The sequence below is a fragment of the Cricetulus griseus genome, chromosome 2 (genome assembly GCF_003668045.3).
Source record: "Cricetulus griseus strain 17A/GY chromosome 2, alternate assembly CriGri-PICRH-1.0, whole genome shotgun sequence".
Classification (NCBI taxonomy): domain Eukaryota; kingdom Metazoa; phylum Chordata; class Mammalia; order Rodentia; family Cricetidae; genus Cricetulus; species Cricetulus griseus.
Window position 1 is genome coordinate 33,410,977 of NC_048595.1, and position 72,089 is coordinate 33,483,065.

The 72,089-nt window shown below is 42.5% G+C and overlaps 3 protein-coding genes and 1 pseudogene across 3 annotated transcripts; all 4 read left to right on the forward strand.

Annotated features, from left to right (window-relative positions):
* The first annotated feature begins 5,053 nt into the window (after window positions 1-5,053).
* LOC100752013 (olfactory receptor 2A12) lies at window positions 5,054-6,013 on the forward strand. Its single transcript, XM_027398971.1, has one exon. It carries the CDS (start codon window positions 5,069-5,071, stop codon window positions 6,011-6,013), a length of 945 nt encoding a protein of 314 aa, XP_027254772.1. The 5' UTR covers window positions 5,054-5,068.
* A 19,575-nt stretch (window positions 6,014-25,588) lies between these two features.
* On the forward strand, window positions 25,589-26,546 carry LOC100751730 (annotated as a pseudogene).
* Window positions 26,547-36,057: 9,511 nt separating this feature from the next.
* On the forward strand, window positions 36,058-37,020 carry LOC100751444 (olfactory receptor 2D3-like). The gene has a single exon (XM_027399008.1). The coding sequence runs from the start codon at window positions 36,073-36,075 to the stop codon at window positions 37,018-37,020; it is 948 nt and encodes a 315-aa protein (XP_027254809.1). The 5' UTR covers window positions 36,058-36,072.
* A 16,979-nt stretch (window positions 37,021-53,999) lies between these two features.
* On the forward strand, window positions 54,000-54,962 carry LOC100751152 (olfactory receptor 2A12). Its single transcript, XM_027399007.1, has one exon. It carries the CDS (start codon window positions 54,015-54,017, stop codon window positions 54,960-54,962), a length of 948 nt encoding a protein of 315 aa, XP_027254808.1. The 5' UTR covers window positions 54,000-54,014.
* The last annotated feature ends 17,127 nt before the right edge of the window (window positions 54,963-72,089 follow it).

A 72,089-nucleotide genomic window follows, 5' to 3' on the forward strand; every position in this document is an offset into this window, starting at 1 on the left:
TTTTTGCAAAGGTTAGGGAATCACCTATACAAGTATACTCCATTGGAGACAGTTCTTTCTTAGTTGTGTGGGGTTTAAGTTTGCAAAACAATAACAATGGCTTTGTCCAAGTTGTTTGATGTCAAAATTGATATCAGATACCTCTAGAATTCTTGAGATTGCAACTAGTCAATGAACAAGAAAAGCAACATGTCACCTACCCAGGTAGGGAGTAGGAAGGGGTAGCGTAACAGGGAAGGTTTCCTGGCAACGCTGAGTCCTGCTGTGACCACAGTACGGGCAACAGGATGTAGCAGGTGGTCCCCCCTCCATGGTCAGAATCTAGGCACATGTCATATAGTGTGAGGGGCAGAGGCATGCATGGAGATCTGTGAATGGAGAGATTGCAGTCAGAGGAGACAGGTGTGCAGTGAGTCTGGGTCTTCACAGGCAGGCAGGGTGCATCTGTCTGAAATGACTGGGCTTGCAGCCTATTAAAATGATTTTAACTGTGGCCACACAAAAGCAGCATTATTTTTTAAAATACTGATGCAGCAACTTGGGGGTAGAGGATTATAGGCTGGTAAACCTTTGCTCTATGTCTAAAAATCGTATATGAGTGAGTACATACCATGTTTGTCTTTTTGTGATTGGGTTACCTCACTCAGGATGGTTTCTTCTAGTTCCATCCATTTGCCTGCGAATTTCAAGATTCCATTGGTTTTTCCTGCTGAGTAGTACTGTATTGTGTAAATATACCACATTTTCTCTTTCCATTCTTCAGTTGAGGGGCATCTAGGTTGCTTCCAGGTTCTGGCTATTACAAACAATGCTGCTATGAACATGGTTGAACATATGTCCTTGTTGTATGGACAAGCAGTATTTGGGTATATACCCAAGAGAGGAATGGCTGGATCTTGAGGTAGATTGATTCCCATTTTTCTGAGCAACCGCCATACTGATTTCCAAAGTGGTCTTACAAGTTCCCACTCCCACCAGCAATGGAGGAGTGTTCCTTTTTCTCCACATCCTCTCCAGCATAGATTGTCATTGGTATTTTTGATTTTAGACATTCTGGCCAGTGTAAGATAGTATCTCAGAGTTGTTTTGAGTTGCATTTCTCTGATGGCCAATGATTTTGAGGACTTTCTCAAGTGTCTTTCAGCCATTTCAGATTCCTCTGTTGAGAATTCCCTATTTAGTTCTGCACCCCACTTTTTAATTTCATTGTTTGGTGTTTTGGTGGCTAGCTTCTTGAGCTCCTTATATATTTTGGAAATCAGTCCTCTGTCAGATGTGGGATCGGTGAAGATCTTTTCCCATTCTGTGGGTGGTCGTTTTATCCTACTGACTGTTTCCTTTGCCTTGCAGAAGCTTCTCAGTTTCAGGAGGTCCCATTTATTAATTGCAGACCTCAGTGTCTGTGCTACTGGCGTAATGTTCAGGAAGTGGTCTCCTGTGCCAATTTGTTCAAGGGTAGTTCCCACTTTCTCTTCTAGAAGATTCAGTGTGGCTGGATTTATGCTGAGATCTTTGATCCATTTGCACTTAAGTTTTGTGCATGGTGACAGGTATGGATCTATCTGCAATTTTCTGCATGTCCGAATCCAATTGTACCAGCACCATTTGTTGAAGATGCTATCTTTTTTCCATTGTATAGATTTAGCACCTTTGTCAAAAATAAGGTATCCATAGGTGCGTGGGTCGATATCAGGGTTTTCAATTCGATTCCATTGGTCTATCAGTCTATTTTTGTGCCAATACCAAGCTGTTTTCAGAACTATGGCTCTATAGTAGAGCTTGAAGTCGGGGATGGTGATGCCTCCAGAAGATCCTTTATTGTAAAGAGTTGTTTTGGCTATCCTGGGCTTTTTATTTTTCCATATAAAGTTGAGTATTGTTCTTTCAATGTCTGTGAAAAACTGTGTTGGGATTTTGATGGGGATTGCATAGAATCTGTAGATTGCTTTTGGCAGGATTGCCATTTTTACTATGTTAATTCTACATATCCAAGAGCATGGGAGATCTTTCCATTTTCTGGTGTCTTCTTTAAATTCTTTCTTTAAAGTCTCAAAGTTCTTATTGCACAGATCTTTCACTTTTTTGGTTAGTGTTACCCCAAGATATTTTATGTTGCTTGTGGATATTGTGAAAGGTGATGTTTCCCTGATTACTTTCTCATTGGATTTATCATCTGTATATAGTAGGGCTACTGATTTTTTTAGTTACTTTTGTATCCTGCTCCCTTGCTGAAGGTGTTTATCAGCCGTAGGAGTTCCCTGGTAGAGTTTTTTGGGTCACTAATGTAGACTATCATGTCGTCTGCAAATAGTGAAAGTTTGACTTCTTCCTTTCCAATTTGTGTCTCTTTGATCCCCTTTTCTTGTGTTATTGCTCTAGCTAGAACTTCAAGTACAATATTGAAGAGATATGGAGAGAGTGGACAGCCTTGTCTTGTTCCTGATTTTAGAGGAATCGCTTTGATTTTCTCTCCATTTAGTTTGATGTTGTCTGTTGGTTTAGTGTATATTGCTTTTACCATTTCTAGATATGTTCCTGTTATTCTTGTTCTACAAGATCTTTATCATGAAGGGATGTTGGATTTTGTCAAAGGCTTTTTCAGCATCTAGTGAGATGATCATGTGGTTTATCTTTTCCAGTTTGTTTATATGGTGGATTACATAGATGGATTTTCGTATGTTGAACCATCCTTGCATACCTGGGATGAAGCCTACTTGATCATAGTGGATAATTTTTCTGATGTGTTCTTGCATTTGATTTGCCAATATTTTGTTGAGTATTTTTGCATCGATGTTCATGAGGGATATTGATTTGTAGTTCTTTTATTTTTATTTGTGTCTTTGTGTGGCTTGGGTATCAAAGTGATTGTAGCCTGGTAAATAGAGTTTGGCAATTTCCCTTCTGCTTCTATTGTGTGGAACAATTTGAGGAGTACTGGTATTATCTCTTGTTTGAATTTCTGGTAGAATTCTGCAGTGAAGCCATCTGGCCCTGGGCCTTTTTTGGTTGGGAGGCTTTATATGACTGCTTCTATTTCACTAGGAGTTATAGGTTGATTTAAACTGCTTATCTGTTCTTGGTTTAATTTTGGTAAGTTATATCTATCCAGAAAACTGTCCATTTCCTTTAGATTTTCGAATTTTGTGGAGTACAGGTTTTCAATGTATGACCTGAAGATTCTCTGGATTTCCTCAGTGTCTGTTGTTATATCCCCTTTTCATTTCTGATTTTGTTAATTAGCATGCTCTCTCTCTGCCTTTTGGTTACTTTGGATAGAGGTTTGTCTATCCTGTTGATCTTCTCAATGAACCAACTCTTTGTTTCGTTCATTGTTTTTAATGTTTTCCTAGTTTCTACTTTATTGATTTGAGCCCTCAGTTTGATTATTTCCCGGTGTCTACTCCTTTGTGGTGAGTTTGCTTTTTTTTTTCTCTAAAGCTTTCAGTTGTTCTGTCAATTCTCTAGTGTGACTTTTCTCCAGTTTCTTCATGTGGGAACTTAGTGCTATGAACTTTCCTCTTAGCACTGCTTTCCGAGTGTTCCATAAGATTGGGTATGTTTTGTCTACATTGTCATTAAATTCTAGGAAGTCTTTAATTTCTTTTTTTTATTTCTTCCTCATCCCAGGAATGGTGCAATTGGGTGTTATTCAATTTCCATGAGTATGTAGGTTTTCTGCACTTTGAATTGCTGTTTAATTCTGACTTTAAAGCATGGTGATCTGATAAGATACAGGGGGTTATTTCAAATTTTTGTATCTGTGGAGGTTTGCCATGTAGGTGTTCAATTTTAGAGAAGGTTCCAAGTGGTGCTGAGAACGTATATTCTTTTGTGTATGGATGGAATGTTATATAGATATCTGTTAAACCCAGTTGGGTCGTAACTCCTGTTAGATCCTTTGTTATGTTGTTAAGTTTCTGTCTGGTGGTCCTGTCTAGTGGTGAAAGCGGGGTGTTGAAGTCTCCTACTATAGGTGTGTGTAGTTTTATGTGTGGTTCAGCTTTAGTAATGTTTCTTTTATGAATGTGGGTACCTTCGTATTTGGGGCATAGATGTTCAGGACTGAGACTTCATCTTGATGGACTTTTCCTGTGGTGAGTATGAAATGCCCTTCTTCATTTCTTTTGATTGATTTTAGTTTGAAGTCTAATTTGTTAGATATTAGAATTGCTACACCAGCTTGTCTCTTGGGTCCATTAGATTGGAACATCTTTTCCCAACCCTTTACTGTGAAATAACGCCTTTCTTTGATGTTGAGGTGTGTTTCCTGTATACAGCAGAAGGATGGATTTGGTCTTCCTATACATTCTGTTAGCCTGCACATTTCTATATGCAGGTTAAGCCCATTGACATTTAAGGATATTAATATCCATTGATTGTTGTTTCATGCTTGTTTTGGATTTATTGTTGTTGATGTCATTGTGTGTGGATTTCGCCCTCATGTTTTTTTCCGTGTTTGGTAAAATTGGATTATCTATTGCCTAAGTTTTTGTGAGTGTAGTCATCTTTGTTGGGTTTGAGTTTTCCTTCCAGAACTTTCTGTAGTGCTGGATTTGTGGATATGTATTGTTTCAGTCTGGTTTTGTCATGGAATATCTTGTTTTCTCCATCTGTCTTGATTGAAAGCTTTGCTGGGTACAGTAGTCTGGGTTGGCATCCATGCTCCCTTAGTGTTTGTAGGATATTTATCCAGGACCTTCTGGCTTTCAGAGTTTCCATTGAGAAACTTAAGTTCAGTAATTTGAGAAGAGCTCACAAAAACTGAACAGTGTGCTCAGGATCACACACAGCCTTTCTTTTCTTAATTAAAAATATTTTATGTATATGTTTTTTCCCTATCTGTATGTATGTGAATCATGTGTATGCCTGGCTTGTGGTGAAGAAGAGGGAGGGAGAATTCATGGAAATGGAGTCATAGACAGTTCTAAGAAGTGTGATTCCCTAGAACATCAGTGAGTGCTCTTAACCTTTGAGTCATCTCTTCAGCCTGTACCTCACCTTTCTGCCTCTGTAGCTGACATGTGACATGTGACACATAGATGAATGTGATTCTCTTACAGCCTGCACCATGGGGATGATTCCAGGACAGAACCAAAGCTGGGTTTCTGAGTTTATCCTGCTTGGCTTCTCCAGTGACCCCACAACCAACAGCATCCTCTTCACTGTGTTCCTTCTCATCTACCTGAGCTCAGTCACTGGCAATGGTCTCATCATCATGCTGATCTGCGTGGACACACAGCTGCACACGCCCATGTACTTCTTCCTCTGTATACTGGCCATGTTGGATGTGTGCTATGTCACCACCACCATGCCCCAGATGTTGGTGCATCTTCTTGCTAAATCCAAGGCCATCTCCTTTGCTGGCTGCTGGCTGCAGATGTATGTATTCGGTGCTATGGCTACTACTGAATGCACCTTGTTTGTTGTCATGGCTTATGACCGATATGTGGCCATTTGCTACCCATTGCATTATACTGTCATCCTCAACTGGGGACTGTGTAGACAGTTAGTAACTGGGACTTGTGTCTGTGGTTTCCTCTCTGCTTTGTTACATACTTTCTTCACCATGAGTCTGCCATATTGTGGGCCCAACAAGGTCAACCACTATTTCTGTGAAGGCCCTTCAGTGCGTAGCCTGGCTTGCATGGATACTCAACTCATTGAGAGAGTGGACCAGATCTTGAGTGTTTTTCTGGGTGTTACACCTCTTTCCCTCATTGGGGCCTCCTACATTCTTATAGCCAAGGCAATTCTCAAGATCAAGTCCACCCAAGCCCGCTGTAAGTCTTTCTCTACTTGTGCTTCCCACCTTACTGTGGTCACATTCTTCTATGGTCCAGCCTCTTACATTTACATGAAACCTAATTCCAGCTACTCCCCTGAGAGAGACAAGCAGATCTCTTTCTTTTACAATGCCTTCACAGCCTTGCTCAACCCTGTGGTCTACAATCTGAGAAACAAAGACATCAAGAGGGCATTTCTCAAGGTGATGGGGCATGGTTGTGTGGACTAGTGAACTAGGATCCAGGGTAAGCTGAGTTATCATAGTCGATATGAATAGTGTCTTTATGTATATAACTGACTTGTGTGTTTGACTAACATGGTAATTAGAAATTGGGACATTTACCAATTACCATTGTGGCTGTTTTGATTGACAGGGTACACTATGGCATTATTCAAAACACCTCAATAATCTTACTGGATACCACCTGTAGAGATTTATTAATTTAAAATATTTCTCATTCATTCTGTTGGAATTGCACATTATACAGTACAATTCCCCATATTTCCACATCTCTCCTCTACCCTTGTAAGTTCTCCCTAATAGAAAATAAAAAATTGAAATAAAAAGCCCCGTCATTTGCTGACCCCTCTGTGTAATGACCTATTTATTACTTGCATCCTTCTCTCATACCAGTCACAGCTGTTGCATCTCCTGTTGTGCAGATTTGTACCACTCTGCTCCTCTGTCTTTCCTGCATCTCTGTCACATTCATTTTTCACACTGGCATTGAAGGATCTGCTGTGTCACACAATATACCCTCCCCCACACAGCTTTACTTGCAAATATTCATTGCAAAGTGTTCTTGTTCTGATTCAAGGCCCCTGGCTTCTGCTACAGCATCATTTACTGAACCCTCACCAAGACTCCACCCTGATATCTTATTGCTGCCCTATTGTCATGGAGATTCTGTGGCTATGCTTCCATAGGACAAGCTGCTTCACATTCTCCAGCAATTCATAGAAGGAGTAGATGTTGGAGTGGGCCATCTCAAGGCCCCTGATCTGGCCTTCTGTGGTAGTCCAGCTGTTCAGCCTGGGTCTCCACCAAGTTTCTGTCCAACAATGGGTGGGGGCAGTTTTTTTTTACTCCTGCAGAGAGTGAGGCTATCCCACTACATGCCATTGCTTAGGATGCCTTGTAGCTCCTGGTGAGGCTGGGCTAGATCTCTAGCAAGTCACAGACTACAAGGGACAGGGTTAGCTCTGCTGTTGGTTGTGGCTGTGTCTGGGAGAGACCAGCTTTCCCACACGTAATCAGTACTGGTGCTACAGGTCAGTGACGGATGGGGCCAGCTCTCCCAAGTGTAGTAGCTGGCAAGGGACAGGACCAGCTCTCCTGTAGCTGGTGAGGTGGGAGAAGTTCGGCATGGCACGCAGAACGCAGACATCAACATGTCTTCAGGTGGCAGCCCAGACTATGCTCATCTTCTTGGCCTTTTGTGGTAAATTGGGCCTCAGACATAAACACAGATCCTGGCTGCTGTTGGACCTCAGAGCCATACATGGCTGTGGATATATATTGTTTATGATCTAATAAAGCCATTGGTGATCATAATGCAAAGCTAGCCACAGCCATAGAAGCTGTACAGTAGTGACACACACCTTAAATCCAGTTTCAGGAGACAGAGGCAGTGGATCTCTATGAGTTCAAATCCACCCTGGGCTACATGAGAATGAATTGGTCTAAAAGGAGAAACAGAGCTCACACTTTAATCCCAGCACTAGGGAGGTGTATAAGACAGGAGCAGGACATTCAGTATTCAGTCTTCTAGCAATTAGTTTCCAGTCAGGTTGAAGACATCATCCCCCTTCCAGCCTTGGTAGAGTTCAGAGCTCTTTTCTGGCTTGGCTGCTTTGCTTCTCTGAACTTCATGTTGAACCCCAAGCTCTGGGTTTTTATTATTCATGCTACACATGGCCCGTAGCAGCAGCCCAGGACCAAAAATAGCATGACCTAGGTAGCTGCACAGGCCTGTTCCTCAGCACCAATCCATCTCCAGTTCCACCTCTTCGGGGAGAGCATGAACTGCTCCCCTTTTCTTTCTCTTCAGTCTACCCAACACAGTACTTGATAGTTGGGACAAACTGCTGTGAAACCAAGGTGTTATCTTGACTGACAGGCTGTAGTAAGATAGAATTACAAACATCTTAGTAATCTTACTGTATTACATCTATAAAGATTCATTTGTTTCTCATGTTTTTAATCTGTAGGTTATTTCAATTATTTTGTGTTCATGGAGGTTTGCTTTGTTGCCAACTATGTGGTCAATTTTAGAGAAGGTTCCATGTGGCACTGAGGAGAAGGTATATTCTTTTGTGTTTGGATGGAATTTCTATAGATATCTGTTAAACCCAGTTGGATCATAAATTCTGTTAGATCCTTTGTTTTTTTGTTAAGTTTCTGCCTGATGGTCCTGTGTAGTGGTGAAAGCGGGGTGTTGAAGTCCCCTACTATAAGTGTGTGTGACTTTATGTGTGGTTTGAGCTTTAGTAATGTTTCTTTCACAAATGTGGGTGCCTTCAAATTTGGGGCCTAGATGTTCAGGATTGAGACTTCATCGTGATGGACTTTTCCTGTGGTGAGTATGAAATGCCCGTCTTCATTTCTTTTGATTGATTTTAGTTTGAAGTCTAATTTGTTAGATATTAGAATTGCTACACCAGCTTGTCTCTTGGGTCCATTAGATTGGAACATCTTTTCCCAACCCTTTACTGTGAAATAACGCCTTTCTTTGATGTTGAGGTGTGTTTCCTGTATACAGCAGAAGGATGGATTTGGTCTTCCTATACATTCTGTTAGCCTGCACATTTCTATATGCAGGTTAAGCCCATTGACATTTAAGGATATTAATATCCATTGATTGTTGTTTCATGCTTGTTTTGGATTTATTGTTGATGTCATTGTGTGTGGATTTCGCCCTCATGTTTCTTTTCGTGTTTGGTAAAATTGGATTATCTATTGCCTAAGTTTTTGTGAGTGTAGTCATCTTTGTTGGGTTTGAGTTTTCCTTCCAGAACTTTCTGTAGTGCTGGATTTGTGGATATGTATTGTTTCAGTCTGGTTTTGTCATGGAATATCTTGTTTTCTCCATCTATCATGATTGAAAGCTTTGCTGGGTACAGTAGTCTGAGTTGGCATCCATGCTCCTTAGTGTTTGTAGGATATCTATCCAGGACCTTCTGGCTTTCAAAGTTTCCATTGAGAAGTCAGGTGTGATTCTGATAAGTCTGCCTTTATATGTTACTTGGCCTTTTTCCTTTGCTGCTCTTAATATTTTTTCTCTATTCTGTAGGTTTGGTGTTTTGATTATCATGTGTCAAGGGGACTTCTTTTTGTGGTCCAGTCTGTTTGGTGTTCTGTAAGCTTCTTGTACTTTCATAGGCATATCCTTCTGTAGGTTGGGGAAGTTTTCTTCTATGATTTTGTTGAATATGTTTTCTGTACCTTTGAGCTGTATTTCTTCACCTTCTTCTATACCTATTATTCTCAGATTCAGCCTTTTCACGGTGTCCCATAATTTCTGGATATTTTTTGTTAGGGATTTGTTGGACTTGATATTTTCTTTGGTCGATGACTTTATATCCTCTAGAGAGTCTTCAACTACTGAGATTCTGTTTTCCATCTCTTGAATTCTATTAGTTATAGAATCCAAGGTTATAGAATCCAGGTCACATCTTTAGTTCCTGATCATTTATCCAGCCTTTCTGTTTCCAGCATCGCCTCATTCTGTGTTTTCTTTATTGTTTCTATTTCAGCTTTCATGCCTTGAACTGGTTTGTGTTTTCCTCCACTTCATGTAATTTTTTGCTTGTTTTTTCTTCTATTTCGTCAAGGGATTTTCTTGTTTCCTCTATCATCTTCCTAAGATAATTTTTGAGGTCCATCTCTTCTTCATCCTCTGTGTTGGGCTTTTCAGATCTTGCTGGTGTGGAGTCCCTAGATTCTGGTGGTGTCATATTGGTCTTCGTGTTGTTGAGTGAGTTCTTATTCAGTCTTCATCCCATGTCTTCTTCTAGTGGGTGCAGGTGGGGTTTCTCTATCTCCTCTTGTCACCCGCTGGTGTGTGTGGGCCAAGACTTCAAAGTCTGCAGCTCTGAATGGTCTTGCCTCTCCTAGTAGTCTCCTTACTTCCGGGCCAGTGGAGGCAGAAAGGGGATGGAAGAGTGAGGTATTTCCACACTCAGGGAGCTCCTCCCTGCCAGGGTTCGTCCACTCTAAGCAGTCACAGGCCCAGAGAGATCCAGGGTGAATGGCTAGTTGGGTAGGAATAGGACAGGAGTAGAGGGTACTCTCACCATGATAGGCGTGAGGCTGGCAGAGGAGCGGAAAGGAAGAGTGAGGTGTTTCCCGACTCAGGGAGCTTCTCCCTGCGTTGGTAGGGCATCGTGGCTCTTTTTGCCAGAGGTTCATGCAGAGGCCTACAGTCTTGGCTGTCACCTGAGACCATGCTGGCCTTAGAGGGTCAAGCTGGCACTGGGGCCATACAGACCTGGGTGGTCTGTCCTTCCACCCAGGGCCATGGTGTCATCCAGGCCTGAACTGTGGCCTTATGCCATGTCTGTGTCTGTGGCCTTATCACGACTAGGATCTGTGTGAATGTCCATAGCTCCTGTTACCATTGAATGCTAAGCCGATGCCTGGGATATGAGCTGCCACATGGGGACATATTGATTAGCCAAATGAGTTGCTGCATTTGGGGGTCTTGCTGATCCAGGCAATCTGCAATACCAACAAGGGCTCCGAGGAAATCTGGGCCTGGGCTATTGCCAAGGACTATGTCTGTGTCTGTGGTCATGCCACAGCCTGAGTCAGTCTGTGCTGATGTCTGTGACCAGTGTTGACACCAAAGGACACACTAATACCCAGGATCTGGGCCTCCACCCGTGGCCTTCCTGGTTGCCAAGGAAGTACAGTTGCAGGGCTCATACAGACGTGAGTGACACGTGCTACTTCTTGGGGATACAGTATCATCTAGGCCTGGGCTGCTGCTGGGGCCATGTCCTGGGTCCATGGACCTAGAATGCTGCCAGGAGCTGTCTCTGGGTCTGTTGCCCTGCTGCAGCCATGACCTGTATTGAGGTCCATGGTCCCTGTTATCACTGAAAGCAGTGAGGATAAATCTGTAGAGAGTTGGCCCCACCCTTCACTGGCTGCTGCACAGGTAGACCTAGAGCTGCCTTTTGCCAATCAGGAGAGCAGGCCCTGAACTTCCCCAGGGCAGCACAGTAGAGTTTTCCCTGCTGGTAGAGGTGCAGGTGACCCAGCCCTAAAAATGCAGGAGTGAGAGGGCTAGCCCCATGGTCTTTCACATGGTGGCATGGGTGAGGATGAGATACCCCTCTTACTTCTTGCCCCTTACCCCTGGCCTGCTACTGCAGGCGGGACAAGCTGGTTCTGGTATCCTGAGAGTAGGAGAGCTGATCTTGGCCCTCACTGGCTGCAGCATTCCAGAAAGTGGGCCCTGCACCTAGCCTGGGCAGCATAGTAGAGCTGACCCCATTGTTGGGGGTGAAGGTGATCTGGCCCCACCCTTCATCTGCCGTATGGTGGAGTGGGAGAAGGAGAGATGCCCTTCCCCTCCCATGCCCTTCATTGCCTGTATTGTTTGGGAGAGCTGGCCCTGAAGTCTCGAGAGTGGGGGAATTGGCACTGCCTCCCACTGGCACTCTGGAGAGCAGGCCCTGCTCTTTGCCTGGACAGCACAATAGAGCTGACCCTGTTGGTGTGTGTGTGTGTGTGGGGGGTGGTGGGTGAGCTGGCTGAGAGGGCATGAGAACAGGAGGACTGATTCCACCCCGTCATCTGTCATGTGGTGGTATGGGTGATTAAAAAAAAAAGCCCTTCCTCCTCTCACCCCTTACCACCCATGACAGGCAGGAGAGCTGGCCTCAGGAGCATGAGAACAGAACTGGTCCTGCCCCTCACCAGCTGTTGCACATGGGAGAGTGGGCATGGCACCTTGCCTGGGCAGCAAACTAGAGCTGACCCTGTTGGCAGGGGTACAGGTGAACCAGGCCTGTGGGCATGGGAGCAAGAGAGCTGCCCCCAACTCTCCTTAGTATACCATAGGGTGGCAAGGGTAAGGGAAATATGTCCCCCTCCCTGCCACCTAAGATAGGTAGGAGAGCCAACCTTGGGAGCATGAGAATGGAAGAGCTAGCCCTGCTCCTCACTAAGTGGAGCCATTCAGAGAGCAGGCCATGTGCCTTCCCAGGGTAAAAGCAATTGAGAAGGCCCCCGTGGTGAGTGTGAGTGATCTGGGCCCCAAGGGTGTGAGAGCAAGAGATCTGGCCCCACTCCCTGCTGTCTGTTACATTGGGTTAGCTGGCTGGGCCAGCACTGTAGCTCACCTGGGTAGTGGTGATGAGGAAAAGCTGGTAGGCTGACCAACTCAGCAACCCAGATCCAGAACCGGGCCTACAAGGTAGTCCACCCCAACATCCTCCTCATCCATGAACTTCTGGACTTCATGAGGGGGTCTGACTTGCAGATCCAAAGCTACAGGATCTCCGTGATACGAGGCAACAACAGGATATCCAATAGGAGTCCCAGTGAAGGCCCATAATGGGGCCCGGAAACAGTACAACTCATTGCAAAAATTACTTACAAGTAAAAATATGTGGGCTAATGGGTATACTGTGTGACTCACTGAGCCACAATACAGCTTCCACGCTGGGAGTTTCCTTATTTTTTTTAATTTTTACTTCTAAATTTTGTTTTGGGTGGGGGTTGCAAGGGAAGAGGATGGAAGTGAGGGGATGAGGAGATGAATGAGATCGGGATGCATGGTGGGAAATCCACAAAGAATCAACAAAAGTTAAAAAAAAACACATGTTTTGCAGTTTACTTCAGATTTAAGAGAAAGGAACTCATTTTTTTTTTTGCATCCTGCCATTTTTTATTTTAATTGGACTCAGTTACCATGATACACCTGGACTTTCAATGAAATCAGTGTGGATAGGAGTCCTCCCTTCTCGATGTCCCCTCCCTCCAGCTGCTGTTCTGGGAAAGTTGAGAAAGGAACTCATTCTTAATTACAAGCAGAAATCTTAACTTGAATGGACTTGACATAAGAGAAACAGGAACTTATTCTTAACTCTCTCTCTCTCTCTCTCTCTCTCTCTCTCTCTCTCTCTCCTCTCATCTTTTGAGACAGGGTTTCTCTGTGTAGCTTTGGAGCCTATCCTGGCACTCGTGCTGGAGACCAGGCTGGCCTTGAACTCACAGAGATGCGCCTGCCCTCTGCCTCCCAAGTGCTGGGATTAAAGGCGTGCGCCACCAACACCCGGCTTTAACTCTCTTAACTGCAAACAGAAACCCTAACCTCCATGTATATTGTTCCTGTTTTGGTCTCCTAGTGCAACTCTGCTGAGCTCCAGCGATGTTGTGTTGAATACCCCCTGGAGCAGTACCGGCTCAGGTATTAGAAACACAGTTCAGGAAGGAATAGAGATTTGACTCAATCACGGTCTCACCGGAAGTCAGGGCTCAGGATTTGGGCAGTAAATGAGGATTTCAGTCCCTGACTGTTTCACCTCCTTTGCTCTGAGCTGCTCGTTAGTCTCCAGTTAGTCTGTTAAAGCCAAAAGGTCAACACGCCTCCAAATGGGAGATCTTTCCTTGTACTGTGTCCCCAAGAGTCTCTTCCTTGTAGTGTTTTTGTTGACAGCATTCAGGGGATCCCTAATGGGAATAAAAATGGCTCTTTCCCAGCTCTCCTGGGGGCCAAGGGAGGAGGTGGGGCCCTGAAAACCCAGAGGTTCATTCCACTGGGAAGAGGGAAAGACAAAGGAGCTGCAATGGTGTCTCAGGGTCTTACAGGCAACATTGGCAGCAGCTGTTCGGCTCCAGGTGGAGAAGGCAGGAGACTCGGGGCCCCTAAACGCTCAGAAACTTTGGTTATTTTCTGGAGACTGAGCTGCTGGGAATCTATACTTTCACGCTTATTTGCCTCATGAGAACATCCTGGTTAGTTTCTCTCCCGTTAGAGCAAGACAGCCACTCAGTGACACCTTACTGGATCTAGGAGTGGTAAGATGGCCACTGGTCATGGCTTTGTGGGTGGGGCCCAGGCATGTGTGGGGCTGGAGACTAGAAGTAGTCAGACCACCCATCTCTAGGTCCTCTGTGTATAGATTCTAAAATCCTTCTAAAGTTTCCCTTACTGCCTGCTTCCCCCCTCTCTCTTGTTCCCATCATTCCTTCCTGGTTATACTCCTTCCTCCCAATACTCATGAAAGGAGAACTGACTGTTTCAAGCTACATTCTCTATAGGCATCAGGGACAAACAATGCAACATCCTGAACTCAAGATCTCAAGTTGCAAACTGCACCTGTGAGAGAGCAGTGCTGGCCAATGCTGAAAGGAACTTTTCTGGAGACTGAGCTGAAGTGCGCAGGGGGCAGAGTCATGGGAGTTTTACTCTTTGATTTTGCAGGAGACAGGGTCTGCTGTGGCCTTATCTGGCCTTGAACAGGCTACATAGCGGAGTCTGTCCTTAAAATTCTGACCCTCTGCCTAGCATGGTGGGGCAAGCCTTACTCCAGCATTTGGGAAAGAGAGGCAGGTTAATCTCTGAGTTGGAGGCCATCCTAGTCTACATAGTGTGATCCAAGACAGCCTGAGCTACCTAGTGAGACTCTGTCTTCCTAAATTCTGGGTTCATAGCTTCAGCAACCAACCATGGTTGGGCCTTTCCCCCATCCCAATACAAAGCATTGATACGTAGCCTGTTTTCACCTATATTTACAATGTACAATTCTGCTGTTATTACCTCTTGAGTGCTAGGATTTCATGCCTGAGCAGTGAAGCCTGGCAGGACACTGTCCGTGAAGACAGAGGCTATTGGTGTGATAAAACATAGAAGACTTTTCAGTTAGTTAATGTTGTTAAACCTATTGCCATGGGAGCAGTATCTGAAAGAGGAGAAATAGAGGTAGGGGGATTTTTAAAAGTTTATTAAATTCCAGAATGTTCAAAATTTCTAAAAATCTCCTTCAATTGGTTCCCTATGCATGTAAATACAGATTGTGACCTCCCACATTCAGACAGGAGGTAATCTCATCAGGAGAGATGGTCTGTGTCTAGCCATCCAGCTCTGTCCTAGGAGGGCTCTGGATGTGCCGAGTCTTCATAAACTCAACTACATGGACAATGTGAAGACTTTATAATCCTCACCTCCCCACTTCAGAGCCTGTGGCCAGAAGCAGGGATGGTGACTGAGAGCCTGGCTCTGATGTCACTCCACATAAACTCCCACTTCTCCCATGTGTTGTAATCTGGAACAAACTGCCCTCTCCAGGCCTTAGGTGTCCACCTATAACACACAGGTAAGGTTACTTCCTTCAGTGAATTATGATGTTGAGCTAAATTTAGGGAAACAATGGCTGGAATATACATTTTTTCTGATAAATATTAGTTATTTTTATTATTGGAAAGGTTAGGAAATCATCCACACAGCCATATTCTATCAGAGATAATTCTTTCTTAGGTGTGTAGGGTTTCAGTTAACAGGAGAGTACCAGAGTGTAGGGGAAGCTGTAGCCACGCCTACTTAGGGGCTGGCTACAGGTGTGCCTGACCACGCTTGCGAGGGCGTGGTCAGGGTGACGTAGTGTGACTGCGTTTTCTCTTTCGGTTTCACTTTTTGGGTTTGCGTACAGACTGCTGCCACGCCGGCTGGCTAGGTCGCTCTGTAAGTAAGGCTTTCCCCTATTAAATACCCTTATATTTCTACCTGACTCCATATTGGTAATTTCCCACTATACCAGAGGCTTTGTCCAAGTTGATTGGTGTTAAAATTGATATCAGACTCCTCTAGGCTCCTTCAGATTGCAACTGGCCAATTAACAAGAAATTCAAGATGTATCCTACCTTGGTTTGAGTGGGAGGTGGTGGCAAGCCAGGGAGTATTTCCTGGCCTACCTGAGTCCTGATGTGGCCATAGTGTGAGCAGCATGGTGCAGGTGGTTGTCCCACCTCAATGGTGAGAATCTGGGAATGCATTTCAAGACATGCAGAACACCAAGAGCACTTGCATGGGGGTCTGTGAGTGCAGAGAGAGGTGATACAAGAGATGGTTACATGCTGAGTCTGAGTCTTCACAGAGCAGTGAGTCAGGAATGACCTATGCATCTGACTCAAATAATGGCTCAGGAGCTCTTAAAAGGGCCTAGACAGTACCAGTGTTATTACCACGTGCCCCCCCCAAAAAAAACCTACACCAGTACTTATGTGAAGATTCTAAGATGCAGGGAGAGCCCGGAGTGGCTCACACGAATGAATGCAAGTAGAAATGATGGACTCTGACTTGGGATGATGACACTCAGCATTATGAGGTGGTAGAATGGCCATGTGAAAGGATGTGAACAGGAAAATGAAGACCGAGAAGCACTTGAAGTCTCTTTGCTATTTCTGCCCTGCCCCGAGAGTAAATCCCTGCTTTATCCATTGTATTGGTGACTGGCACTTGACTGGTTATCTATTGCAGTAGGTCATTTTGAGTAGCGTTTTGTAATCCCTGATGTGTATCCTTTTTTCAACCATCTGCATGGGTGCATAAATGTATTGATGGAAATCCAGTTCATAACCGACTTGCTGGGTAATGCACTCTGTGTTCAGTTGCAGGGGATATGCACCTGATACAACACATATGGAAAGGATCATTTGAGTTTGCTCTTCTCCCAGTGGTTCCAGCTGCTCTCATCACCAGTAAGCATATTTTATTGTAGACATTCTGGTAGGTTTGAGGTGATGAGAGCTTCAGAGATTAGGGAAGTAGGGATAGGCATTTACACTCTGAGTAATAGTGCTGAGTGCTTTTATGCTTAATCAGTGCTCATGTAGATCGATTTCTTTGTGAAGTGTTCCTTCTTTTCCATTATTCTGTTGAGAAGGCTGTTTTATGTACAGATTTTATTTTTCTAATTGCATAAGCATTTTGAGTACTTCCTTTTAATTCATTCTGTTCTACCACTCTTCTCTCTATGGTAAGTATTTTTCCATATTTTTTAAGAAAATTTTTCTTACTTTCCTAAAAGCATAAAGGTATTTATCTTTTTGATTCCAAAATTTTGGTTGCTTTACACTTAACAGTTAAGTCTAAGGTACACCTGGGATTGATTTTGTATATGTGCAGCAGGAGGTAGGAGTAAATAGATTTACTTCATGGATGGCCACCTATTTCATTTCTTGGAAAGGTTTTTATGTCCCCAGTGAATTGTAGTGTGAATTTATGTCATCAATCATATGACAATGTGTGTATGAGTCTGTGTCTGGGTTGCTCTGTCATCTTCATCTATTTATTTGCTCTCTTTTTTGCATCCTCTCTCTCTCTCTCTCTCTCTCTCTCTCTCTGTGTGTGTGTGTGTGTGTGTGTGTGTGTGTGGTTAGAAAATGACATGGGGTTCTTCTTCAGTTTATCTCCATCCTATTCATTGAGGCAGGGTCTCTCAGTTGAACCCAGTGCTCACCATTTCAGTTGGTGTAGGTTGATGACAGAGTTTCTGCCCTGGCTGGTCCCATAGACATTTAGTCCCAAATACACATACAGAGGCTTGTATTAATTATAAACTGTTTGGCCAATGGCTCAGGTTTCTTCTTGGCTAGCTCTCTCTTAATTATTAACCCATTTCTATTAAACTGCATATTGCTAAGACACTGTGACTTACCCTTAATGCTCCAGTGTATTACTCCTTCAGCTGCTATATGGCATCCCTCACAACTGCTCCTCTGCCTTTCCTATTCCCAGAATTCCCATAATCTGGTAGCCCTCCTATACTTCCACCTGGCTACTGGCCAATCAGCATTTATTCATCAACCAGTAAGAGAAACATATTCACAGCATACAGAAGAACATTCCCCATCAGTAGCTAGCCTTTTTGCTGTGGGAATCCCCTGTCTCTGCCTTCTCAGAGCTGAAATGAGTGAGATTTCATACAACACATGATGTTACATGGTGTTTCTAGGAGCTTTGTGGATATTCATAGTAATGCTAAGACATGAGTGTAGGGAGACACTGTAGTCCCGCCTCCTAGGAACTAGGTAAGGTTGCTTGACTACTCCTGCCAGGGCGTGGTCAGGGGAGGTTCAGGATGATGCGTGGGGAGTTCTTAAGGGGGTGGCAGACACGCTTATGACAATGCAAACCCAATATGCAAAAGAATACTTTTGCCTTTAAAGATCAGATCAGCTCCACTAGAAAAATGGGGTCTGCATACTGCCCACATTGACTATTAACATGCAAGATGCTGGAATCTGGGCAGGAGAAGCTGTCCCAAGAGGTTTCAAAAGGCAGTAGGAGATTAGGAGTCCCAGAGATGATGACAGAAGGACTTGGCAACGAGAAACACCTTACCGGGACCCATACAGGTATCAAGAGGCCAGGGTTCATCGCTACCTTGAACCAGAGCCTCAGGTAGGAAGAGCCCACTCCAGGAGTCCACTGAAGCATCAGGAGAATAGATGTTTCAGCTGTGGTAGAATGGGGCATATAAGGGGAAATTGTAGACAAAGAAATTCTAACGATCCCTCACTCGAAAGGTCACTGCCCTCTGGGTTATGTAGGAGATGTGGTAAGGGCAGACACTGGACTAATGAGTGTAGATCAACCAGGGACATGCAAAGGAAACTGTTAAGGCCAGGAAACTCCCAGGAGGACTCCAGCCCCCCCCCACATCGAAGAAGGTTTGGTCATTTCCAGTAACTGGAAGACAATCTGTCTCAGGACGAATAGATAGTTCCCTGTCAATTGTCAAAGATGACAATGCCATATATGGTAGTTTCGCTAGCGATAAAGAATCAGGTAAGACTGGACAAGACGAAAAGCACATATTTTGGCAGACCTCAATCAAGGACAGGCGACCTTACAGGTACAAATTAATGATAAAATTATTAATGGGATACAGGACACAGGCACTGACGTTACTATCATTACCCACAAGTCCTGGCCAAAGGAGTGGCCTCTCAGGAAAGCAAATGTACAATTTTTGGGTATTGGGACACTATCTAGGGCTCAATAGAGTGTTCGCTCTGTGGTCTGTATTGGACCAGAAAGACAGAAAGGGAGACTAAAACCTTACGTAGCAAATATAGCTATTAACTTCTGGGGTCGTGAACTCTTACAGCAATGGAATACTCAAATTGACATCCTTCCAATGTCAGATACGAATTATAGAAAATCGCTGGATAGTAGGAAGGATCGGGTAAGATGCTATGGAAAATGGTTACCAACTATCCAGGCTGTACAGAAACTAAATACAAATGATAGACCTTCAGAGGAACCAAAGACCCTGCCATTAAAATGGCTTACAGATGAACCTGTCTGGATAGGGCAATGGCCTTTGACCTCTGAGAAGCTAGAGGCTCTAGAAAAGCTAGTATAGGAACAGCTAGAGGTTGGACACATAGAGGAGTCTACCAGCCCTTGGAATTCTCCTGTATTTGTTGTCAAAAAGAAGTCAGGTAATTGGAGAATGATGACAGACCTGAGAGCCATAAGATAATTCAGCCTATGGGCTCTTTACAGCCTGGAATGCCACTGCCTTCCTGAATACCTAAAGGATGGCCAATCATCGTAATTGACCTGAAAGACTGCTTTTTCACGATACCATTACAAGAAAGTGATAGAGAGAAATTTGCATTTACTGTACCAACTCTTAATAACTCACCGCCAGTTCAGAGATATCAGTGGAAGGTTTTACCTCAGGGGATGCTAAATAGTCCTACTTTATGTCAACACTTTGTACAACAACCTTTGGAAATAATTCGTAAAAAAATTTCCATAATCTCTTGTTTATCATTATATGGATGATATTCTTTTATCAAATTCTAATAAGGAAACATTGGAACATATGTTTGACATGGTGAAGGAAGTTCTGCCTAGATGGGGGTTACAAATAGCCCCAGAAAAGATAAAAAGAGGAGATTCTATTAACTATTTAGGTTATAAGATAGACTTACAAAGAATTAGGCCACAGAAGGTGCAAATCAGAAGGGATTGTTATCAAACTCTTAATAGTCTTCAGAAGTTACTAGGAGAAATTTCTCAATTACAGACGATTATTGGGGTAGAAGGTCATGACTTAAAACATTAAAATGGCGCTAAAAGGTAATAAGGACCTAAACAGTCCACAAATATCTGCCGAGCCAGAAAAAGAACTACAATGGGTAGAAAACAAAATATTGGATGCACATGTAGATCGAATAAACCTTGATTTAGACTGCATTCTGGTCATCTTGCCATCCAGAGAATATCCTTCTGGAATTCTGATGCAGAGGGGGAAGACACTATATTGGAATGGATATTTCTGCCACATAGACAGAATAAAAAGTTAAAGACGTATATAGAAAAGATTTCTGATTTGATTTTAAAGGGCAAATTAAGACTTTGACAGCTGACTGGAAAAGATCCAGCCAAAATTATAGTACCTTTATCTAATGATGAAATTTCCTCCTTATTGAAGGATAATGAATATTGGCAAATAGCTCTTACCGACTTTTTGGGAAAAATTAGCAACAATTATCCCAAAACTGACAGAATTAAATTCATAAAAAAGACAGTCTAGATTCTTCCACGTATTGTAAGACAAACTCCCATTTCTAGAGTTCTTATCTTCTACACTGATACTAACCAATCAGGTAAGGCTGGTTATAAAGAGGTTATAAAGTAGTTCAAAGTCTGTACACATCTGTACAAAAGGCAGAATTATATGCAATTCTCATGGTGCTAATGGATTTCACAGAACTAATTAACATAGTTACTGATTCCCAATATGCAGAGAAAGCCATCTTACACATAGAGACCACAGAATTCTTCCCTGATAATACTGAATTAACCTCGTTGTTCTTACAATTACAGGAAACAATCAGAAACAGAAGTAATCCTCTGTACATTATGCATATCAGATCCCATAGGCGTCTGCCAGGCCCACTAGCACAAGGAAATGAGGAGATTGATTGTTTATTAATTGGTACTGTGCTAGAAGCCTCAGAATCTCATAAGAAACATCATGTAAATAGCAAAGGTTTGAAAAAGGACTTCTCCATTACTTGGCAATAAGCCAAGGAAATAGTGACAAAAACTGTCCAATTTGTTCCTTTTATAATCAAACTCCATTGCCAGCAGGTTGTAATCCTAAGGGCATTCGGAGGAATGAGATCTGGCAGATGGATGTCTTTCACTTTACACAATTTGAAATATGTGCATCATACTATAGACACATTCTCAGGTTTCCAATGGGCTACTGCTCTTAACTCTGAAAAAGCTGATTCTGTTATTACACACCTGCTAGAGGTGATGGCAGTTATGGGTATACCTGCACAGATAAAAACTGACAATGCCTCAGCATATGTCTCCAAAAAATGGAACAGTGTTTCAAATACTATAACATAAAGCATGTCACAGGTATACCACTCAATCCTACAGGGCAAGCAGTTGTTGAAAGATCGAATAGAACATTTAAGGAGATGCTCCATAGGCAAGCTGGTATGTCAAAAACCCCCAAACATAAGTTGCATAATGCTTTCTTGACAATAAACTTTCTTTTTTTTATTTATTTGTTTTTTTATTGGTTCAAGTTTGGAACGAGCTTGTTTCACATGTAAATCCCTACTCCCTCTCCCTCCCCTCAAACCCATTCCTCCTTCCCCACCCCTGGCCTACTCCCCACCCCTTCCACCCTCCACTCCCCAGGCAGGGTAGGGCCCTCAACAGGGGCTCTGAAATGTCCACCAAATCTTCCTGGGCTGGGCCTGGGCCCTTCCCCATGTGTCCAGGGCCAGAGTGTATCCCTTCACGTGGGATGGGATCTCAAAGTCCATTCTTACATCAGGGAAAAATACTAATCCACTACCAGGGGCTCCCTGGAGTGGAGAGGCCTCCTTATTGGCATCCATGTTCAGGGGTGTGGATCCATCCTGTACTGGCCTCCCAGACAGCGTCTGGGGTCAATGTGCTCCCCCTTGTTCAGGCCAACTGTTACTGTGGGTTTCTCCAACCTGGTACAGACCCCTCGCTCTTCATTCCTCCCTCTCTTCAACTAAGTTCCAGATTTCAGCTCAGTGTATATCTGTGGATGTCTGTCTCTGCTTCCATCAGCCACTGGATGAGGGCTCTATGATGGCATAAAGATTAGTTGTAGGGGAAGCTGTAGCCACGCCTTCTTAGGGGCTGGCTACAGGTGTGCCTGACCATGCTTGTGAGGGCATGGTCAGAGTGACGTAGTGTGACTGCGTTTGCGGTTTCTGTTTCTCTTTGCTTCTTGCGGTACAGACTGCTACCACGCCGGCTGGCTAGGTCACTCTGTAAGTAAGGCTTTTCCCTATTAAATACCCTTATATTTCTACCTGACTCCGTATTGGTAATTTCCCACTATAAGTAGTCATCAATCTCATTTTAGGGGAAGGGTGTTTAGGTTATCCTCTCCACTATTGACTGGATTGTCAGATCGTGTCATCCTTGTAGGTCTCTGGAAATCTCCCTAGTGCCAGATCTCTCCTTGGACCTATAGTGGCTCTCTCTAATATGGTATCTCTCATCCTGCTCTCTCTCCTCTATTCTTCCCCCAACTCAGTATTTCTGCTCCATTTCCTCTCCTCCACTCCTCCTGTTCTTATTGTGGCAGCTCCCTCTCCCCTACCCTCATGCTCCCAGTTAGCTCAGGAGTTCACGCCACTTCCCATTCCTGGGTTCCATTTATCCCTTGGAGTCCTTCTTGTTTCCTAGTTTATTTGGTGAAGAGGATTATAGGCTGGTAATCCTTTGATCTATGTCTGAAATTCATATATGAGTGAGTACATACAATGGTTTTTCTTTGTGTGTGTGACTGGGTTACCTCACTCAGAATGGTTTCTTCTAGTTCCATCCATTTGCCTGCAAATTTCAAGGTTCCATTGCTTTTTTCTGCTGGGTAATACTCCATTGTATAAATGTACCACATTTTCTCAATCCATTCTTCAGTTGAGAGGCATCTAGGTTGCTTCCAGGTTCTGGCTATTACAAACAATGCTGCTATGAGCATGGTTGAACATATGTCCTTGTTGTATGAACATGCACTATTTGGGTATATGCCCAAGAGAGGAATGGCTGGATCTTGAGGTAGACTGAGTCCCATTTTTCTGAGCAATCGCCATACTGATTTCCAGAGTGGTCTTACAAGTTCACACTCCCACCAGCAATGGAGTATATCCTCTATCAAGTCTTCACTAACTGAGATTCTCTCTTTCATCTCTTGAATTCTATTAGTTATACTCACATCTTTAGTTCCTGATCGTTTATCTAGCCTTTCCATTTCTAGCATCGCCTCATTCTGTGTTTTCTTTATTGTGTCTATTTGAACTATTTCAAGAGCTTCCTTCACTTGTTTGGTTGTTTTTTCTTGTGTTTCTTTAGATTCTTTAAGAGATTTGTTTATTTCTTGAATTTTTTGTTTTGTCTTTTCCCCCATTTCATGTAATTTTTTGCTTGGTTTTTCTTCTATTTCTTTAAGGGATTTTCTTGTTTCCTCTTCCAAGGTCTCTATCATCTTGCTGAGATAAATTTTGAGGTCCATCTCTTCTTCATCTTCTGTGTCGAGCTTTTCAGATCTTGCTGGTGTAGAGTCCCTAGATTCTGGTGGTGTCATATTGGTCTTTCTGTTGTTGGGTGAGTTCTTATTCTGTCTTCTTTCCATATCTTCTTCCAGTCGGTGCAGGTGTGGTCTCTCTATCTCCTCTTGTGACCCAGTGGTGTGTTTGGTCCAGGGATTCATTGTCCGCAGCTCTGTATGGTCTTGCCTCTCCTGGTAGTCTCCTCACTCTGAAGGAGTTAGGCCTCCATAGGTGTCAGTTCAGGGGAACGGGAAGGAAGAGTGGGGTTTTTCCAGATTCAGGGTGCTCCTCCCTGCCTGGGCAGATCTACCCCAAGCAGGCCCAGGCACAGAGAGATCGGGGTGAATGGTGCTTTGGACAGGAGTTTGGCAAGAGCAGATGGTCATTCACCTCGTTATGGATCAGGTCTGACAATAAACTTTCTTAATGTCAATGACAATGACAAACATCTGCGGAAAGACACTGGACTACATTTAAAACTGCTGAACTGAATCAACCAGTGTATTTCAAAGATGTACTGACCTCGGTATGGAAGCCTGGACATGTGTTACAATGGGGTAGGGTTTTTCATTTGTTTCCACAGGAGAAGAAAAACTTTGGATACCATTAAAATTGATCAAGATTTGAGTTGAAAAAGACAGCCCTCTCAACAAGGACGACTGACAGGTATTTTCTGAGGTATACCTCATAAACTAAATGAAAGCCTCCCAAAGGAAAGGGAAGTGCTTTGTTTTTATCTTCACAGAAAAACTCACCTCCAGAAGTCAAAGGACACTGCATGGGTAGATACTTAAAGGAAAGAAGGTAGCTATAACCATCAAACAAAAGGACCGTGCCATATGGTAAACTTTACAGCTGTCTCTCAAATAACTCCATTTCTCTTCATTTCCTAGTCCCTATTCAATTAAATCAATGCTGGATTTAGAGTTGAATTTGACTTTCCTCTCCTAAAATCCAAGCATGTTGTTTAACTAAATTTTAAAGTTTCTGCATTATATCAAGAAGCCAATTGATGTACTACAGAATAAATGAAGAATTTGTGGACTATCTTTTGTGTTTTCTTGGCTCTTTCTTTCAAGGCCTATACCCTTTCATAATTGTCATTTTCCCATGGTTGCCTTTCCCAGCATATATACATATGCAAGCATATAACTGCTAACACTTATATTTGAGTTCCATACAGCCAATAAGGACCTGCCTGACAACAATCCCTGGAAGCTCCGGAAAAGGAATTGGGCCATACCTCTTCGACTGCACTGGATCCAACTTACTCCGTTTCAACTGACACTCTGACCAGAGCTTCGAGTACTGACTTCAATCAATTTGAGGATTTCATCCTAGATCTTCAATCAAGCAAATCCCATCTAACATAGACTGGAGATAACCTATTAGAGACTTACACTATACTAACATTTTCTTCCCACAGGTCCCCTCAAGGCTACCATCATCCTATTTAAGCAGGAAGTAACTTGAAAGTTGCTATTCCACCGCTCCCCATTATTGTCTATTAGGGTAGTGTAAGCCTAGTTAGGAATAGCTTTCTTATTGTTTAGAGTTGGGATTGGAAGGAGGTGTTCAAGTTGGACACCCTTTTCACATGACTTTAGGACTTAGCTGGAACAGACATAGTTAGGATGTACAAGATTATTGTATCTTCTTGTATTTCACCTTTATGATTGTTAATTTTGGATGTTTTACACTCTTAAGTTTTAATCCTCTTTTAGACTAATAGGGGAATTGTAGGGAAACACTGTAACCCTGCCTTTTAGGAGCTAGGTACAGGTGTGCTTGACTACGCCTGCCAGGGCGTGGTCAGCTGAGGTTCAGGATGATGCGTGGGGAGTTCTTAAGGGGCCGGAAGACACTCGGGAGGCGCTCTCTCTGGCCTCCCTACCCTGTTGCCTCTGGGCATACTCTGGCTTGCGTTTGGCTGGTGTTTATCTGAATAAAGGTATCTTAACCTTACGGACTACAGCTCGACTTCAATCTCACAATACATGAGTGTCATTAGGTTAGCCTCATTTTATAGATAGAGACACTGAAGCATTGAGTGGGCCACATAACTTGGGTAACTTGGGAGGAGTGCACAGAAACTGAGCAGTATGCTCAGAATCAACACTTCAGCATTCTTGCATCTGTAGATGCCATCTTGCTTGGTTACCATATATCATATGACAAATACTTGAATGTGATTCTCTTAAAGGCCCAGTGATTTGGATGATTCCAAGGCAGAACCAAAGCTGGGTTTCTGAGTTTATCCTGCTTGGCTTCTCCAGTGATCCCACAACCAACAGCATCCTCTTCACTGTGTTCCTTCTCATCTACCTGAGCTCAGTCATGGGCAATGGGCTCATCATCATGCTGATCTGCATGGACACACAGCTGCACACGCCCATGTACTTCTTCCTCTGTATACTCGCCATGTTGGATCTGTGCTATGTCACCACCACCATGCCCCAGTTGTTGGTGCAGCTTCTTGCTGACTCTCAGGCCATCTCCTTTGCTGGCTGCTGGCTTCAGATGTATATGTTTGGTGCATTGGCCCTTACTGAGTGCATCCTCTTTGTAGTCATGGCTTATGACCGGCATCTGGCAATTTTCTATCCACTGAGTTATACTGTTATCCTCAACTGCGACTTGTGCATACAGTTGTCAGTTGGGACCTGAGTCTGTGGTTTCTTCTCTCTGATACACACCTTCTTAATCATGAGGCTTCCATACTGTGGTCCTAAAAAGGTCAACCATTACTTCTGTGAAGGACCCTCAGTACGTAGCTTGGCTTGCATGGACACTCGTTTCGTTGAAATAGTGGATCTAGTCATGAGTGTCTTCATAATTGTTGCCCCAGTCTCCCTCATTGTGGCCTCTTGTATTCGTATTGCCATGGCAATTCTAGAGATCAAGTCTACCGAGGGTCACTGCAAGGCTTTCTCTACCTATGCCTCCCACCTGACTGTGGTCACATTATTCTATGTTCCAGCCTCTTATATCTACATGAGACCCAACTCCAGGTACTCCTCTGAGAGAGAAAAGCACATCTCACTCTTTTACAATGCCTTCACAGCCTTACATGGTCCTAGACCTCCCCATGGTCTACAGTCTGAGAAACAAAGACATCCTAAGGGCATTTCTCAAGGTGATGGGGCACAGTAGGTGGACTGGTGAATCAGGATGATGAAGCCTTAGGCAAGACAAATGCTCAATGTTTAAGACAGAGACAATGTCTTTATAGTATATAAACAACATTGAGCATTTGATACAGCATAACTACTTAATAACTAGAGATAATGTTCTTGAAACAGAGATGGCTCTTTGTAAATAGATTACATTAAGAGTTCAACTGAAGACACCTTAGTAATCTTTGTGGTTACAAGTGCAAAGACTCACTTATTGCTCACATTTGTTAGTTTTAGATTGTGAGTGACTCTGTGTAATTAGTCTCAGATCAATCCTGAAGGTAGAGTTCAGTATCCAGGGCATTTTATAACAGAAAGAAAGGAGTAGTAGATAAAACTCATGATGACTCAGCTTCTTAATAGTGATGGGCCTCAGGAAGCAGCATCAGAGGAAGGCCAGAGCTTCAGGCCCTGTGCAGCGTCAAGGAAGCCATGCACCTCAGACCTGGAAACAGCATCAGAGGTAGGCCTGAACTTCAGGCCCAGAGCAGCAGGGTCAGTGAGAGGCCTGAATCCCAGCTCAGAAGCAGCACCAGACAGAAGTTTGAGTTTCAGGCTCTGAGCAGCATCAAGAGAACCATGAACCCCAAACCTGGGAGCAGTGTCAGAAGGAAGCTTCAGCCTCAGGTCCAGGAGCAAGTAGTGATCACTGGGTGAAATGACAGCAGTGGTTTCCAGCAGTAGCTTCCAGAAACTATCACAATAGTGATGGGCCTCTTTGCACACATTCTTTTGCCAATGAAAGCTTCATGGGCCAGCCTGACAGCAAGAGGTTGGAAATATTTCACTTCCACAGAGAAGCAATATAAGTCATGTGACAATGGTCTGGTGTGTATAGTTCCAGTACGATTAGTGAGTAACAGGAGGTATGTAGCCTGCTGTGCTTTCCCAGAAAACAACAGTGTGCTTGTAAATCAGCAGAAAGCGTGCTGTAAGTGACATTATAATGGGAAGAATAGAGGCTGAGGTGCTATAGGGTGAGTCATACAACACATGTTGTCATTATTAATGTTAAAGGAATAGTGTGTGGAACAGAAGCAGTACAGCCAGAGACCAAACTTCATACATGAATTCAATGTGGTCTACGGGGTAAACATGATGAACTCTGCATTGTGTGGTCAAAGAACATAGAATTAGAAATGAAGGGTTCTGGATTTCATTGCAACATTCCCAACTCCTGCTGCAAGTGGCATTCAGCAACTGAGGGCATAATACCATCTTTACCAGCAGACTTCTGCCTCCTTTTCTATACTTAGGTCATGGGCATCATTTGCTAGGCAGCTCCAGAGCACCGCTTGCCTGGCTGATCAGCAAATTCCTCTGTGATTCAGCGCCTGAACCATTTTCTCTCTGATAATGCCTGTCTGATTTTCTTCTTTATACATTTTTGGGGGACAGTGAATACAATCCATTCATAGTTAGGACTTATTGTTTATTTGGGGTTTTATTTTAAGAGAAGGTTTTACATATCCCATGCTAGCTTGGAATTTTTAATGCAACTAAAAACAATCTTGAATTTCTGATCTTCCTGTCTCTACCTCCCAAGTACTGTGATTATAGGTTGCTGTTTCAGTTTCTGGATGACATCCTTTGTATCATAAAAATTTCACTTTGGTAAAATCCAACTCATCCACTTTTATCTGATTTTCTTGGAATATATCCCCAAATCATTTCCTGATGTAAGATCATGAAAATTTCTCCTAGGTTTTAAAAGATTCATTTACATTTTGATCTATTTTGCAGTAACTTTGTGTATGGTATATGGCAAAGGTCCAATTTTATTCTTTTGTGTGTGGATATCCATTGTCTCATCATTATCTTTTGAAAACAGTACTTTTCTCATCAAATGATATTTATGTCCTTGACTAATATTGGTTGAGAATACATTTTAGTGCTAATGTTGGAATGACTAAGGTAACACTATCCTGTTCTGACTCCATGTACTTGCTCAGACAGTTCTCACTTCTCTACCTCTCTCCCCTGCAACAATCACATCTATCTCGACAACACATTTGAGATCTCATAGCCTTCAAATGATCATGTGAACTCAATCATGATATATCAGATGTTATATATTTAGATACATATATAAATTATATTTTATGGATATGGTTTTCATTCTTTCATCCCATTGGTGCCTATAATTAAATGAGCACCTGTGCAGTGGTTTGGAATACTGACATCATCAAATATCAATGTGCACTCACAGATATCTCTAGTAGTCCATGCAGGCACAGTAGTTACATGAGCAAGTAGACAAGTGCTATACTCCTGCTGCTTCCCTTCTCCAGCCTGTCAGGCCTGCGTTCCCCTGGGCAGTTCCAAATAGTGAACTGAGGATGAGGAACAAACTTATTCTAGTTATATATAATTTTAAATGACTTGTCTTCCCCACATGAAAGTGGACATCAAGCGCTGTGTCCTGTTTCTGAATATCCCTGAAGACAGTGGTCATGAGAGATCCTTTCAGGTGACAGAATGATGTCCATCAACTTTAGTTGTTCCTTTGCTTTGGAAGAAGAAATGAATTCCAGGTTCTAAATTGATGAGTGCATTGTATTGGTTACATGGTCATGAACATCTATGGAATATAATTGTAAAATTGGATAGAATGAGTTTAGAGAGATCTGTGGGTAGCCTACTTAGAAATGGGAAAGAGTGTTAAGATGTTTCTGTCTCATGCGAATCCACATCAAAGGTGTCCTCAAGAGGACAAGATGTGAAGAATTAAGTGGATGGGATAACATTCTCTGCAGACACCTGTTTCCCCCTTTCCCTGGCCATCCTCCCATGGATTGCCATGGTCAACTTCACTTCATTATCCATATACAAAACAAGAAAACTTTTTGAAGTACTTATTCAATCCAATGAGCCAATTCTCACATGGTCCATTAATGAGGCTCTGTTATCTGGGGGCCAATTAAGGAGTCCCTGGTTGTGAGAGCTGTGGATCTGCTGCCTTCTCTTCTTGAAGCTCTCATTCCTCTCCTCAGGCCTGTGGGTCCTCCTGGCACAGAATGAAACCTCTAGAGTTTGACTTTGCTTCCTGCTGACCTCTGGGGTGATCTCATGACTCCATGGAGTAGGCCAGGCTCTGAGCAGTAGGGGTGTTTTTGTTAGACCCCAGGCATTGTCATTAGCTTGAACCCACATAATTTAGCATGTGATAGACATGACAGATTCAGCATCACCCATGAGGCCAGTGACCAGGCTCTGGAGTTGGTTCTACCATTCACTGGATGAATGACCTTTGTCAAATCATTCATGTCTTTTTTGACATTGTTCAATATCTGTGTAATGGGCATTTAGGACCATGGTTGACAATATCCTGGGCCTGCAGTCATTTTAAACACTAGGGTATGCAGTCCCTTGGAGCAGCCACGAAGATCTGTTATATCTGCCTAGTGCTTTAGTACTCACCCAGGAAGGTGTAACTATCTCTCACTCCAGTTTTTTCTCTTCTGTCTTTTTCTTTTCCCAGATCCCAAATATGCTTTTTGAGGGACATTGGTCTAGTTCACTTCTTCCAAGTTCTGTTCCTATCATGTGACTGCTTTTCTGCCATGTTGCTGAAATCCATGCCTAACTCAGATGGTGTGTGTGTGTGTGTGTGTGTGTGTGTGTGTGTGTGTGTGTGTGTGTGTGTGTGTGTTTCTCCTCTTGAGCTCCCCCTCTAAAAGTATAATAAAATCTCCACTAAAAAACAACAGAGCCAGGGTGGCTGTGCCATTCTGTATGTTAACACTCAATGGGTTCTGTCTGCTTCTCCCTGATCCTCTGTTTCCTTATCTATCCTGGTGGAGAAGAATCTCTGCCTGGACTTTACTGCCTCTCCAGAGCTGATGAGGATCAACAACAGCAGTGAGAAGAGTTGGGGTCAGAGATGTGGAACAATGGTTAACAACAGCACTGAAGGGGCCAAGGTGCTTCTGCTTAGGGCTGAATACCAATTACTAATATGCAAATACACCCATCATGGCCAATGTCATGGTTGTAACACATGCCACTGGACAGCAGTTGAGATTACATGGCATTGTACAGTGTTTCAACCAGCAAATGTACCACACTAAACAACTGCTAGGACACAGAGCACAGGAAAATGGATTGTTCATCAGAATGTGCAGAGTTCAGAGCTTTTGTTAACTTCACTTTCTTTTCAATGCTATGATTCAAACTCTAGCCTCAAACATTCTATTTAGTCAGGTGCTATACAGCTGAGCCGAATTCCTGGGCCTGATTTGTTTCCAATACAATTTACTTGTCATTTTATGATTAAACTTTACTATTGACTGTGTTTAAGGAGCTGCTCACAGGAATTCTAACCTCTTACCAATCAATCACTCTAATCAGAAAGGCTTTCCAGTCCAGGCTTCTCCAGTTCTGAATCAATAGGAAACAGAACTCAAGCATGCAGATTCCATGTCAGGGAACACTGGCCAGAACTTGTGCCAGGATGCTGACATCATCACATTTTATTCCTCAAACCAGCCTAGAAGGGAAGAGGTTGCTGTTGGTATTCTATAGAAGAGGTACTGAAGGCAGAATAACAGCAAGTTCAAGAGAACATGTTCCAGGGCTTGATGCATTTGGATCCAAATTCTAATTTTGCATCCAAGAGAAAGGAGCCCCATGGAGTTTCCTCACTCTACTGTCATGGTGATGTCACTGCTGACTTCCATGTTGCTATGTAATGGTTGACTTTTTTTTATTTGTTTTTTATGTGTATCAGCATTTTGCATATATACATATACATACATACATACATACATACATACATACATACATACATACATATATACACCACACAAGCCTCGTCCCTGGGGAAATCAGAAAAGGGCAACATATCCTCTAGAATTGGATATACAGATGGTTGTGAGCTGCCCTGTAGGTTCTGGGAAACAAACTTAGTGTTCTGCAAAAGCAATAAATCCCTTTTCTCATAGCCACTCTCTAGATGTCATCAGTGTTATCTCTTCATTAGCACCAGAGTGGCTAGGTAACTTGCTCAGGTATTACATTGCAGAGAAGTCAGGACAGTGATTTGCCCCCAGGTAGTTGAGGAAAGAAGAGGGGTGTGACTCACACTTGGTCTCATCAAGTGTCAGGGTTTGGGTAGTAAAAGAGGAATCAGAATGAGAATTTTCTTGACTTGCATATCAGGTGACCAAGTCCCATCTCCTCTTCTCTGAGCTGCTCTTACTCCCCAATTAGTCCAGAAAAGGAAACAGGTCACCACACCTCCTCCTGTGGGTTTTTCCTCCTGCTCTGCCCCCAAGGGTCTCACCTCAGTGCTCTTGTTGACAGCATCCAGGGATTATCTCAGCATCCCTACTTGGCATAGAAGTAGGGCCTTTCCAGCTCTCCTAGGGAGTGTCAGAGAGGAGGCAGGGTTATAAAACCTCAGCAGCTGGTCCCACTGGGAAGAGATGAAGATGTGTGAGCTTGCTTTTGTTAAGCAGGATTTTATAGGGGCCATCTTCAGGAGCTGGGGCTGGTCCACTTGCAGAGGAAGTGAGAGGTTCAGTCCCTCCAACTCTACAGCACCTTGGAATTTTTCTGTATATTGAGCTGCCTAGAATCCCGTCTCTCTGGACTCAGTTGCTTTAGGGGACTTCCTCATAACAGCTATTCAGTGAGACATTTCCTCGATTTACTATGGTGAGAAGGACATGTCATTGGTGGTTGGTTTGTGGGAGTGGTTCAGGCATCTGTGGGTCTAGAGACAATAATTATTCAAGTCATCCATCTCCATGTCCTCTGTGCAAATATCTCAAACTCCCCTGACCTCTTCCCTCATGGCCTGCTCTTCTTTCTCAAATGCTGTGTCCTTTTTCCTTCTTCTTTCCCCCCAATTATTAATTTAGTAAATACTGAAAGATAGATTTTCTGTTTCAAATCATGTTGATAGATAAAGAATATGGAGTCTTAAGCTCAAAGATCCCAAGTGAATCTGAAAGCCACATCCTTGAGAGAGCAGTGATGGTCAGTGTCTTTGTAGGAGCCTTCCCATACCACACAGATAGCTTGATACTTTGTGGGCAGGGCAATCATGATTATTTTTGAGGGGGGGTGACTTTGCTGTACCCTACCCTCAAACTTTCTATAGAGTCAAGTACTTCCTTGTAATTCTGATCCTAAATCTTGTAATTGCTGGTTCTGTTTTTTGGTTTTTTTGGGGGGGAGGGCAGACTGCCCTGTATAGCCTTTCCTACCTGGAACTTAATCCTGATGCCTTCATTTGTGAGTTTTGGGCTCATACACTTGGGCCAGCAATCCTGGTGGCACACTGTAAGCAAAGTCATAGACCAATGGGCTTGGAAATGTAACAGATCATGGATCACTATCTGGTGTCCTGATGCCATAGAAATCATATCCCAAATGTTCTTTCCTTGGATCCTTCTTCTTTGAATACGTTCCAGGGTTTCCTACATTCAGACAGGAGGGAATCTCATCAGGAGAGCTGGTCTGTGTCTAGCCATCCAGCTCTGTCCTAGGAGGGCTCTGGATGTGCTGAGTCTCAATAAACTCAACTACACGGACAATGTGGAGACTTTGCCTACCTCACCTCCCCACTTCAGAGCCTGTGTGCCAGAAGCAGGGATGGTGACTGAGAGCCAGGCTCTGATGTCACTCCTCATAAACCCCCACTTGTCCCATGCTGAGCTTGAAATCTTGAGCAAAGTGCACTCTCCAGGCCTTAGGTTTTTACCTCTAACACACAGGTAAAAATCACTTCATTCAGTGAATTGTTATGATGCTAAAGTTAGTGGAATAATGACTAGAATGTATACATTATCCAAAATAAGTATTAGTAGGTTTTATTAGAAAGGCTAGGAAATCACACATACTGCCATATTCTGCCATAGACAATTCTTTCTTAGATACCTGGGAATTCGTTAACAGCAGAGGAAGAATGGTTTGTCCAAATTATTTGTTGTCAATTGATCATCAGACCCCTCTAGGAGTCTTCAGTTTATAACCGACCAATGAACAAGAAATTCTGGATATATCCTTCCAGGGCTTGGGGTGGAAAGTGGTAATAACAGAGAAATGCTTTCCTGGCCAACCTGAGTCCTGCTGTGGCCACAGTGTGGGCAACAGTGTATGTGGTGGTTCCCACTCCATGATGAGAAGCTAGGCAATATCTACTGTGTGAGGGAGGCAGAGGATGCAGGACACCAGGAGTGCTTTCATGGGGATTTGTGAATGGAGGGAGAGTAGGAGGAGGAGCCAGTTGTGTGCTGAGACTTAGTCTTCACAGAGCAGGCAGGTTAGGAAGGACCCATGCACCTGCTTCAAATGACAGGGCATGGGAGCTCATAAAGGCTTTCAGCAGGGGCCAGATAGAAGCACTATGCAAAATTTGAAACGCCATTGCAGCAGTCACATGAAGAACATGCAGAGGTAGACAGACACCCAGCACTGAGAAAGGGCAGTGCACACAAAGTTGTGCTCCAAACAAGAACTTACTCGCAATTGATTCCTATTAGAAGGGGAAAAATCAGTTTTCTTCAATAGGGTGTCACTGTGCATATCAGTTACTCTATAGCTGGCCCTATGGTCAGGAGTTGTTGGCCACTAGGAGACTGACTCCATGGTTTTGGTTTTGGTTTGGTATTTTTTTTGTTTTTGTTTTTCTTTCTTTTAGGTTTTCTTTCAGTAGATGTTGTTTTTTGTTTTGTTTTGAAAGGAGGAGTGGGAGGAAAAAGAACATGAAGTTGGGTGGACATGGTCTGGGAGAAGTTGGGGGAGATGAGAGAGATGATCAAAGTATATTATATGAAAAAAGTTAAAAATTAAAGAAAAAGATAAGACTGTATTGAGGAGGAAAATGCAGAGGCAAGGGGCACATGGAGATGCTGATGCAGAAATTTCAGGAGAGATGATGGGCTCCTGACCTGGGTTGGAAGGAAGGACAGCTGTGAGGGTTATGAGCAGTAGACTGGTCAGGAGAGGGGATGGGGACAGGGAATGTGAAGACTGAGAATTCTTAGAAGTCTCATATTTCTGCTCCCAGGAAAAACAGTTCCCAACTTAACCTTTGTATTGCTGGTTAGCATATGAGTGGTGTCCAAGTTAAGACTATTGTGAGCAGTGTTTGGAAATTTCATTTACATGTCTTTCTTTGAGCATATGTTTGTATGTGCCTATGTGTTACAAATAGTTGGTATTTATATTGCTGGGCAATGCATTAAATGTGTTCAACCTTACAGAACAGAGCCAGGCACACACTAAAGGGATCATTTTAATTTACTCTCTCATTGGATTCAGTCACTCTTGTCAATGCTAGATAATTTTTATTATAACCATGCTGGTAGGTGTGAGATTAAGAAGAACAGGGTGGGTGTTGGCACTGTGGGTTTCTCCTGCTATTTCCAGGTGAGCAATGGTGCTGAGAATATTAACCTCATCGGTGCTCACTTGTGAAATGACCTTTAAACATGGTTCATTGTTCTATTGGAGCATCTGTTGTTATATTTGTGCTTTTTAAAGATCTTTGTATAAGTCTTTTGAGTACTCTTTTTGTTTATAGATTACCATTATTTTTTCCTCCAAGGAAATCTTACTTTTGCTTCCCCTAAAAGGGTAAATACATTTATCAGGTTTGATTTAAAAGATGGTTGCTTTAAATTTACCACTTAATCCTGTGGCACACCTGGACTTGATTGTGTACAGAAGGAGACATGAGTAAAAAGGAAGTAATAAGATTTTTCCTCACATGACCCATCAACAGATCTTGGGAACACTACAGTGTTCCAATCAAATAGCACACATGACCTTCTGTCATTACTCATAGGACTTCGTGTGGGTGGCCTGTGTCTAACTGACATATTTTTCTGTCTTCTTCATCTACATTTTTACTCTCTTCTTTGCATGTGTCTGTGTGTGTGTGTGTGTGTGTGTGTGTGTGTGTGTGTGTGTGTGTGTGACTGAGGCTGGTTCTCCCAGGTGAACCTAGTGGTCATCATGTCATCTAGTGTGTCTAGTCCTCTTATACTGGGGATCCTCTGTCTCTGCCATCCCAGAGCTGGAATGGGATTGTGAGACTGCATATGCCATGTCATGTGTTACATGGTGTTTCCAGGAGTTATATGAGATGCTGTAGATATTCATCGTAATCCAGAGACATGAGTGTCATCAGCCTCATTTGATGGATGAAGAGACTGAAACTTTGGGAGGTTCAGTAACTTGAGAAGAGTGCACAGAAAATGAACAGTGTGCTCAGAACAACACCCAACATTTATTTTTTATTTAAAAATATTTTTTAATTTTTTGAGTATGGGTTTTTGCCTACATGCCTGCTTGTATACCATGTGAGTCTCTGGCCTAAGAAGGTGACAAGAGGGAGTCAGGTGCCCTGGAACTGGAGTCACAGACAGCTCTAAGCTTGTGGTTCCCTGGAACATCAATCAGTGCTTTTAACCTTTGAGCCATCTAAGCAGCCTGCATCTCCCCTTTCTACCTCTATAGCTGGCATGTGACATGTGACACATAGATGAATGTGATTCTCTTACAGCCTGCACCATGTGGATGATTCCAGAGCAGAACCAAAGCTGGGTTTCTGAGTTTATCCTGCTTGGCCTCTCCAGTGACCCCACAACAAACAGCATCCTCTTCACTGTGTTCCTTCTCATCTACCTGAGCTCAGTCATGGGCAATGGGCTCATCATCATGCTGATCTGCATGGACACACAGCTGCACACGCCCATGTACTTCTTCCTCTGTATACTTGCAGTGTTGGATATGTGCCATGTCACCACCACCATGCCCCAGATGTTGGTGCATCTTCTTGCTAAATCTCGGACCATCTCCTTTGCTGGCTGCTGGCTGCAGATGTATGTGTTCGGTGCTCTGGCCACTACTGAGTGCACCTTGTTTGTTATCATGGCTTATGACAGATATGTGGCCATTTGCTACCCATTGCATTATACTGTCATCCTCAACTGGGGACTGTGCCTATGGTTGGCAGCTGGGTCTTGTTTTTGTGCTTTCCTCTCTGCTTTGTTACATACTTTCTTCACCATGAGTCTGCCATATTGTGGTCCCAACAAGGTCAACCACTACTTCTGTGAAGGCCCTGCAGTGCGTAGCCTGGCTTGCATGGATACCCACCTCATTGAAATGGTGGACCAGGTCTTGATTGTTCTTATCGGTCTTACTCCAATTTCCCTTATTGTTGCCTCCTATGTTCATATTGTCATGGCAATTCTCAAGATCAAGTCTACCCAGGGTCGCTGTAAGGCTTTCTCTACCTGTGCCTCTCACCTGACTGTGGTCTCATTCTTCTACGGTCCTGGCATTTACATCTACATTAGGCCCACCTCCAGCTACTCCCCTGAGAGAGACAAGCAGATTTCACTCTTTTACAATGCCTTCACAACCTTGCTCAACCCTGTGGTCTACAGTATGAGGAACAAAGACATTAAGAGGGCATTTCTCAAGGTGATAGGGTATGGCAAGGTGGACTGCTGAACCTGGATCTAGGAGAACCTAGAATGAATCATTCCCTGTTTAAGAAAGAGATGGTGTCTTTATTCTGTGTAACTGACCAGTGCATTTAAACGAACACTTTACTTGGTAACTGGGACAAACCACTCTGAAACCTGCATGGCTGTCTTGATTGACAGGCTACACTAGGGTGCAATTCCAACTGGATTAAAGCTGCAAAGATCCACTGTTGCTCATGTTTGTAGCTATAGGTTTGTAGTGACCTTCTGTCCTCTTACATCTAATCTGAAGCAGGAACCTTATGTCTAGCATGTCATCCTAGACAGAAGGGAAGGAATGGTGGACAAACTCACAATGACTCAGCTTCTCAAGAATGTTCTGCTTCTTTTTCCACACATTTTTGGCCAAAGCAATTAGCGTGGTGTTGTAGAATTATTTTAACTATGTTAAGGTATGCTACATTTGTTTATGCTGCACTTGTGATGATGCAAGGATTTGTTACACTTGTTTGTTTATGTAATGACGTGTTGCATATGTTTCAACTTGCTGGCCTAAGGCACTTGATTAATGTCATAAAAAGATGCAAGGCCAATAGCTAGGCAGGAGAGGGCTAGGCAAGGATGGCAGGCAGAGAGAATAGGCAGGAGGGGAAATCTAGGAATGAGAGATATGAGAGAAGAGGAGGAGGAGAAAGAGGGGGACATGCCTGGGGCCGGACTCCAGGTTGCTGGCAGACAGACAGGAGAAGCAGTGCAAGTAAGATATACAGAAGGAAAGAAAAGTAGATTCAGAGAAACAGGTTAATTTAAAAGATTTAGGCTGAAATGAGTATAAGCTAGGCTGAGCATTCAAAACTAATTAAATGTCTGTGTCATGATTTAGGAGGTGGTTGGCGGCCTAAAAGAAGAAGCCTGGTAAATTTGGAGTTTCAATGTGGTGCACAAATTTCCACATGGTGCCTAAGAGAGCTGTAAAAAAAGAAACAAAAGGCCAGTATGCTAAGTAGCAACAGGAAGCTAAGTAAAAATTCCTGCCTCAGAGGCATTCCATCACTGGGGTGTTTGAATACGGTTCCAGTCAAACACACCTCCAGATCAGACTAGCAGTGCTCTCACAGACTAGAGGAGGAGAGAGAGCCAGTCCCCAGCAGTTCCAGTCAAACACACCTCCAGATCAGACTAGCAGTGCTCTCACAGACCAGAGGAGCAGAGAGAACCAGTCCCCAGCAGTTCCAGTCAAATACACTCCCAAACAAGACCAGCTGTGCTCTCACAGACCAGAGGAGCAGGGGCAGCCAGCTACCACAGCCCCAGTGGAGCATGCAGAAGTATCTTAGCAGTTTAAGGTTTTGCTCATGCAGACAGAAGAGGATAGAAATATGCAGTAAAGCAGGTTCAGACAGAAAAAACAAAACCTCTAAGCAGCTCACAATGTGTTTAAAAATAAGTGTAAGCTTAAGAAAGATAAAATGTAGACAATAATAGAAAAATAATTTAAAACAGTAAAATCTTTAAAGAAAAAGTAAATTAATATAAAAATTAATAAGCCACATAAAGGTGAAAAAGACATAGGGAATCGGATCCTGTATGGTGTTGTATTGACTTTGTACTTTTTGAATGGTGATGAGGAAAAGACAGCTGCTGAGGGACATGGGATTGTAAGAGGGGCTGCTGAATTAAACCAGCCTAGATACTTTAGGACTGCTCTAACCTCAAAATGGATGTCAAAAAGTGTATTGAATTGAACTGTGGATTCCTTCCAGGTTAATAACAATCAGGTTTGGTTGGTGAAAACCCCTGAAAATCTTGGCTACAAAGAAATAAACCTAGAAAAACTACAAAACAGGTGAAGTATATTTTACCTGTTCAAACATAAAACAAACATTCATCTTTGGCTGGCTTGTGGACAAACATACAGTCCACACCCATGTTAATGCAGATATGTATGCTACCTTTGAAAGTTTGTGTGTTTTCAGAGCAAGGGGACCAGACACTAATGACAATGGGTGGCCCAGGTGATCCAGTCTCTCAGAGTACCTCTGTGGCAGTTTCCTTAGATTTCTGCCTCCAGAACAGCTTCAAGGCTGCTGACTGAGATGGTTCAGCCACACAGACTATTCTAGCCAGGACTGTAGATAAGCCTTGCACTTTCCATTGGACAGAAACTGAACAACAAATGTCATGGCTAGTTTTCCAAGGACTTGACCATTATCTCCATTTTCTCAGGTTCCATAAAGATACCATCATCTATAGACAGCAGAAAGTAGTCCTGAAAACACAATACCCACATTACCAAAAGGTGGAGTGGGTGGTTTTTGGTTATTTGGCGGATTTTGGATGTTTGTCATCATTTGGGGGGAATATAGATTATATGATATTAACCTCAAATATCTTACAATGGTATGGATTTTGGTATATTGATACAACTTTAAAGTAATGTTTGTTTTCCTGTATGTATGTTTCTACTCTTGTTTGTAATATTGTACCTAGGCAGCCCATTTTAAAATGTAATGTATAAGTAAGAAATGCAGGTTAGTAGTTAGTCCTCTATAATAATCAAACTTATAATTATGTTAGGTATGTTTTCAAGATCATACAGAGATATATTTTAGATAGATGGTCTTCAAACAATTTAACAATGTACACATTTGGAATTTAAATTTTTTAACATGGGGCTTTTTATGAAAGTGAGACACATCTGCTCCTGGCAGCACCAGCTGACTTAGGAGAAGATGATGGGCATTGAAGAAACTCCATATGGAATTTGCTCTCATTGTGGCAAAGTTAGCCTCTGGGCAAAGAAACTGCTCTTGCTTTGACTGCTGAAGTATGCTGTATGAACTGGAAAGGCAGGACATAAAGGAAAAAGACTGTCAAACTTTGCCAAACAAGCAGGGAACAGTCCTTCAAAATTCCTGCTTCAAAGAAGAGTCCATCAGATATTCTAAGCCTGTAGGCTAAAGACGGATGTCCCAATGTTGCAGAGGAACCTTGAATGACTATCCATGCAGCCCAATATTGCTATTTCTTTGGAAGTAGTTTGCATTGTACTTCCTGTTTACTCAGGTAAAATAATGTCCTTCTGAGGTCTTTCAGGGAGTTCAATACTAGATAGTTAGATACAGTTTTCCTTAGTTATTATATAAGGTAAAGTAGGAACAAAACTTTGGGCTCATCAAGATAAGATTTATAATGGAATATTTTCTCTGAATTTACCAAATACAAAAGGACTGGATATTGTAAAGGTAATTCTTACTTGATAACTGTTCATATTGCATATAGTCTTACTATGTTAAAGTCAAAACCTTTCTTTTTATTTAGACAAAAGGTGAAAATTTTGTGAAATATTATTTTAACTGGGCAAAGATGTGTTGCATTTGTTTATGCTGCATTTTAAAAAATGATGTCAGGATGCGTTACACTTGTTTGTGCCGTGTTTGTTTAATTATGCAAAGATGTGTTGCATTTGTTTCAACTTGCCTACCTAAGGCACCTGATTGACCAAATAAAAAGCCGAACAGCCAATAGTAAGGTAGCAGAGAGATAGGCAAGGCTGACAGGGAGAGAGGATAAGTAGGAGGAGAAATCTAGGAATGAGAGACAAGCAGAGAAAAGAGAACGAGGAGGAAAAGGGTACACACCAGGGACAGGAAGCCAGGCTGCCACAGGCCACCCAGACACAGAAGCAGTGAAAATAAGATATACAGAAGGAAAGAAAAGTAAAAAGCCCTGAGACAAATGTAGGTAAAGAGAAACAGGTTCATTTAAGTGAAAAGAGTTAGCCCTAAATGAACATAAGCTAATGCCAAGCAGTCATAGCTTAAAACAAATCTTTGTGTCAATATTTGGGAACTTTTACAGTATGGTCCAGCCTGACAGCAGGAGGTTGTAGGGGATGCTGCAGCCATGCCTGCTTAGGGGCTGGCTACAGGTGTGCCTGTCCATGCCTCCGAGGGCATGGTCAGGGTGATGTATGGAAAGTTGAAGAGAGAGGGACATTCACGTGGTGGCTTGCTTTCGTTTTTGGCTTGCTGTACAGACTGTGCCCGCCAGCTGACTAGGTCACTGTAAGTAAGGCTTTTCCCTATTAAATTCCCTTATATTTTTACCTGGCTCCATATTGGTAATTTCCCACATTATCTGGTTGTCAGAAGCTGGATATTGTAAACCTAGGCCCAATTTTGGAGAGTCTGCGGTCCCACAGGGGCAGCGGCCTAGGCCAGGAAAGCGCCCTCTCTCCACAGGTGCTCCTGGCTCACAGCTGACCCACTGGGCCACACAAGCACGATCCGGCTGCTGCTGAGCTGCTCAGAACCGTCTGCCCAGGTGGGAGGCTTCCACAGACCTCCTCACTGCTACTGTCGCAGTTTCTAGCTGCCTGCATGGACCAGCTCGGACTGCGGCTTACCAGTGCCTGGAGGCCCCCTGCCCTTAAGCCGAGTAGGCCTTGACTTTCAGCAGGAAAGCCATGTCTTATTCAGTGGTTGCAGCCATAAGGCCATACACTCTCTAAGCTAAGCACAGCCGCCTTTGTGACCTCTCTCCACCACTGCCACTGACTGCCGCCAAACGCCATGCAGACTAACTGAACGTCTGCACCACCTGCTGGCCAAAGAGTAGAAATCAGGTAAAATCATGGTGGAATATTTATCATTCACTAAAATTGGTAATGTTTTTGCTTATTACATGAATTCAATGTTTGAGGAGGATGCTAATCTTCCAATTACTGGCCTATATGCGGTAATGGCAGTTAGTTTGCTGGTACAAATAATATTCCTAGCTACAGTCCTCAGGAACAGGGACAAAGATAATCTCACCATCTGCTTGCAGAAAATAACAGCTTTACACAATGACATTTTGGAGAACAGATTAGGTCAGGCCACAATTGTGTAACAAGTGGAATGGAAATTGAATGATAAGCTTGGCTCTGTGTCCAATACACTAAAGAAAGAGCAGTCTGTTACCCAAGATGAGATGCAGTGTATTTATGATAAGATAAACACAGAGAGATCCTCTATGTCTGAGGCATTAGAGGGTAGGCTGTCAGAGAACCGTGATGAATTAAAGAATATCTGTTGCCAGCTAGAAATTCAGATAGGCTCGGTGACCCAGAAACTAGATGCCAAGGTGGAAAATACCCAGGATAGGGTTGAAGAATTGGTCAATGCCATTCAATCCATTATTGAGGCATCTAAGGTAGCAGATCACAAGTTTGAGTCTAGATTCGAATGTTTGGAAGATAATTTACAGAACAAGGCTGATAGATTAGATAGGTCCATTCAGTTGATTGCTGAGGCCTCAAAATCAGCAAATCATGACCTCAAATCTAGACTCCAATACCTAGAAGGCAGTTTCCATACCATCCGGATGCTGTCTTGAAGACCTAGAAAAACATGTAGGGAAGCATTTAGAGCAATTTACAGATACACTAACATTCTTGGAATCTTTTATGATGCAGGAAATTGAAACTTTTCATGAGGATATCATTACTAGGCTTAAAGATCATTGGGATGCCTCAGAGGCAGAATCATTCTAATCTGAGGCACTTACTCCACCCACGTATCATGAATATTCTTCTAAGGTTGTTACTCATACACCATTGGTCTACCCAGCTACCATGGTAGAAAAGCCATCTTCTAAGAAACACCCCCAGGAACAGATGGCTTATGTATGGCAACCTATATAGCTGAAGGATCTTAAGAATATTAAAGAATAAGTTGTCTCATAGGGTGTCCATAGCCCATACATAAAACAGTTATTACATTCATGGGCAACCTTTAACAGGGTGACACCCCAGATTGCTGGCAGCTGTACTTGAGAATTCATGCCAAATCCAATGGAGAGCATTGGTCAGGGAGGAAGCAAAGCTCCTTGAGCATCAAGACATAAAGGAAGGTTATGAAGCCCCCCTAGATAAGATTCTTGGTGAAGGTATTTATGCTAACCCACAGGCTCAGGCTGAATATGATGACCATATACTGTCCCTATGCAGGAAAGCAGCATTAAATGCCTGGGATAAGGTTCGTGAGCCAGGAAAAAGCCTAGAAGCTTATACCAGAATAGAACAGGGACTTACAGAATAGTTTCAGGACTTCTTACAAAGGTTAACTAGGGCAGTAGAATTACAGGTAACAGATCCAGAAACAAGACGATCAATTATATATACAATAGCTTATGAAAACGCAAACCCAATATGCAAAAGAATACTTTTGCCTTTAAAGATCAGATCAGCTCCGCTAGAAGAATGGGTTTTGCATGCAGCCAACATTGACTATAATGTGCAAGATACTGGAGCTTGGGTAGGAGAAGCCATCTCAAAAGGTTTAAAAAGGCAACAGGAGATTAAAAATTCACTACATTAACATTTTCTTCCTACAGGACCCCACAAGGCTGTCATTGTCCCATTTCAGCCAGAATTAACTTGGAGGATGCTACACCCCCTTCCCCCCATTGTTGTCACTTAGGATAGTGTATATACCTAGTTAGGGATAGCTTCCTATTGTTTATGGTTGGGATTGGAAGGAGGTGTTCAGGCTTAGACACCTCTTTCAGATGACTTTAGGGTTTAGTTAAAATAGACATAGTTAGGATGTAACGTAAGCAGATTGTTGTATCTTCTTATATTTCAGCTTTATGATTGTTAATTTTTGATACTTTACACTGTTAAGTTTTAATCCTCTTTAGACTAAAGGGGAATTGTAGAGGATGCTGTAGCCATGTCTGCTTAGGGTCTGGCTACAGGTGTTCCTGACCACTCCTGAGAGGGTGATGTATGGAAAGTTGAAGTGGGAGGGACATTCACATGGCGGCTTGCTTTCATTTTTTTTTCCGGCTTGCTGTACAGACTGCTTCCCGATGGCTGGCTAGGTCGCTCTGTAAGTAAGGCTTTTCCCTGTTAAATTCCCTTGCATTTTTACCTGGCTCTGTATTGGTAATTTCCCACACTAGGAGGTAGAAGGCTTTTGTCTAGAGAGAAGCAGTACACACTCTGTGGCCATGGTCTGATATTTTCTTTCCTCTACCTAGAAGGCAGCAAGTAATGTGTATTATGCTACCTTGTAAAGTTCCCAGAAAACAACAGCATATGCATAAACCAACACAAAACATGCTAACTGTGGATAACATGATAGTAGAAACAGCAGAAGGCTGAGACTCTATATGCTAAGTAGCATAGCATGTGTTGTCAGGACAGAAGTAAGCATAATATAACTAACTTCAGATAACAAACTTCACACAAAAATTCAGTGTGGTCTATGGGGAAACACGATGACCTCTTCTGCCAAATAATGCAAAGTTCGAATTGAAGAGAGCTGGGGTCTCATCAGAACCTTCCAACATCTGTTCCAGTTTTCAGGTAGCAGTCAAGGACACATCCCAGTGTTGACAGTCGACTGCTGCCTCCCTTCCTCCCATTTTCTGGTGGTGGGGATGGAGGGCCTCTCATCTTCAGAGTAGCTCTTACCTGACCAAGCAGCATATTCCTCTCAGATTCAGTGCCTGAACTATTCTTTCCTAAGAAAGCCTCAGACCTTCCAGTCTTATTCTGTGGTCAAGTACTTTTAAGTATGTGTCCCTTTCATTCATAGTTAATACTTATTACAATTTTTAACTTATATATTCATTTTTTGAGATTTCTCACATTTCCTTGGATAGTCTGGAACTTTCCATATTCCTGAAGATAACTTTGAAGTCTTGATCTTCTGCCTCTTCCTCTCCAGTGCTGGGATTATAGGATGGGCACCATACCTAGGGGAATTTTTGCTTCTTTAATGATGTCCTTTGTATTTTTGAAAGTTTTCACTTTGGTAAAATATAAGTAATGCAAAAGATTCACCCTGGGTATCCCTGGCTGTTCAGAAACTCACTATATAGACCAGCTGGTTTCAAACTGATAGAGATGCTCCAGCCTCTGTCCTAAGAATGGTTGATTAAAGAAATACTCCACCACACCTGGACAAGCACCTTCACCTCTTGTCAGTTTGCAGTAGATCTAAGAAATTGTTTTTTGATACAGTGTCATGAAAACTTAGTCTTGTGTTTTGTTTTTAAAGTTTGCTTTAGGTTTTTATCCAATCTGAATTATATTTTGTGTATGGTATGTGTCACCGGCCCAATTACAGTCCCCCCTTTTTTTTCCAAGATAGTGTTTCTTTGTGTAGCTTTGGAGCCTGTCTTGGAACTCATTTTGTAGACCAGGCTGGGCTGGAACTCACTGAGATCCTCTTGCCTTTGCTTTCCAAGTGCTGGGATTAAAGGTGTGTGCCACCACCACCTGCTCCAATTACATTCTTTTCTCATGTGGATATCCATGTGTCTCATCCATATTTTTGGAAAATATTATCCTTTCTCCATTTAACATTCTTTATGTCCTTGACAAAAATTGTCCATGAATATGTTTTAGTGCTTTAGTCTGAAGTGGCAATCCTAGTCTATTAAATTCCATGTCAATCTCTGGCTGGTGTCATCTTTTCTTGTTTTTCTATGGCTTTGTGGATGATTACAAAAGTCAAAAACATGAGTTCTTACACATTGTCCTTCTTTTAAGGTTGTTTGGCCTTCTTTTACTTTCTGGTTTATTGCTGTGAAAAGACACTATGAATAGCAGCTTTTATAAAGGAAAGCATGTATCTGGGGGCTTGCATGCAGGTTCAGAGGTGTACTCCATCATTGACCATTGTGGCAGGGGTGAGGCAGCACTCATGCCCCTGGAGCAGTATCGAGAGCCTTATCCTTATCCATTGGCAGAGAGACACTGGACTTGGATGGCTTTTGAGACCTCAAAGCCCACCTCCAGTGACACAGTTACTACAGTAAGGCCATGTGATATTTTGTTTATGATCTAATAAAGCTTGCCTGAAGATCAGAGTGCAACTGTAGCCACAGCCATAGAGGACAGGCAATGGTAGTACAAACCTAAGCCACTAGTTAGTCAAAGAGGACAGGCTGTGGTGGCCCACCTTTAATCCCAGCACTGGGAGACAGAGGCAGATGGATCTTTGTGAGTTCAAGGCCACCCTGGGCTACATGAGAGTGAACCAGTCTAAAAGAGAAACAGAGCTCCCACCTTTGATCCCAGCACTTGGGATGACACGCCTTTGATCCTAGCATTAGAGAGAATATAAATCAGGAGCTTAGTGTAGTCTAAGCAGAAGGTGTCTGAGGATTCCTGGAAACAGGATCGCCCTTTCAGTCTGAGGTAGAGGTAAGAGCTAGTAGAAGGCTGTTTTGCTTTTCTGATCTTCAGCTTTAACCCCAGTATCCATCTCTGGGTTTTTATTAATTGTGCCATAAGGCCATATCTCCTAAAGCTTCTAGTCCTTCTAAAGTGTTCCACTGTCTGGTGACTAAGTGTTCTATTGGGCGATTCTTATTAAACCATCACAGGAATCTCCTGGGACCCTTGCACTTTCCATTGAACCATAGAGTCCATTTGGCTGTTTCAAAAGAGTAATTGCTAGGATTATTGTGGAGGCATATTGATCTGTGTATCTTTTTAGAATGTGCTGACATCTGAATGTTATAGTCTTATGTTACATGAACCACAACCTTCAAATGACCTTGTGAACTCAATCACCTCTCATATATATATATATATATATATATATATATATATATATGTATCTAAATATATAATATAATATTTTATTTTTAAAGATAAAAAGGCATTTGTTTTGTTTTATCATTCTTTACCCCATTGGTGCTCATAATTAAATGAATACTGGTGCAGTCAATTGGAATTCTGACATCATCAAATATCAGTGTTCACCCACAGATATGTGGCCCAAGTGTCATCCTCCTTTTACATCCCTTCCCCAGGATGTCAGGCCTGCCTTCTCCCTGGGCAGTTCCCTATGGTAAATTGAGGATGAGGAACAAACTTATTCTAGTTACATATGGTTTTAAATGACTTGTCTGCCCCACATGAAAGTGGGCATCAGAGCACTGTGTCCTGTTTCTGGATATCCCTGATGACAGTGGTCATGAGAAACCCTTTCAGGTGACAGAATGATGTCCATCGACTTTGGTTGTTCCTTTGCTTTGGAAGAAGAAATGGATTCCAGGTTCTAAATTGATGAGTGCATTGTATTGGTTACATGGTCATGAACATCTATGAAATATAATTGCAAACTTGGATAGAATGAGTTTGGAGAGATCTGTGGGTAGCCTACTTAGAAATGGGAAAGAGTGTTAAGATGTGTCTGTCTCATGCGAATCCCCATCAAAGTGTCATCAAGAGGACAAGATGTGAAGAATTAAGTGGATGGGATAACACTCTCTGCAGACACCTGTTTCCCCCTTTCCCTGGCCATCCTCCCATGGATTGTCATGGTCACGTTCACTTCCTTCTCCATATACAAAACAGAGAACTTTTTAAGTACTTATTCAATCAAATGAGCCAATTCTCACATGGTCCATTAATGAGGCTCTGTCATCTGGGGGCCAATTAAGGAGTCCCTGGATGTGAGAGCTTTGTATCTGCCTTCTCCTTTCTCCAATATCACCATCTTCTCATCAGGCCTGTGGGTCCTCCTGGTACAGAATGAAACTTGTAGAGTTTGACTTTGCTTCCTGCTGGCCTCTGGGGTGGTCACATGACCACTGTGGAGTAGGCCAGGCTCTGAGCAGCAGGGGTGTTTTTGTTAGACCCCAGACACAGCCATTAGTTTGAACCAACACAATTAACCACGTGGCAGATCCAGCATCACCCATGAGGCCAGTGACCAGGCTCTGGAGTTAGTTCTACCATTTACTGGATGGATGACCTTTGTCACATCACTCATGTCTTCTGGGAAATTGTTCAATATCTGTGTAATGGGCATTTAGGACCATGGTTGACAATCTCTTGGGCTGAAGTCATTTTAAACACCAGGTTATGCAGTACCTTGGAGCAGACATGAGCATCTCTTATATCAACCTACATCTTTGAGTCCTCATCCAGGAAGGTGTAGTAATCTTCTGCTCCAGTTTTTCTCTTCTGTCTTTTTCTTTTGCTAGATTCCAAATAGGCTTTCTGGGAGACATTGGTCTAGTTCACTTCCTCCAAGTTCCATTCCCATTATGTGACTGCTTTTCTGCCATGTTGCTGAAATCATGCCTAACTCAGACGGTGTGTCTGTCTGTCTGTCTGTCTGTCTGTCTGTCTGTCTGTCTGTCTGTGTTTGTGTGTTTTTTCTCCTCTTTAGCTCCCCCTATGAGTATGTAATAAAATCTTCATGACTAAAAACAACAGAGCCAGGGTTGCCATGCCATTCTATATGTGACACTCCATGGGTTCTGTCTGCTTCTCCATGATCCTCTGTTTTCTTATCTATCCTGGTGGAGAAGAATTTCTGCCTAGACTTTACTGCCTCTCCAGAGCTGATGGAGATCAACAACAGCAGTGAGAAGAGTTGGGGTCAGAGCTGTGGAACAATGGCCAGCAACAGCACTGCAGGAACCAAGGTGCTTCTGAGTAGTGCTGAATGCCAATTACTAACGTGTAAGTACATCATGGCCAATATCATGGCTGCAACACATGCCACTGGACAGCGGTTGAGATTACATGGCATTGTACAGTGTTTCAACCAGCAAAGGCACCACACTACACAACTGCTAGGACACAGAGCACAGGAAAATGGATTGCTTATCAGGATTGCAGAGTTCAGACCTTTTGTTACCTTCACTCTCTGTTCAATGCTATGATTCAAACTGTAGCCTCAAGCATTCTATTCACTCAGGTGCTATGCAGCTGAGCCACATTCCTGGGCACTTCTGTTTTTGTTTCCAATACAATGTATTTAATTTTGATTTTATAATTAACTTTTGCTATTGGCTGTGCTTAAGTAGCAACTCACAGGAATTCTAACCCCTTATCAATCAATCAATCACACTAACCAGAAAGGCTTTATAGTGCAGTCTCCTCCTTCTGGATCAGTAGGAAACAGAACTCAGGCATGCAGAATTGAGGTCAGGGAACACTGGCCAGAACTTGAGCCAGGATGCTGACATCATCACATTTTATTCCTCAAACAAGCCTAGAAGGGAAGAGGTTGCTGTTGGTATTCTATAGAAGAGGCACCCGAGGCAGAATAACAGCAAGTTCAAGAGAACATGTTCCAGGGCTTGATACATTTGGACCCAAATTCTAATTTGCATCCAAGAGTTTTCTCACTCCACTGTCTGGTGATGTCACTGCTGACTTCCATGTTGCTATGTAATGGTTGATTCTTTTTGTTTGTTTGTTTGTATGAATCAGCATTTTGCATATACATACTTACTTGCATACATACATACATACATACATACATACATACATACATACATACACCACATGCATGCCTGGTCTCTGGGGGAAATCAGAAGAGGGCACCATATCCTTTAGAACTGGATATACAGATGGTTGTGAGCTGTGTTGTATGTACTAGGAGCCTAATTTCCTGTTCTCCAAGAAGAGCAAATCGATTTTCTCACAGCCACCCTCCAGATGCCATCAGTGTTATCTCTTCCTTAGCACCAGAGTGACTGGGTAACTTACTCAGATATTACACAGCAGAGAAGGGAGGATAGGTATTTGAGGAAGGAAGAGGGGTGTGTCTCACCAAGTGTCAGGGTTTGGGTAGTAAAAGAGGAATCAGAATGAGAACTTAAGTCCTTGACCTGTGTATCAGGTGACCAGGTCCCACCTCCTATTCTGTGAGCTGCTTTTACTCCCCAGTTAGTCTAGAAAAGGGAACAGGTCATCACTCTGCCTCCTGTGGGTTGTTTCCTCCTGTTCTGTCCCCAAGGGTCTCAACTTAGTGCTCTTGTTGACAACATCCAGGGATCATCTCAACATTCCTACTGGGAGCAGAAATGGCCCTTTCCCAGCTCCCCTGGGACGCTCAGAGAGGAGGCAGGGTCATAAAACTTCAGCATCTGGTCCCTCTGGAAAGAGATGAAGATGTGTGAGTTTGCCTTTGTTAAGCAGGACTTTTTAGGTGCCATCTTCAGGAGTTGGGGCTGGTCCACTTGCAGAGGAAGTGAGAGGTTCAGTCCCTCCACCTCTACAGCATCTTGAAATTTTTCTGGAGATTGAGCTGGCTAGAATCCCTTCTTTCTGGACTCAGTTGCTTTAGGGGACTTCCTTATACAGCCATTCAGTGAGACATCTCCTCGATTTACTGTGGTGAGAAGGACTTGTCATTGGTGTTTTGCTTGTAGGAATGGTTCAGGCATCTGTGGGTCTAGAGATAGCAAGTAGTCAAGCCATCCATCCCCAGGTCCTCTGTGAAACATCTCAAACTCCCCAGATCGGTTCCCTAATTGCCTGCTCTTCTTTCTTCTTCTATCAATGCTGTGTCCTTCTTTCCTCCTTCTTTTCTCCAATTATTAATTTAATAAATAATTACAGATAGGTTTTCTGTTTCAAATCATGTTGGTAGATAAAGGATATGAGCCTTAAGCCCAAAAATCGCAAGTGAATCAGAAAGCCATATCCTTGAGAGAGCAGTGATGGTCAATGTCTTTGAAGGAGTCTTCCCACACCACTCAGACAGCTTGATACTTGTGGGCAGAGCAATCATGATTATTTTTGAGGGTGGGGGTTGTGACTTTTCTGTACCCTCACCTCACACTGTCTATAGAGTCAAGTATTTCTTTGTAATTCTGGTCATAAATCTTGCAAATGCTGACTCTGTATGATAGGGCTTCCATGTAAGCCTTTCCTGCCTGGAACTTAATCTTGATGCCTTTATTTGTGAGTTTGGGGCTAATACACTTGGGCCAGCAATCCTGGTGGGACACTGTAAGCAAAGTCATAGGCCACTGGGCAGTAACACATAACAGACCATGGATCACTAACTGGTGTCCTGATGCCATAGAAATCACACTACAAGTGCTCTTTCCTTGGATCCTTCTTTTAGTACATCCCAGGATCTCCCCCATTCAGACAGGAGAGAAGTCTCATCAGGAGAGCTGGTCTGTGTCTAGTCATTCATCTCTGTCCCAGGAGGGCTCTGGATGTGCTGAGTTTCCATATGGTCAACCAGATGGACAATGTGAAGACTTTGCCTTCCTCACCACCCCACTTCAGAATCTGTGTGAAAGAGGCAGGGAAGGTGACAGAGATACAGGCTCTGATATCACTCCACATAAACTTCTCCCGTGCTGAGCTTGCAATCTTGAACTACCTGCTGTCTCCAGGCCTTAGGTTTTTCCCTGTAACACTCAAGCAAAATCACTTCCTTCAGTGAACTGTTGTGATGCTAAAGTAAAGTTAGTGGAACACTGGCTGGCATATAGAAATTATCCAAAATAAGTAATGGTTGGTTTTATGAGAAAGCCTGGGGATTCACACATACTGCCAGATTCAGTCATAGATAATTCTTCTTAGATATCTGGGAATTCGTTAACAGTAGAGGAAGAAAGGTTTGTCTAAACTATTTGTTATCAAAATTGATTATCAGACCCCTCTAGGAATTCCAGTTTATAACCGACCAATGAACAAGAAATTCTGGATATATTCTATCTGGGCTTGGGATGGGAAGTGGTAATAACAGAGAAATGCTTTCCTGGCCAAGCTGAGTCCTGCTGTGGCCACAGTGTGGGCAACAGTGTATGTGGTGGTTCCCACTCCATGATGAGAAGCTAGGCAATATCTACTGTGTGAGGGAGGCAGAGGATGCAGGACACCAGGAGTGCTTTCATGGGGATTTGTGAATGGAGGGAGAGTAGGAGGAGGAGCCAGTTGTGTGCTGAGACTTAGTCTTCACAGAGCAGGCAGGTTAGGAAGGACCCATGCACCTGCTTCAAATGACAGGGCATGGGAGCTCATAAAGGCTTTCAGCAGGGGCCAGATAGAAGCACTATGCAAAATTTGAAACGCCATTGCAGCAGTCACATGAAGAACATGCAGAGGTAGACAGACACCCAGCACTGAGAAAGGGCAGTGCACACAAAGTTGTGCTCCAAACAAGAACTTACTCGCAATTGATTCCTATTAGAAGGGGAAAAATCAGTTTTCTTCAATAGGGTGTCACTGTGCATATCAGTTACTCTCTAGCTGGCCCTATGGTCAGGAGTTGTTGGCCACTAGAAGACTGACTCCACGGTTTTGGTTTTGGTTTGGTATTTTTTTGTTTTTTGTTTTCTTTATTTTTTTAGGTTTTCTTTCAATAGCTGTTGTTTTTTGTTTTGTTTTGAAAGGAGGAGTGGGAGGAAAAAGAACATGAAGTTGGGTGGACATGGTTTGGGAATTGGGGGAGTTGAGAGAGATGATCAAAGTATATTATATGAAAAAAGTTTTAAATTAAAAAAGATAAGACTGTATTGAGGAGGAAAATGTAGAGGCAAGGGGCACATGGAGATGCTGATGCAGAAATTTCAGGAGAGATGATGGGCTCCTGACCTAGGTTGGAAGGAAGGACAGCTGTGAGGGTTATGAGCAGTAGACTGGTCAGGAGAGGGGATGGGGACAAGGAATGTGAAGACTGAGAATTCTTAGAAGTCTAATATTTCTGCTCCCATGAAAAACAATTCCCACTTTAACCTTTGTATTGCTGGTTAGCATATGAGTGGTGTCCAAGTTAAGACTATTGTGAGCAGTGTTTGGAAATTTCCTTCATATATCTTACTTTGAGCATATGTTTGTATGTGCCTATGTGTTTACATAGTGTTTCAGAAAAACATCGGTGCTCACAGTTGTCTTGTGAAATGACCTTTAAATATGGTTCACTCTTCTATTGGAGCATCTGTTGTTATATTTGTGCTTTTATAGATCTTTGTATAAGTATTTTGAGTACTCTTTTTGCTTATTCTAGTTTACCGTTATTTTATTTTATTTTTTTCCTCCAAGGAAATCATACTTTTGCTTCCCCTAAAAGGATAAATATATTTATCAGGTTTGATTTAAAAAATAGTTGCTTTAGATTTATCACTTAAACCTGTGGCACACTGGAACTTGATTGTGTACAGAAGGAGACATGAGTAAAAAGGAAGTAAAAAGGTTTTTCCTCACATGACTCATCAACATTCCTTGGGAACACTACAGTGTTCCCAGCAAATTGCACACACGACCTTCTGTCATTGCTCATATGACTTCGTGTGGGTGGGCCTGTGTCTAACTGACATATTTTTCTGTCTTCTTCATCTACATTTTATTCTCTTTTTGCGTATGTTTATGGTGTGTGTGTGTGTGTGTGTGTGTGTGTGTGTGTGTGTGTGTGACTGAGGCTGGTTCTCCCAGGTGAACCTAGTGGTCATCATGTCATCTAGTGTGTCTAGACCTCTTATACTGGGGATCCTCTGTCTCTGCCATCCCAGAGCTGGAATGGGATTGTGAGACTGCATATGCCATGTCATGTGTTACATGGTGTTTCCAGGAGTGCTGTGAGATGCTTTAAATATTTATCACAATCCTGAGAAATGAGTGTCATCAGCCTATAGTGGGAAATTACCAATACAGAGTCAGGTAGAAATACAAGGATATTTAATAGGGAAAAGCCTTACTTACAGAGCGACCTAGCCAGCTGGCGTGGCAGCAGCCTGTACGGCAAGCAGCAAAGAAAAACCGAAAGAGCAAACGCAGTCACACTACGTCACTCTGACCACGCCCTCACAAGCATGGTCAGGCACACCTGTAGCCAGCCCCTAAAAAGGCATGACTACAGCTTCCCCTACATCAGCCTCATTGGATAGATGAAGAGACTGAGGCTTTGGGAGGTTCAGTAACTTGAGAAGAGTGCACAGAAACTGAACAGTGTGCTCAGAAGCAAACCCAGCCTTTCCTTTTTATTTAAAAATATTATTTTTTGTATATGGGTTTTTGCTTACATGCATTCTTGTACACCATGTGAGTCTCTGGCCTGGGGAGGTGAGAACACGCTGTTGGGTCCCCTGGGACTGGAGTCACAGACAGCTCTAAGCAATGTGATTCCCTGGAACATCAGTCAGTGCTCTTAACCTTTGAGTCATCTCAGCAGCCTGTAGCTCCCCTTTCTACCTCTATAGCTGGCATGTGACATGTGACACATAGATGAATGTGATTCTCTTACAGCCTGTACCATGTGGATGATTCCAGAGCAGAACCAAAGCTGGGTTTCTGAGTTTATCCTGCTTGGCTTCTCCAGTGACCCCACAACCAACAGCATCCTCTTCACTGTGTTCCTTCTCATCTACCTGAGCTCAGTCATGGGCAATGGGCTCATCATCATGCTGATCTGCATGGACACACAGCTGCACACGCCCATGTACTTCTTCCTCTGTATACTCGCCATGTTGGATCTGTGCTATGTCACCACCACCATGCCCCAGATGTTGGTGCATCTTCTTGCTAAATCCCAGACAATCTCTTTTGCTAGCTGCTGGCTGCAGATGTATGTATTTGGTGCCCTGGCTGCTACTGAGTGCATCTTGTTTGTTGTTATGGCTTATGACAGATATGTGGCCATTTGCTACCCATTGCATTATACTGTCATCCTCAACTGGGGACTGTGCCTATGGCTGGCAGCTGGGTCTTGTTTTTGTGGTTTCCTCTCTGCTTTGTTACATACTTTCTTCACCATGAGTCTGCCATATTGTGGTCCCAACAAGGTCAACCACTACTTCTGTGAAGGCCCTGCAGTGCGTAGCCTGGCTTGCATGGATACCCACCTCATTGAAATGGTAGACCAGATCTTGATTTCTCTCATGAGTCTTACTCCAATTTCCCTTATTGTTGCCTCCTATGTTCATATTGTCATGGCAATTCTCAAGATCAAGTCTACCCAGGGCCGCTGTAAGGCTTTCTCTACCTGTGCCTCTCACCTGACTGTGGTCACATTGTTCTATGTTCCAGCCTCTTACATGTACATGAGACCCAAATCCAGCTACTCACCTGAGAGAGACAAGCAGATTTCACTCTTTTACAATGCCTTCACAGCCCTGCTCAACCCTGTGGTCTACAGTCTGAGGAACAAAGACATAAAAGGGGCATTTCTCAAGGTGATAGGGCATGGCAAGGTAGACTGCTGAACCTAGATCTAGGAGAACCTGCAGTGCATCATTCACTATTTAAGAAAGGCGTAGTTTATTGTATGTAACTGACCATTGCATTTTAACCAACATTGTACTTGGTAACTGGGACAAACCCCTCTGAAACCTGGGTGGCTGTCTTGACTGATAGGCTACAGTAAGGTGCAATTACAAACACCTTAGTAATCTTTGTCATTCTCAAGAATGACCTGCTTCTGTTTCCACACATATTTTTGGCTAAATATTGAATATGATATTTCAGTTATTGATTCCAGGAGATCAAATCTTCCATTGTCTTTTAGATATTGGCTGGTTACCACTGGATGGCTTGGCCACAGTGAAGAATGGCTTCTAGTTTGTTTAACAAAGGACCTAGGCCCCTGGGTGGACCCACACCCATCATGATTGCTGGTGGGATGTGCCTGTGGACTAGTGAAATGTGCCTGATGCCAGAAGGCTGGTGCCCTTGTGGAATGACTGAGGGCTTGAGTACGTGCCTTCTAGGACTACCTCAAGGATTAAAGGAAGTGTTTCCTAGTCTGCCCTATATACATGGTAAGAGATGTCTTCTTTGAGTACTCCTGCTTTAGGAAAGTTATTTAAGATGATGCTAAAATAAACTGTGGTCTCCAGTACTGACTGAGAGCCCTTCTGAGATGACAAGAAGTCTGTGTCTCATCCTTAACGCCGTTGGGTAGCTAGGGCTTCCTAATCCACACTCCCCCACTCAGGGTTGGACCCGAGGCTGTTCTGCTGGTTCTGATCACAGCCTCAAAGACATCAGGCCTCTGTGGGTGGGACTGATACAGGCTGGAACCTGGCAAATCTTACTGGATTATAGCTGCAGAGAGATTCATCTGTTGCTAATGTTCGTAGTTGTAGGCTTGTAGTGACCTTCTGTCTGCTCACATCTAATCTGATGATGACATGTTATAGCTAACATGTCATCCTAGAACAGAAGGAAAGGAATGGAGGACAAACTCACAATGACTCAGCTTCTCAAGAATGACCTGCTTCTGTTTCCACACATATTTTTGCTAAAGCAATTAGCATGGTGATGTGGAATATTATTTTAACTATGTAAAAGTATGCTACATTTGTTTATGGTGCATTTATAATGATGTAAGGATGTTTTACACTTGTTTGTGCTTTGTTTATTTAAATATGTAAAGATGTGTTGCATTTGTTTCAACTTGCCTACCTAAGGCACATGATTGACCAAATAAAAAGCTGACTAACCAATAGTTAGGCAGCAGAGAGATAGGCAAGGCTGACAGGGAGAGAGGATAAGTAGGAGGAGAAATCTAGGAATGAGAGACAAGCAGAGAAAAGAGAACGAGGAGGAAAAGGGTATACACCAGGGACAGAGAGCCAGGCTGCCACCGGCCACCCAGACACAGAAGCAGTGAAAATAAGATATACAGAAGGAAAGAAAAGTAAAAAGCCCTGAGACAAATGTAGGTAAAGAGAAACAGGTTCATTTAAGTGAAAAGAGTTAGCCCTAAATGAACATAAGCTAAAGCCAAGCAGTCATAGCTTAAAACAAGTCTTTGTGTCAATATTTGGGAACTTTCACAGTATGGTCCAGCCTGAGAGCAGGAGGTGGAAGATTTTTGTCTAGAGAGAAGCAGTACACACTCTGTGGCCATGGTCTGATATTTTCTTTCCTCTACCTAGAAGGCAGCAAGTAATGTGCATTATGTAACCTTGTAAAGTTCCCAGAAAACAACAGCATATGCATAAACCAACACAAAACATGCTAACTGTGGATAGCATGATAGTAGAAACAGCAGAAGGCTGAGACTCTATATGCTAAGTAGCATAGCATGTGTTGTCAGGACAGAAGTAAGCATAATATAACTAACTTCAGATAACAAACTTCACTCAAAAATTCAGTGTGGTCTATGGGGAAACACGATGACCTCTTCTGCCAAATAATGCAAAGTTCGAATTGAAGAGTGCTGGGATTAAAGGCGTGCACCATCAACACCCGGCTTACACACATTCTTTTTGCCAAAGAAAGTAGTATGGTCCTGTCTGACAGCAGGAGGTGGAACAATTTTTCCCTAAAGAGAGGTAATACATGTTCTGTGACCATAGTCTGACATGTTGGCTCCTTATCTTAGAAGACAGCAAGTAATGTGCATTATGTAACCTGCAATAGTTCCTAGAAAATAACAATGTACCTATAAACCCCCACCAACCTTGCTAACTGTGGATAGCATGATAGTAGAAACAGCAGAAAGCTGAGGCATGATATGCTAACAGCATGTGTTGTCAGGACAGATGTAAGCTGATAGATTGTGGAACAGAACCAATACAGCTCAGATAACGAATTTCACACATAAATTCAGTGTAGTCTACGGAGAAACCTGATAATCTCTTCTTTCAAATGATGCAATACTGTAAGTGAAGGGAGCTGGGGTCTCATCAGAGCCTTCCTATAGTTTCTCTTCATTGGCAGCAGCCAAGAGCATGTCCAACTATTGATTACTGACTGCTGGCTTTCTTTACCATTTTCTGGTGGTGGGTATGGATTGCCTCACATCTTCAGAGTGGCTCTTAACTGACTAATCAGTAGACTCCTCTCTGATTCAATGCCTGAACTATTATTTCCTAAGGAAGCCACAGGCCTTCCAGTTCTGTTCTGTGGTCACCTAATTTTGGATAATGGGCACCCTTCATTCATCATTAATACTCATTATTATTTTTATGTACATATTTATTTTTGAAAGTTCTCCCATATCCTGGGCTAGCCTGGAACTTTCCACACTCCTGAAGATAACCTTGAACTTTCGATTTTCTTCCTTCTCCTCCCCAGTGCTGGGATTATAGGATGAAACAGGATACCTGCATGAATTTTTGCTTCTTTGATGATGTCCTTTGTATTATACAAGTTTTTACTTTGGTAAAATACAATTCATATACTTTTTTAATAAAATAAAAGAGAGATTCTCCTTAGTTATCCATCTTCTGGAACTCATCATGTAGACCATGCTGGCATCAAACTCAGAGATCCTCTGTCTCTGTTCTAGGAATGGTGAAATTAAAGGAATACTGCACCACACCTCACCAAGTACTTTTATCTTTTGTTATTTGGCAATAGACCCAAGAAATTGTTTCTTGATCCCAGGTCAAGAAAATTTACTCCTGGGCTGGAGAGATGTCTCAGCCATTAAAGGGTAGGCTCACAGCCAAAAATACAAGAAAATTTACTCCTGTGTTTTATTTTAAAAGTGTCTTTTAGATTTGATCCTTTCTGAATTAGTTGTTTAGCATTGTGTATGGCAAGGGCCCAATTATATTTTCTTTCATATGGAAATCCATGTGTGTAGTCAGACTTCCTCTTTAGCCTTCTTGGACCACCAGCACCCAGACAATGACATGGAACCTTATTATTAATTATGAAAGCTGGCCTTTAGCTTAGGTTTGTTCCCAACTAGCTCGAATGACTTAAATTTACCTGATTCTATTAATCTAAATTCTGCCACATGGCTTTTTACCTATCTTCCATTCTGTATGTCTCACTTCCTCTCCATCTTGCTGGTATCTCCCTCATGAGCCTAGATTAATACCAAGTTCCTCTCTTTCCCCATAAATCCTGCCTATTCTCCCCTGTATAGCTATTGTCCATTAAGCTTTTTATTAAACCAATCACAAGGCACCTTTCACACAGGTTGATCAAATTTCCCATAACGTTTCCAAATTTTGTCTAAATAAAGAGGAAAGGGTACAACTCTAACATGATAAAACTATGTACAATGTGAAGAATTACCAGTTAAGAATTACATTCACTATGTCCAGTCCATTAGTATTTGGCAAATTTGGAGAAATGATTATCTATCCTATCTTAATGAGTCCAAAGTTTTATACCTAAACCACTTTCCATCATAACTTTTATTACCAACCTAAAAATATCTTTTTGACCTTAAAACATTTTCTTAGAAGAACACCTAGAGCTTTTATGTTTCACAACCTCATAAACTTTACATCTCTTTTGTAAGTTTATTTTCTTAATTTAGTAACAAAGAAAACATAGGTATAAACATCTAGTTATACATAGGTATAACTATGTAGTTTTTAACCCCCATCAGAGACTAGAGAAGGGTGAAATTTTACCCAAGTATACAGGAAGTGAAGAGCAAACAACTTCCACAACTATAGAAATGATAGAGACAGCTGAATGCCTGGAGAGTCACCCAAGTTTTCTCTGTAATCTTGGGGCATCCATTTTCAGCCTATGGGCCTAGAGTATCTGACAGACTTTTCTGTGAAGCAGAAATTTTTGGAGTATTATCCTACCTTGTCTTGGCAAAGTTTAGCAGTCACCTTCTTTTGCGTTCTGCTTATTCAATCTAGACAGCATATTGTGAGCAGTCGGGGCAAAAAGCAATTTCTTGCTAAGTGGTTAAATTTGCCTCAGTGAAAACAAACTGAATATGGAAGTTCTTCAGTACCTATCATCCTTTTTTGAAGTAAATTGGTGCTGCCTGGAGGAGACATATCTCGTTGTTATGAAAAGCCTTATGCTATTAAAATACCATAAATGCCAAATTCTGTAGATCTCTGAAGTGTTTGGGCATCACATATCTTTCTAAAATATATCTGTTTGACCTTGAAAACATATTTAACATGACTACAGGTTTGATTGTTATAGATGACTAACTATTAACCTGCATTTAATATGTATCCTAAATAGTTTATAATAACTTTCAAGGACTAGAACTATATATCACATTTTTAATGATCTGCATATGTACAATACCTTAAACAACAGTAGAAACATACATACAGTATGTTAAAACAAAAATAACCTTAAATTTGTATTAATATACAAAAATCCCTGCTGCAGAGTACACTGTAAAGATTTGTAACTTGAATTGGTTTAATAAATGCTGATTGTCCAGTAATCAGGCAGGAAGTATAGGTGGGGCAACCAAACTAAAGATGATGGAAAGGAGAAGGGTGGTGTGAGAAGTCACCAGCCAGATGCAGAGGGAGCAGGAAGCAAACATGCCATGTTAATAAAGGTACCGCCTCGTGGCAGAGCTTAAATATGTGTTAACTCAAAGTGTAAGAGCTAGTTAATAATAAACCCAAGCTACTGGCTGAGCATTTATAATTTATATTAAGCATCTGAGTGGTTATTTGAGAGTGGCTGTGGGACAGGAAGTGTCTGTTACATTTGGCACCCAAATGTTCAGCAAGAATTTCCACATAAAGCCTGAAAAAGCGTTAAAAAGAATTCTAAACACACAAAAACAGAGTCAAACTTGGCTTCTTGGTAACAGTCTTTTCTTTGATAGGCATTGCTTCCTAGCGGCAAGCAGAGGTGTGGCTCCTTTAAGAGATGACTTCCTGACTCAGTGCTAGTGGCAAAATCCATGAAGCTCCTTTAAGAGGTTCTGCTACCAAACAATTAAATGGGGTTTATGAGCAACAGGAGGCATGCTACTATGTGGCAGCATAGACTCAGAAACTTCCCAGAATTGGGGTGGTAAACATGACTCCAGCCAGCACCTTGGCAATGAGATTAGGCTCTTAGGGAACAAAGGAGTGGGGTAGAGACAGCTTCCAAAGCCATCACTTTGGTCCTAGATATACAGCTTAGCAGTTTAAAGGCTCATGTGATCAGAAAAGATGAAGATGTAAAGACAGATTAAGATGGAAGAAATCTCTAAATGATTTACAGTCTGTTAAAAAAATATATGCATGCTTAGAAGAGAAAGGAAAAAGGATTGAAAATTCCTTAAAGAGAATAGAGCAGGTTGAGAGGTGAGTCCCAGGGGCTATCCTAGCCCACCTCTCCCTCTCTGAGCTCCCTGACCTGCAACTCCCAGACCCTTCCCACCACCGAAACCCTGCAGAGGTACCTGAAGGCAGACAAAGCAATCAGATTTTCATAGGCAGCCATTCTAGTCTTGCCCCTCCTCACTCAGGTAGAGAGCCATTCCAGTCTTGCCCCTACATCCTCTGGTTAAGAGGAGAAGGAGAGACCCCCACCTATACCCACTGGAAGAAGAGATGGGAAGACAACAGCATAAGAACACATCCCACAACAGGAAGACTTATATAACACCACCAGAGTCTAGGGCCTCTACACCAGCAAGACCCAACACAGATGAAGCAGAAGAGAATGACCTTAAAAACAACCTCATGAAAATGATAGAGGCCATCAAAGAGGATATGAGAAAATCTCTTAGAGAAATGGAAGAAAAAAAAACAAACCAAAAATTGCAAGAAATCAGCAAATCTCTTAAGGAAAGCCAAGAAAAAACAATCTAACAGCTGAAGGAAACAAATCATACAGTTCAAGACCTGAAAACTGAAATAGAGACAATAAAGAAAACACAAACTGAGGGAATTCTGGAAATAAAAAAGCTGAGCAAACAATCAGAAACCACAGATGCAAGCATAACCAACAGAATACAAGAAACGGAAGATAGAATCTCAGGTGATGAAGATAAAGTAGAGGAAATAGATTCATCGACCAAAGAAAATCTTAAGTCCAACAAATCCTTGATACAAAATATCAAGGAAATATGGGAAAACATGAAAAGACTAAACCTAAGGATGATAGACATAGAAGAAGGCAAAGAGGCCCAGTTCAAAGGTGTAGAAAACATATTCAACAAAATCATAGAAGAAAATTTTCCCAACCTGAAGAAGGACACACCCATGAAGGTACAAGACACTTACTGAACACCAAATAGACTGGACCAAAAAAAAAAAAAATCCCCTCGCCACATAATAATCAAAACACCAAACATACAGGATAAAGAAAGAATATTAAGAGCAGCAAAGGGAAAAGGCCAAGTAACATATAAAGGCAAACCTATCAGAATTACTCCTGACTTCTCCATGGAAAGTCTGAAAGCCAGAAGGTCCTGGATACATGTTCTACAAACACTAAGAGACCACAGAGTTTGGCCCAGACTACTATACCCAACAAAACTCTCAATCACTATAGATGGAGAAAACAAGATATTCCATGACAAAAGAGAGACAGACATACGTGGTACCCCAGAGAAGGGGAATGTTACAGGATCTCCTGAGAAAATCGGGAGCATGGGGGAGAGAGGGGTGTGGGAGCTGGGAGAAAGAGAGGGGGAGAAGAAGAGGGAAGTGGAGGACATGAGGTAGCAGGAAGTTTGAGTCAGGGGAAGAATAGTGGAAAGCAACATAAGAGATACCACAATAGAGGGAGCCATTATAGGTTTAAAGAGAAATCTGGCACTAGGGAGATTTCCAGAGATCTACAAGGATGACACAATAGTGGAGAGGCTTCCTTAAATGCCCTTCCCCGATAATGAGATTGATGACTATCTTATATGCCATCCTAGAGCTTTCATTCAGTGGCTGATGGAAGCAGAGCAGACACCCACAGCTAAACACTGAACTGAACTCTTGAAACCCAGTTGCAGAGAGGGAGGAGTGATGAGCAAAGGGGTCAAGACCGGGCTGGTGAAACCCATAGAAACAGCTGACCTGAACAAGGAGGAGCTCAGGGACCCTAGACTGATGACTGTGAGGCCAGGATGGGACTAATCCAGACCCCCTGAATGTGAGTGTCAGTGAGGAGGCCTCTGTAGGGGAAATGTTAGCCACTCCCTCTTGGGGGCTGGCACAGATTACGAAGACCACGCACACTTTGAAAAGCCTCATATTTTGAGGCCTCAAACTCAGAAATATGCCTGCCTCTGCCTACCACTTGCTGGGATTAAAGGTGTGCACTACCACCAACCGGCTGACTTTACTTTGTTATTTTTTAATTTTTCCTTTTTTATTTAAATTAGAAACAAGCTTCTTTTGCATGTCAACCTCAGTTCTCTCTCACTCCCATCCTACCCTGCCCCCAACCAACCCCCTATCCCAATCCCTTTCTGCTCCCCAGTGAGGGTGAGGCCTTCCATGGGGATCTTCAAAGTCTGTCATATCATTTGGAGCAGGGCCTAGACCCTCCCCAGTGTGTCTAGACTATGTATAGAGGGCTCCCAAAGTTCATTTGTGTACTAAGGGTAAATACTGATCTACTACCAGAGGCCCCATAGATAGTCTAGACCTCCGAACTGACTTCCTCATTCAGGGGGTCTGGAACAGTCCTATGCTGGTTTCCCAGCTATCAGTCTTGGGTCCATGAGCAACCCCTTGTTCAGGTCAGCTGTTTCTGTAGGTTTCTCCAACCTGGTCTTGACCCCTTTGCTCTTCACTCCTCCCTCTCTGCAACTGGATTCCAGAGTTCAGCTCAGTGGTTAGCTGTGGGTGTCTGAATCTGCTTCCATCAGCTACTGGATGAAGGCACTAGGATGGCATAAAAGGTAGTCATCAATCTCACTATCAGAGAAGGGCATTTAAGGTCTTGATTGTTGCTTAGATTGTTAGTTGGGGTCAACCTTGTAGGTCTCTGGACATTTCCTTAGCACAAGATTTCTCTTTAAACCTATAATGGCCCCCTCTATGATTGTATCTCTTTTCTTGCTCTCCTCTATTCTTCCCCTGACTAGATTTTCTTGTTCCCTTATGTCCTCCTCTTCTCCACTTCTCTTTCTTCTAACTCACTTTCCCTTTGCCCATGCTCCCCATTAGCTTGTCCCTTTCCCCTTCTCTGGGGGACCATGTATGTCTCGCTTAGGGTCCTTCTTGTTTCCTAGCTTCTCTGCCTGTGTGTATTGTAGGCTGTTACTTCTTTACTCTAGATGTAAAATCCATATATGAGTGAATACATACAATTTTTGTCTTTTGTGACTGGGTTACCTCACTCAGGATGGTTTCTTCTAGTTCCATCTATTTTCCTTCGAATTTCAAGATTCCATTGGTTTTTTTTCCTGTTGAGTAGTACTCCATTGTATAAATGTACCACATTTTCTCCATCCATTCTTCAGTTGAGGGGCATCTAGGTTGCTTCCAAGTTCTGGCTATTACAAATAATGCTGTGATGGACATCGTTGAACAGATGTCCTTGTTGTATGAATGTGCATCTTTTGGGTATATGCCTAAGAGTGGAATTGCTAGATCTTGTGGTAGACTGATTTCCATTTTCCTGTGGAACCGCCATACTGATTTCCAAAGTGGCTGCATGAGTTGGCACTCCCACCAGCAGTAGAGGAGTGATCCCCTTTCTCCACATCCTCTCCATCATAAACTGTCATTGGTGTTTTTGATTTTAGCCATTCTGACAGGAGTAAGATGGTATCTCAGAGTTGTTTTGTTTTTCATTTTTCCCTGATGGCTAAGGATGTTGAACACTTTCTTATGTGTCTTTAAGCCATTTTAGATTCCTCTATTGAGAATTGTCTATTTAGTTATGCACTCCACTTTTTAATTTGATTATTTGGTATTTTGGAGACTAGCTTCTTGAGTTCTTTGTAGATTTTGGAAATCATCCCTCTGTCAGATGTGTGGTTGGTGAATATCTTTTCCCATTCTGTGGCTTCCATTTTGTCTAGTTGACTGTGTCCTTTGTCTTACAGAAGCTTCTCAGCTTCAGGAGGTCCCATTTATTAATTGTAGATCTCAGTGTCTCTGCTACTGGTGTTATGTTCAGGAAGGGGTCTATTGTACCAATTCATTCAAGAGTACCACCTACCTTCTCTTCTAAAAGATTCAGTGTGGCTGGATTTATGTTGAGGTCTTTGATCCATTTGGACTTAAGTTTTGTGAATGGTGATAGATATGGATCTATCTGCAGTCTTCTATACATGCCAGCATCCAGTTATGCCAGCATCATTTATTGAAGATGCTTTCTTTTTTCCATTGTATAATTTTAGCTTTGTCAAAAATCAGGTGTTCATAGGTGTGTGAGTTAATATCAGGTTAATCAATTCGATTCCATTGGTCTACCTGTCTGTTTTTGTGCAAATACTAAGATGTTTTCAGGACTATAGTTTTATAATAGAACTTGAAGTCAGGGGTGGTGACGCCTCTGGAAGTTCCTTTATTGTACAGTGTTGTTTTGGCTATCCTGGGTCTTTTGGTTTTCCATATAAAGTTGAGAATTGTTCTTTCAAGCTTCTGTGAAGAATTGTGTTGGGATTTTAATGGCGATTGCATTGAATCTGTAGATTGCTTTTGGCAAGATTTCCATTTTTTTATTGTTTTTTATTGCTTTATTTTTACTTTTCTCCCTCTCCTACCCCTCTCCCCTCTGCTTCCCATAGCCCCCCATCAGCCCCCTCTGCTTCCCATAGAGGATAGGGGCTCCTCCATGGGGCTCTCCAAATTCCACAACATCATTTTGGGCTGGGCCTAGGGCTTCCCCCATGTTTCCAGGCTGAGAGAGCATCCCTTCATGTGGGATGGGCTCTCAAAGTCCCTTCTTACACCAGGGAAAAATACTGATCCACTACCAGAGGCCCCATAGGGTGCTAAGGCCTCTTTGTTGACATCCACTTTCAGGGGTCTAGATCAGTCCCGTGATGGCTTCCCAGACAGCAGACTGGGGGTCATGTGCTCCCCCTTGTTCAGGTCAGCTGTTTCTGTGGGATTCACCAGCCTGGTCCTGACCCCCTTGATCTTCATTTCTCCCTCTCTGCAACTGGGTTCCAGAGTTCAGTTCAGTGTATAGCTGTGGGTGTCTGCCTCTGCTGCCATCAGCCACTGGATGAGAGCTCTAGGATGGCATATAAGGTAGTCATCAGTCTCATTATAGGGGAAGGGCATTTAGGGCAGCCTCTCCACCATTGCCTAGATTGTCAGTTGGTGTCATCTTTGTAGATCTCTGGAAATCTCTCTAGTGCCAGATCTCTCCTCGGACCTATTGCCATTTTTACTATGTTGATCCTAACAATTCAAAAGCATGGGAGATCTTTCCATTTTTTGGTATCTTCTTTGGTTTCTTTCTTTAAAGACTCAAAGTTCTTGCAATACAGGTCTTTCACTTTTTGGTTAGCATTACCCAAAGATATTTTATGTTGTTTGTGGCAATTGTGGGTGATGTTTCTATGATTTCTTTCTCATTGCATTTATCATGTGTATATAGAAGGGCTACTGATTTTTTTGAGTTAATCTTGAATCCCGCCTCTTTGCTGAAGGTGTTTATCAGCTGTAGGAGTTCCCTGGTATAGTTTTTCAGGTCATGTAGGTTATGTAGGTTATGTAGACTATCATATCATCTGCAGATAGAGAAAGTTTGACTTTTTCCTTTCCAATTAGTATCCTCTTGATTTCCTTTTGTTGTCTTATTGCTCTGGCTAGAACTTCAAGGACAATATTGAAGAGGTATGGAGAGAGAGGGCAGCCTTGTCTTGTTCATGATTTTAGAGGAATTCCCTTGAGTTTCTCTTTATTTATTTTGATGTTGACTGTCGGCTTACTGTATATTGCTTTTATTATGTTTAGGTATGTTCCTGTTATCCCTGATCTCTCCAAGACCTTTATCATGAATGGGTGTTGGATTTTGTCAAGGGCTTTTTCAGCATCTAGTGAGATGATCATGTGGTGTTTCTTTCTCAGTCTGTTTATATGGTAAATTACATTGATGGATTTTCATATGTTGAACCATCCTTGCATCCCTGGGATGAAGCCTGGGAGATGATTTGATCATGGGAGATGATTTCTCTGATGTGTTCTTGGATTCAATTTGCCAGTATTTTATTGAGTATTTTTTTGCATCAATGTTCATGAGGGATATTGGTCTGTAGTTCTCTTTATTAGTTGTGTCGTTGTGTGGCTTGGGTACCAAGCTTATTGAAGCCTTGTAAAAAGAGTTTGGCAATGACCCTTCTGCTTCTATTGTGTGGAATATTTTGAGGAGAATTGGGTATTAGCTCTTCTTTGAATTTCTGGTAGAATTCTGCACTGAAGACATCTGGCCCTGGGCTTTTTTGGTTAGGAGACTTTTGATGACTTTTTCTATTTCCTTAGGAGTTATATGTCTATTTAAATTGCTCATCTGTTCTTGATTTAAATTTGGTAAGTGGTATCTATCCAGAAAATTGTCCATTTCCTTTAGATTTTCTAATTTTGAGGAACACAGGTTTTCAAAGTATGACCTGATTTTTTCTCTGAATTTTCTCTGTGTGTGTTGGTATGCCCCTCTTTTCCTTTCTGATTTTATTCATTTGCATGTTCACTCTGATGTTTGGTAAGTTTGGATAAAGTTTTGTCTATCTTGTTGCTTTTCTCAAAGAACCAACTCCTCGTTACATTTATACTGTGTATTGTTTTCCTAGTTTCTACTTTATTGATTTCAGCCCTCAATTTGATTATTTCCTGGTGTCTATTCCTCTGCGGTGCACTGGCTTCTTTGTGTTCTAGAGCTTTCAGTTGTGCTGTTAATTCTCTAGTGTGACTATTCTCCAGTTTCTTCATGTGGGCACTTAATGCTATGAAATTTCCTCTTAGCACTGCTTTCAAATTGTCCCTTAAGTTTGGGTATGTTGTATTCTAGGAAATCTTTAATTTCTTTTTTTTTATTTCTTCCTTGACCCAGGAATGGTGTAATTGCACATTATTGAACTTCCATGAGTTTGTAGGTTTTCTGCAATTTGTGTTGTTGTTGAATTCTACCTTTAGAGCATGGTGGTCTGATAAAATACAGGGAGTTATTTTAATTTTTTGTGCCTGTTGTAGTTTACTATGTTGCCCAGTATGTGGTAAATTTTAGAGAAGTTTCCATGTGGTGCTGAGAAGAAGGTATAGTCTTTTGTGTTTAATGGAATGGTCTATAGTTGTCTGTTAAATCCAAATGAGCCATAACTTCTATTACACTTCCTTTGTTTCTTTGTTAAGTTTCTGTCTGGTGTTCCTGTGTCTAGTGATAAGAGTGGGTTATTGAAGTCTCCCACTATAATTGTGTGTGGTTTTATGTGTGATTTGAATTTTAGTAATGTTTCTTTTACGAACGTGGATGCCTTTGTATTTGGGGCATAGATGTTCAGAATTGAGACTTCATCTTGATGGATTTCTCCTGTGATGAGTAGGAAGTGACCTCCTTCATCTCTTCTGATTGATTTTCATTTAAAGTCTAATTTGTTAGATATTAGGATTGCTACCCTGCTGGTTTCTTGGGTCCATTTGATTGGGAAATCTTTTCCCAACCCTTTACTCTGAGGAACCATCTGACTTTGAGATTGAGGTGTGTTTCTTGTATGCAGCAGAAGGATGGATTCTGTTGTCTTATCCATTCTGCTAACCTGTGTCTTTTTATAGGCGAGTTAAGACCATTTATATTGAGGGATATTAATGGCCATGGATTGTTCATTCTTGTTTGCTTTGGATTTGGTGGTGGTGATGGAATTGTGTGTGGATTTCCAACCTATTTTTCTTTTGGCTGTTGGTATAGTGGGATTATCTATTGCCCATGTTTTTGTGGTTGTAGTTAACTTCCTTGGGTTGCAGTTTTCCTTCCAGAACTTTCTGTAGGGCTGGTTTGGTGGATATGTATTGTTCAAATCTGGTTTTGTCATGGAATATCTTGTTTTCTCCATCTATAGTGATTGAAAGCTTTGTTGGGCATAGTAGTCTGGGCTGGCATCCATGGTCTCTTAGTGTAGACAGAATATCTATCCAAGCCCTTCTGGCTTTGAGAGTTTCTATGGAAAAGTCAGGTGTAATTCTGATAAGTTTGCCTTTATATGTTACTTTGCCTTTTTCCTTTTCTGCTCTTAAATTCTTTCTTTATTCTGTATGTTTGGGGTTTTGATAATTATGTGTCAAGGAGACTTTTTGTGGTCCACTCTATTTGGTGTTCTGTAGGCTTCTTGTACTTTCATTGGCATGTCTTTCTTTAGGTTGGGAAATTTTTATTCTATGATTTTGTTGAATATGTTCTCTGCACCTTAGAGTTGGGTTTCTTCACCTTCTTCTATACCTATTATTCTTAGGTTTGGTCTTTTCACTGTGTCCCATATTTCCTTGATTTTTTGTGTTATGGATTTGTTGGATTTAAGATTTTCTTTGGTCAAGGAGTCTATTTCTCCTAGTGTATATTCAACACTGGAGATTCTGTCTTCCATCTCTTGTGTTCTGTTGGTTATGCTTACATCTGTAGTTCCTGATTGTTTACCCAGCTTTTCTATTTCCAGCATTCCCTCAGATTGTGCTTTCTTTATTGTCTCTATTTCAGTTTTTAGATCTTGAACTTTTTCCTTAAGAGATTTGTTGATTTCTTGTATTTTTTGGTTTGTTTTTTCTTCCATTTCTTTAAGAGATTTTCTCATAGTCTCTTTGAGGGTCTCTAACATTTTCAAGAATTTCTTTTTAAGGTCATTCTCTTCTGGTTCATCTGCATTGTGATGTTCAGGTCTTTCTGGTGTAGAGTCACTAGACTCCGGTGGTGTCATATTGTTTTTTTCTGTTGTTGAATGGGTTTTTATATTGTCTTCTTCCCATCCTTCTTCCAGTAGGTGTAGAAGGGTTCTCTTTTTCTCCTGATAGGTATGGGACCAAGATTCCCTTCAAGAGTGTGCAAACAGGTCCAAAACTCCTATGTCTCTCCTCTTCCCATAGATGGAGGCATGACTGGTACTTTGGCAGTCTCTGGGTGGGATGGATCCACTGGGATGGGATCTGCTTTAGCAGTTCCCAGGCCTCAGGTGTCGAGACTTCACTTTTTTTAATGCTATGATTCAAACTCCAGCCTCAAGCATTCTATTTACTCAGGTGTTATGAAGCTGAACCACATTTCCATAACCTTGTCTTTGTTTCCAATACAATTTATTTGATTGGCATTTTATATTTAACTTTTTACTATTGGTTGTGTTCAAGGAGCAGCTCACAGAACTTATAACTCCTTATTGAGGGGTCTGGATCAGTCCCGTGCTGGTCTCCTTGACATCAGTCTGGGGTGCATGCACTCCCCCTTGTTCAGGTCAGCTGTTTCTGTGGGTTTCACCAGCGTGGTCCTGATCTCTTTGCTTTTCGCTCCTCCCTCTCTGCAACTGGTTCCAGAGATAAGTTCAGTGTATAGCTGTGGGTGTCTGCCTCTGCTTCCATCAGCCACTGGATGAGGGCTCTAGGATGACATATAAGGCAGTCATCAGTATCATTATAGGGGAAGGGCATTTAGGGTATCCTCTCCACCATTGCCTAGATTGTCAATTGGTGTCATCCTTGTAGATCTCTGGAAATCTCCCTAGTGCCAGATGTCTCCTTGAACCTATAATGGCTCCCTCTGTTATGGTATCTCTTATCCTGCTCTGCTCTATTCTTCCCCCAACTCAACCTTTCTGCTCCTCCATTTCCTCCTCTCCCCTCCTCCTCTCCCCCTCTCATTCTCCCAGCCCCCTCCTCCCTCCCCTCATGTTCCCAATTAGCTCATGAGATCCTGCCCCTTCCCCTTCTCTGGGGTCCATGCATTCTTCTCTTAGAGTTCTTTGTGCTTCCTAGTTCCTTTGGTGATCAGGATTGTAGGCTTCTAATCCTTTGCTTTATATCTAAAATTCATATATGAATGAGTACACACCATGTTTGTCTTTTTGTGACTGGGTTACCTCATTCAGGATGGTTTCTTCTAGTTCCATCCATTTGCCTGCAAATTTCAAGATTCTATTGCTTTTTTCACCTAGTAGTACTCCATTGTGTACATCAATGAGGAGGCCCCAGCACTCTATGGGGTCCCTGGTAGTGGATCTGTATTTATCCCTGGTGTAAGAAGGGACTTTGGGAACCCATCCCATATGGAGGGTTGCTCTCCCAGCCTGGACACATCTGGGAGGGCCTAGGCCCTGCCCAGGATAATATGACCGACTTTGGGGAAACCCCATGGGGGCCTTACACTCCCTGGGGAGCAGAGGGGGTGAGGTGAGGGGTTGAGAGGAGGGGAGGAAGAGGGAGAAGGTATTGCCATGTGAAGCAGCCTTGTTTCTAATTTGAACTTATAAAAAATAATCTCTTGAAAAAAGAAATTATAACTCCTCATCTATAAATCATTCTAACTAGCAAGTCTATTAATCCAGTCATCTCCTTCTGAATCCTTAGGAATCCAAGACACAGACATAAGGCAGGGATGGAGATAAGAGGTCATGGGACACTGGCTAGAAATTATGGCAGGTGCTGACATCATCACATTTATGGTCTAGCCAGCCTAAAATGGAAGAGGTTACTATTGGAATTCTATACAAGATGCAACCAAGTCAGAATGACATCAAGTTCAAGAGATCATGCTCCAGGGTTTGGTGTATTTGAACCTAAATTCTAATTTGCATCTAAGAGATATGAGTACAGCAGAGAGTTTTCTCACTCCACTGTCATGGGATGTCACTGCTGACTTCCATGTGGCTATGCCTAGATAGATAGATAGATAGATAGATAGATAGATAGATAGATGTATAACACATGCATGCTTTGTCCCTGGGGACGAGAGAGAAGAATCCCAGATCCTCTAGAACTGGACTTATGGATGGTTATGAGGTGCCCTGTGTGTTCTGGGAAACAATCTTAGAGTTCTGCACTAGCAGTAAATCCTCTTTTTCTCATAGTCACCCTCCAGCCCCCATTGTTGCTGGCTCTTTATTATCACCAGAGTGGCTGGTTGGCTTGCTCAGATATTACACAGCAGAGAAGGGAGGACTTTGATTAGCCCCAATGTAGTCAAGGAAGGAAGAGGTGTGTGTCTCACACATGCTCTCATCAAGTGTCAGGGCTCAGGGTTTGAGCAGTAAAAGAGGAATCAGAATGAGAACTTAAGTCCTTGACCTGTCTATGAGGTAACCAGGTCCCACCTCCTTTTCTCTGAGCTTCTCTTATTTACCAATTAGTCCAGAAAAGTGAACAGGTCACTACTCCTAATCCTGTGGGTTTTTCCTCCTGCTCTGCCCTCAAAGGTCTCACTTTAGTGCTCTTGTTGACAGCATCCAGGGATCATCTCAGCATCCCTACTGGGAACAGAAATGGTCCTTTTCCATGTCTCCTGGGAGGCTCAGAGAGGAGGCAGGGTCATAAAACCTCAGCATCTGGTTCCACTGGGAAGAGAGGAAGATGTGTGTGTTTCCTTTGTTAAGCGGTATTGTATAGGGGCCATCTTCCGGAACTGGGGCTGGTCCACATGCAGGGGAAGCAAGAGAGTCAACCCTCTAACTCTACAGCATCTTATAATTTTTTCTGGAGATTGACCTGGATAGAATCCCTTCTCTTTGGATTCAGTTGCTTTAGAAAGCTCAGAAGAGAGAGAAACAGCAACTCAGTGAC

What these genes read in the sequence shown, in the direction of transcription:
- LOC100752013 (XM_027398971.1), top strand. Translation starts at nt 5,069, where the DNA reads ATGGGGATGATTCCAGGACAGAACCAAAGCTGGGTTTCTGAGTTTATC.
- LOC100751444 (XM_027399008.1), top strand. Translation starts at nt 36,073, where the DNA reads ATGTGGATGATTCCAGAGCAGAACCAAAGCTGGGTTTCTGAGTTTATC.
- LOC100751152 (XM_027399007.1), top strand. Translation starts at nt 54,015, where the DNA reads ATGTGGATGATTCCAGAGCAGAACCAAAGCTGGGTTTCTGAGTTTATC.